General features: G+C 36.7%; 4 protein-coding genes across 7 annotated transcripts in view; 2 read left to right on the forward strand and 2 right to left on the reverse strand.

Moving 5' to 3' along the window:
* The window catches only part of necab3 (N-terminal EF-hand calcium binding protein 3), a 59,364-nt gene extending 56,749 nt beyond the window's left edge, over positions 1-2,615 (reverse strand). Inside the window, exon 1 of one of the 3 annotated variants that reach the window (XM_038304107.1) lies at positions 2,346-2,615. In XM_038304107.1, coding sequence (XP_038160035.1) covers positions 2,346-2,468 — 123 coding nt within the window. In that variant the 5' untranslated portion in view covers positions 2,469-2,615. The remainder of the gene's footprint in view (positions 1-2,345) is intronic. The other 2 variants (XM_038303956.1, XM_038304035.1) reach the window with 2 other exon arrangements.
* Positions 2,616-6,110: 3,495 nt separating this feature from the next.
* Positions 6,111-14,789, forward strand: rbck1 (RanBP-type and C3HC4-type zinc finger containing 1). Its single transcript, XM_038304212.1, has 12 exons — positions 6,111-6,395; positions 6,739-6,883; positions 7,047-7,143; positions 8,865-9,063; positions 9,344-9,474; positions 11,144-11,317; positions 11,410-11,570; positions 11,721-11,820; positions 12,672-12,851; positions 12,934-13,032; positions 13,416-13,559; positions 13,686-14,789. Exons 1-12 carry the CDS (start codon positions 6,356-6,358, stop codon positions 13,764-13,766), a joined length of 1,551 nt encoding a protein of 516 aa, XP_038160140.1. The 5' UTR covers positions 6,111-6,355; the 3' UTR covers positions 13,767-14,789.
* Positions 14,790-15,961: 1,172 nt separating this feature from the next.
* On the reverse strand, positions 15,962-27,182 carry tbc1d20 (TBC1 domain family, member 20). Of its 2 annotated transcripts, none has more exons than XM_038304327.1 (8): positions 26,753-27,182; positions 26,384-26,572; positions 24,379-24,459; positions 23,264-23,450; positions 22,051-22,152; positions 21,281-21,422; positions 18,133-18,311; positions 15,962-17,918 (listed from the first exon to the last, which is right to left on the reverse strand). In XM_038304327.1, the coding sequence occupies exons 1-8, from the start codon at positions 26,802-26,804 to the stop codon at positions 17,654-17,656; spliced, it is 1,197 nt and encodes a 398-aa protein (XP_038160255.1). In that variant the 5' UTR covers positions 26,805-27,182; the 3' UTR covers positions 15,962-17,653. The 2 variants fall into 2 exon arrangements, with proteins under 2 accessions (XP_038160255.1, XP_038160343.1); XM_038304415.1 differs by having other exon boundaries at positions 17,654-17,918; positions 26,384-26,569.
* A 1,223-nt stretch (positions 27,183-28,405) lies between these two features.
* On the forward strand, positions 28,406-45,724 carry znfx1 (zinc finger, NFX1-type containing 1). The gene is made up of 19 exons (XM_038304541.1): positions 28,406-28,554; positions 29,229-29,313; positions 31,359-32,023; positions 32,155-32,389; positions 32,484-32,833; positions 32,926-33,105; positions 33,203-33,309; positions 34,205-34,443; positions 34,697-34,825; positions 35,087-35,235; positions 35,345-35,488; positions 35,574-35,691; positions 36,063-36,295; positions 37,104-37,243; positions 38,873-39,005; positions 40,408-40,575; positions 42,332-42,442; positions 42,600-42,695; positions 42,797-45,724. The coding sequence occupies exons 2-19, from the start codon at positions 29,256-29,258 to the stop codon at positions 45,239-45,241; spliced, it is 5,700 nt and encodes a 1,899-aa protein (XP_038160469.1). The 5' UTR covers positions 28,406-28,554; positions 29,229-29,255; the 3' UTR covers positions 45,242-45,724.
* The last annotated feature ends 26,365 nt before the right edge of the window (positions 45,725-72,089 follow it).

Genomic DNA, 72,089 nt, shown 5'->3' on the forward strand with positions numbered 1-72,089 from the left:
TCTACGAGCTCAGCCTCTTAACCTTAATATTTGCGTTGCCTTAGAATTCGTTATTTATAATTACATAGGAGCGGGTCTCGCAGCCATGGAGGCAGACATCTTTGCGCTACGGCAGCGCAGAGGCAACAAACTAGTGATTGCGAGATCGACAAAACGTCACAACGATGTAGAAAAAATAACGGGTATATTTATTATCTTAAGTCTACATGAAATCTATACCCTACACAGACTAATGAAATACTATCTGTAAAATTATCTATGTAAACAAACCTCATCACTTGAGAAGGTAGGTGATGCGGACGTCGTGGAAGACATTTTGTCCCGTAACGCTCGCCGTACATTTGGGAGGGAGAAGCGGTGGGGGGGAGATGTTCATGTTGCTGCAGTCTGCAGTCTGACCGCTAGATGTCGCTAAAAGTTACACACTGTAGCTTTAACTTTAGATAATTTCCTCCTTTTACTATTTTACTAGTTTAGTTCATAGCACTTTAAAACTATTTTTGCTACGCTATAAATATCATTACATATTATTAAACTGGTATTAATAGTATTTTCAACTTTTTTATATTTCTCATTTTAACCACCATCTCCATAGCTTTAAACCATTCTATTACAGCCACTCTGAAACTGCCAGTAAAACAAGAAGTCTGCTCATGTTAATCGGCAGGGCAAATCTATTTGCACAACATTGGCTAATAATCTCTGCAGATCAGCCGCTATCCACCCACTTGATGCAAATACTAAAAAAATGCACATGCAATTTAGCTCCTCTTATTGGGAATATTCAAAGATTAGGTCCTCAGTGTTTAAAGGCCAAGATGGATACAATCAAGTATCAGGAAACCTGTGAAAATCATTTGACTCTCTATTAGGGTGATAATCAGAGGCATACCTAAAAAGACTTGTAGTTGCATGGGCATAACTTGAGTCTGTAATGAGATCTAAAATGTCTGACGGCAGCATGCATCTGAGATAATTAACCAACTAGAGTATTGCTGTAGGACATGAAGATTTGATGGGATTTCTCATGAACGCTTCCACAATCTGGTGTCTGGCAGCACATTTGGGGCAAGTCCTAACAGTAGAAGTGTGTTCACTGATGACTAAGGATGCTTGTCTTGAAAGGCTGGTATATTGCTTAAATTTCAGTAGTGATTAAAAATCGCACTTTGTGGTGAAATTTGAGAAACCATTTGTAACCACAGTAACTTTCAGCTAACAGCTATTGAGCTAAATGGCTAATACTTTATATATTCTACTAATCAATCTAATTAATAATTATGGGTGCAATTCTATATTACCTGGATGTAAAAGTTTTTGTCAGATTTTTTCAGGCTAAACAAAAAAAAAACATTTAATACCTATGTTGGTCCAACATGGCTGTTTTTTTTTGTTTTTAGTGAGATTGGCTGGTTCAAGCACAATGTTTTTATTAAGTGACACATTCAGTGGACTGGATCTCTTATGTTTTTCTTAATAGAAAAATGCATTGCAGAGGACTAAAAATTTTATGTCTTCCAATTTGTTCACATGGATCAGAATGTATTTTAGTAAGATAACCTCTCAAATTATATCTGGATAATGTCAGAGTAATTGACTAGATTTAAAAATGTCAGCTTTATGGGTTCAAATCTGAAAACATCAGTGGTTTGAAAACCTACAAGGATGGTTTCTATGGCAGCATTGCAGGTTAATTTGACAGCAGGTGGTGTAAGTTAGGGCAGCATTTGAAGCAGGGCTGTCTATGAGCATGCATGTTTACAGTTTTAGCAGAGGGCTGCTATGAAGGACAAAAGCAGGTCAGAACCAATCAAAGGGAAAATTAGAACAAAATAAACATGTTCCACCATCCTTCAGGGAACCAAAAAATATGTTCAGAAAACTTCCTGTTACGAGAGTTTTATAAAATATAGAATTATAAATGAACAATAGATTGGAGTCATTTGGTTAAAGGCTGGTAAGAAAAATAAAACTGTTACAAGAGGGAAGAAACCCCAGCAACCCTTTACTGTCTAGCTGAGAGCTTAATTTATCATGCAGAGGCTCAGCTGCAGTTCTTCCGTCTTTCTTATTTACACTAACATACACACACACGCACGCGCGCGCGTTCACACACACTCCCAATCTAAAACCCTCCCGTATCTGCTTCCATTATAATTTTTATGTATATAACAAAAAAAGGCAACCGTGTTACACCTTGAATCAGCTCTAGGACTCTTTTATATTATTTTTAACATTTTATATTAACTGTTATCTTTATGCTGGTGTAATAGAATAATTAAATAAGCAGATTGTAAAAGGATTTTTTTTTTCAGGGGTCGAATAAAAAAAAGCCTTTAACTTACATCATGAAAGATAGTGAGCCCCTGTCCGGAGCTGTGGAGCGGCTGCTGCTGCTGCTGAGCCTGAAGATGCTTCTGTTTGGCCGACTGCAGGCACATAGTGATCATCTCGGCGCAAGCCAACATCTTTTCAAACGCCACTTCTTTATGGTTATCACTTCTGAACTGTGAAACTCTCGCAGGCTGAAGCGAATTGGAGCAAATGCAAGGGAAACAGGCAGGAGAGAGGAGTCAGACAGAGAGGCAGGCGGGGACTAAAGGATGCTCAGCAACTTTGTGTTGCTGCTCAGCTGAGCTCCTCCTGCTGGAGCTGCAGTGATTGGCCCCTTTAGGTGCGCCTTCAATCTGGATTTGATGTGTTAACTTCAGCAGGAAAAGTAAACACCTTATTGCGGCTGTTTTGAAGGAATTCGGTTATTTCAATAAATTATAGATTCTCTTGTGAAATTAATCATTAACAGAACATTTTTCAAATGAAGTCACACTCTGTAACCAGGAAGTTATTTTAGGATTTCAACACAAAGGGCACATTTCTGACATAAAAAAAATAATAATAATTTTTGCTTTTTTCTTAGTAAATCCCAGTGCAACCCTTAACAAGTATAATTAAATAATCACACTATTTTCTATTCAATCTTTATTCATGTCTGCTATCAGTCACTGAAAGATGAGGATTTGAACAAGCATCATCATGAAGAAAAAGTAACACACAAAACAGATCAGTAATTACGTTTAAGAAAGTATTTAAAGCTTTGGACTTTTCATAGCAGGATATTTATCTACCATCAGCAAAAAGAGTATGACACAATAAAAATCAACTATGTTGTAACGAGGTGAGAAGTTTTATGTTTTAGAAATGCTTTTCTCTTTTTGTGAAGCTTGAAAATGACCATTGAGTCCACAAACCCAAACTTTATAGATGATGCAAGAAGAAAAGCTATTTTAAAGAAAAGTAATCTGAAACTTTGAAAAATGTTTGCAATTTGCCATAAGGAGAAAAAGAAAATAATAGAGTTTTGATCAGATGAGACCTATGCAGAATGGTAGTTGGAGCAGAAAGCTAACAATGTATAAAGACCCTATGTCCAAAGAGAGAAATAGTGAAGACAGCATCATTCTGTGAAAAACGGTAAATGGCTTTTCTTTATCAATTTTTAAGGACCCCAAAACAATTTCCACTACATTAACACAACATTAACAAACTGATGGTAGCTAGATTACAGCCACATCAGCTCCTGGACCAGAATGACAGAGACAAGGCTGTCATACACAGGCACCACCAGGCCCTGACCATCAACGGTAGCCAAACTTATTTACCAAGTTTGGTAGAATTTGTTAGATGATGCACGAGATACTGCAGGTATGGGGAAATTCTGGGCGAGGAAATTGACAGGGTCTGCAAATTACGTGTTGCTCTACAGATTCCTCTAACAGAAGCAAGGCAATCTTTAACTTACAGTAAGAGCTATAATTGAATTGTTTTGTTGTGTTAACTTTATTTTACCATAAACTAGCATAACCAGATATAGTCTATTCAAAAAAAAATATAAAACTACATCAATATAGTCTCAGAATCATTATATTTATAATATGAGATCATTGGCTGCTGTTTTTTATCTCTTGCTTTGGTGAGAAATTAAATCTACATATCCAAGCGGTAAGTGTTGCGTTTTGTACTTCTTAATTTTGTCTTTTAATAGGTTTGTATTCTTTGTGTTCTCATTATATGTTTGTCTGAGTGACATGTGTGAGAGTTTATCAAGTCGGCTATGTGACAGCATTTTAATTTAAGCATTCTATCCATTGACACTGAATTGCACCCATTTGTGTTATCTGTATGGGCTCTATGCACAACTTCTTCTTCTTCTTATGGGATTTTATGGCGGTTGGCAGACTTGTGAATTGTGCATTACCGCCACCAACTGATATGGAGTAAAGCAAGAAAACAGGAAACGATTCACCCCCCCAAAAAAAAAAAAAAAAAAAAAAAAAAAAAAAAAAAAAAAAAAAAAAAAAAAAAAAAAAAAAAAAAACCTGTGTAACTTAAACCAACATAATACTAAATCACATTTGCCCATATAATTTTAATTTACTCTAGGTCATCTTAACTCTGCCAGTTTCTGATGGTCCCATCGGTCCTCCCATCATACTTCCAACCATCTCCCAGTTCAAATCTTTAATGTCCAGATATTTTTCTGCAGCCTTCACTATTATTTTGATTTTTTCCGTTTTTTTTGTTGTCTGTGCAGTACAATTAATAACTTCTACCATGAAAAGAACAAAATTTGTCTTTTTAACAATAAGTGAGTCTTCATCAATTTTTAGAGATTTCTCTAGAGGTTTGGAATTTGCTGTGTGTTGAACTGTAGGTTTGGGGTTTTCTGACTGAGATGGGATCCTTTTTGCAGCTTCAGCGTAGGTTATTCCGAGCTCAAATTTCATTTTTTTAATTTCCTCAGACCTTTTGCTTGCTTCACAGCCGCGATAGGCAGCAGTATGTTCTCCACCACAATTACAGCATTTTATTTTAGCTTCTTTTCCACATTTTCCGTACTCATGTTCTCCTGCACACCTTCCACACCTCTGTTTCCCTTTACAAACTGCTGCAATGTGACCGAATTTTTGGCATTTGAAACATCTCAATGGTGGAGGATTGTAGATTTTGACATTATAGCTTATGTAACCGATGAATACTTTGCTTGGTAATTGCTCTTCTTCGAATTTAATTAGCACAGATAAACTGTCAGATCTTTCTCCGTTTCTTGTTGTTTTTAACCGTTTTACTTCTTTTACTTTTGCACCTCTTATGTTTTCCAGAATCTCTTTTTCAGAAATTTTTAGAGGAACTCCTCCAATGACTCCCCTGCTGAACTTTTTGTTCTCCATTAAGCTGCACTGAACTCTTATCCCGTCAATTTTGTTGATCCGTATTGCTTTGCCTTGCTGGGCGCTGTCTCTGCAGATAATTAGCAGGTCTCCACTGTACAGAATTCTGGCACCTCTGACTTCTCCGACAAGTTTATTGATGGTTTTTGTTAAGTGAACCGGATTCCAATTTGTAAAAGAGTCTGCCTGATTAACGACTTTGAATATGACTTTGAATTCATTTTGTTGTGCTGTGGAATGTATGGAATGATCATCACTGGATTGTTCTGAACTAGATTCCCCTTGAACTGATCTCTGTTTTTTCCGCTTTTTCTCATTTTTTGATGTTGCTATCTTCCAACCTTCATTGTCACTATTTCCCTCTTCCATCCCACAAGAATCGCTTCCTGTTTCCTCACTACTCACGGCCCAAGACATTTCTCCATAAGCAGCTTCAAAACACGCGCCATGCACCAAACGACCATCCACATGCCCTCTATGCACAACTCCACCACTTCCTGAATTTAAGGCATTAAGTTTAATCCAGGTGTGGCTGAACTCAGTAATCATGGCCAGACACACCTGGATTAATCAGTTCACCCAATAGAAAAAGACAGGAAACTAAAGAACTGCCTTAAATTCATGGAGTGGTGGAGTTGTGCATGGAGCCAGCTGTTATTCAGTAGGTCAACTCTAGAAATATGCTGCCATCTGCTGGATGTTACTGCTCTAACTTAAAAAAAAAGAAAAGAAAAGAGAAGCTTTTTTTGTAAATAATATTCACATAGTTTCTAATTGTAGAAACTATGTGACTAACTCCTTAATTTAAATATAAACCCTCAAACATAATGTTCAAAAGGTGAGGAGAGGTGGACTCCTTTAAATGTAGGCCAACCTTCCTGAATGTGCGGTTTCACTTTCTATTCCGATGACAGCCGCTCTACAGGGAGGGAAGAGTAGAGACGAACTAATCTGTGTAAACCCAATATTTACTCCTTGTTTGACTCAAACGAACAATGTTGTATGTTTAAGTGGAACAACCGAAGAGCATTTTGGACGGAGAGTTAATCAACCATAAAGGTTGTCAACAGAAAGTTTCTGTTTGGTGCCATTTGTGAACTTTGCGTCATTCATGCGTCTAAGACACAATGGCTTCTGAAGTTTTACCGAAAGGGAACCTGAAAGAAGGTGAGTTATTGTTTTTGTTTTAATTATCCTTTAATCTGATTGTACTTTAACTTATTTCTCCCTCCAATGTCTGTTATTAGACAGTTTGTCAGCTTTTATTATTATTAATTTTATTTTCACTGTAGTATGATACAGTACTTGTAAACAAGTTGATACAGATAGGCTGAATAGTCAGCTGTGACGTGTTAAACAGGTTTTCTTTTACAGTATGTTCATGAAGGGCAATGCAAGTGGAAAACTGCGCAAAATAAACTGCTTAGATTGCAATTGGTTCTTTCAGAAAGTGGTAAAAATGACATTACAATAAGTCACGTGATGTTTTGAACTCTTCCTGATGGTGCAGCTGAGGAGCTGGCCCTTTCCCTGGGTGAAGCCATCAGCAGTGGAGACTCTGAAGAGGCTGCTAAGCTGTGTGAGAAGCTCTCTGCTCTCTCTGTTGCAGTGTCAGTCAGCATCAAGAACCATGCATACCCTCAGGACTCCATCAGGTGACTGACAATGTAGAAAAAGTCATTTATATTACCTCTAACTATTAAAAGTTAGTAGATTGTCTTTTTTTTAACTTTCTGGTTATATATAAATAAACAAATCCTACTAAATGGCTATAATGTTAGATTCATCTAATGAGATATGTTGTTTTCTTCTGTGTAGATTGATGGTGGGTGTGGAGGATGCCCAGTCAGAGGACTATATTCCAGTGACTCTTGTTGTTTCCTCTGGCATGAAAATATCAGAACTTAAAGAAAAGGTAAAAGAAAATAAATAAATAAATAAAATAAAATAAAATGAAATCATTGCTTTCACTTACTTTGGTCATAAAAATATCACGGTAGCATCTAATCCATGTGTTCATAAACATTGGATTTTTCTTTATATTTGTCGCAATGCAACTGCAAAGTGTTGCTTTTTTATGATTTTTGTTTTTTTTATATGGTAATCCAACAGAAAGTGACTGTTAAAAACTATTAAAAACAATCAACTGTGGTGTGTATTTGTATTCAGCACCATATGTATCAGTAAGCAGAGTTGAGCCATCTTTTGCTGGTATTATAGCTGAACGTCTGTTTAGATTTGGTGATATTTTGCAGTCTTAATAAAAAAAAAAAGTAGAAAAAAATCTTTTACTGGAGAAAATCTGTACAGCTGACTCCTACGCCTCAGATTATTTGCCAGATTATTCATGTGTGGATAATGGGCCATTCTATTACATTAATGTGCATTCCATTACTGGACTGGTTTTATGTTTAAGGCGTTTTTACTGCTTTAACTTGTACCCCATTCCAATCCTGAGGCTTTTGAAGCCTTAAAAAGTTTTACTTCCTGGTTTGCCTTGTATTGATTCCCATGCATTCCCTCGTGTATTCTACCCAGCTTTTTCCTGCTGTTAAAAAATGATCCCTTCATGGTTTCATAATAGAATACTGTGTTAAGGCTGCATGCCGTGATTTTTTTTCTCCGTACAATGTATGTTTTGGCATAAAAGGTTACATTTAGGGTTATATTGACAACATCCTTTTTTTTTACATGTTTGTAGCCACCTGCTGTTATGACCTACCCCCATGTAGATTACAAACACAACATCATACATTATTCTTTCAACCATGGTTTCCTTCTTGTCCCTTTCAATGAAAGCTAGAAGACTATCTATTCTGAACTCTTGATCTCTTTTGGCTCTCTAAACTTCCAAGGGGTCTCTTTACAGCTTCAAGTTATTAGTGACCTATCTTTTGGCCCACTGTCTTCATGATTACTCATGGTCTCCAGCCAACCCTCAAGACCTTTACAGAACAGCTGTATTTGAGTTAAATGACCCACACATGCACTCCACTGGGAATAGGTTTAACTGGATCTAGTTAGAGGTATTAGATCAAATAGGACAAATAAAAATGGATACCAAATGTTTGACATTCTTAATTGTAAAAACATTGTGGTATTTGTTTGAGGTTCGCAATGTATCAAAATATAAATGTTTGCAATACTGCAAATGCAGTAGACTGCTTTGATAAAATATTTGGTAAATTGACACATGGTGGTAATTAAAGTGGCATATGCTCTGCATATCAATTGAAACTTTAGCTGGTTCGATGGTCTCAAACTGGCCTTGATGCACATTATGAGCATATTTTTCTTCCTGGAGATGCTAAGCTCACAGAAAAAAAATATTTTTTGTAAGAACTGAAAAGAAAGAAAGGAGCCATCAAATTATGTGTTAATGTAATCGGCGTCCTAATCACATTTTTTCACAAAGCGCCACAAATATTTATTTTCCTTGCATTGCACAGCCCTAATATCTTAGTTTCATTTCACTTCGACAGTAAGCACTTGTTTCAGTTTGTCTATTTTTAGCACAAAACAGCAAGTTCATGGTTGTAACTTAACTTGACTACTGTGACACCCTTAAACCTGGTATGTGTTTATTCTTTTGAATGTACATTTTTTGCATTCCATGCTGTTCCTTGATCTTCCCAGATCAGCCAGGACTTTGGGTTCCACCCAACACTCCAGCGCTGGGTCATCGGTAAACGCCTAGCCCAGGACCAGGACACGTTATACAGCCACGGCGTTCGCAAGAGTGGAGATCAGGCTTTCCTGTTTATCCTCTCTGCCGATGCTGCCCATCTCACACGGCACCAACACAATCAGGACCAGGAACAGCAGCGTTTGGCTAGTAAGTAAAGCAGTCATCCGTACTGCAGTGACATAAGATGCTTTCTTGTCTTCTGTGCTTATTATTTTTTTTATTCTATTTTTTTTTTTACAACAATTCAGCAGACAGATGGTTTAATCCTTTTTTTTAATCTCCAAATTAGATAAATGAAGTTGCTAAATACTTTGGCATTTTTTGTGGGCCAAACTGAGTAAATTTGAGTTTATCCAACCAAATCCTGATTTGCAGCACAACATATTACATACTTTAAATTTTCTTATGCTTTGATTGCTCTTTTCAGGTATTGTGGAATCTCTGCATTCTATTGAGCTTCAGCCTAGAGGGGTGGGTGTTGCCGAAAAAAGGGCTCCTCCTCCTGTTCCTCCAAAAAACATTCCTACTCCCAAACCTCCTTTGCCTCCTAAGCCTCAGGTAAGAATCTAAACAATGTAGAATAATAGATTTGTTAATGTCTGACATTTAAAGCTCTGTTGAAAAAATTGCATACAGTACATGGACATGAATGTGATAGCACAGGGGTCTACAAAGTCTTCCAGGCCAAGGACCCCCAAACTGATGGCGAGATGGAGAGGGACCCCCTAATTATATATATTGTATGAAATTGTGTGATATCAGACTGGTCCTATAGTCAGTCTATTTCATATGGAGTAATGTAACAACAGTAATTTCACCCTGGGATTATTAAAGTATGTCTGATTCAGATTTCTGGTTGATGGGACAGGTGTTGTGAATGAAACGGTGCCCAGCTTGAAAGAGCTCCTGTGTGTCGCTGAATCTGTGCATTGATGACTGAAAGACATCTTCTGCCTCCTTTTATCTGTTTACTTCAGTGTGTTGATTTCATGTTGATGTGTATTTAAAGACATTTCAATTAGTGGAAAACATTGCAGGGTGGGATATATATAAAAAAAAAAAAAAAAAAAATCTAATCAACCAAGACTTTCGTGACCCCCATGCAGAACCTCCATGGAGCCCCTGTTGAAGACTTCTGTGATAGCAGTTTGGGGCCTTTTAATTCTTTAAATAAATTGTGCTTTAACAATTTAAACTTTTTGAAAATACATACAGACTGAAACAATTATATATACACCCCCACTTTAATTTATTTTGAGCATCTCTTAATGTCAAACCTTAAGTTCTCAGAGTTTCCAGATAAAATCCTAGGTTCTTGGGGATCCTGGGTTCGAGTCAGAGAATGTAAGCTTAAAAGTGTGTTTCTAAACAGAACATGATCCTAGACATACATGAACATTTGTTTTATGATAAGAGAAGATTAGATAGACTTTATTGATCTCACAGTGGAGAAATTCAGTTGTCACATCGGCTCAATAGTCTAAAGGGGGGAAAAGGTATATGGGATATATAAAGTGAGTCTATATATATATATATATATATATATATATATATATATATATATAATATATATATACTGTTGATTGAGGGGAAAAAAATAGGTCAGATTTCAGGTGACTTATACACATATGAATTTGGCGTTGTACATTAAAGTGGTACCAGGAAAGGAACAACAGTGAGGTAGTGAGGTAATTTTAGAGCTCTGGAGCTGGTGTCTCTTATTTAACAAGAAGAGGCAAGTAGTTAAACCCTGGACATGCGCCTATTGACAATTTGTGGAATAAGACTAAAAGATGAGTTCATGTCAAAAAATGACCAGACTGATTCAACTTTAACCATCCTTTAATATTTTTATTCTACCAAAACCTTGTATGATCAAGTTTGAAAAGATTTACTGGTGTAAATGCCCATAGAGTTTTTATCAATGTCTCAGTGAAACTACACAATGATTCTTGTGTTGTATAAAACTTTGGTCGTTCTGAGAATGATATATGCAAACACATGACTGTGGAAAAACGTTTATGCTGAACTATATTGCCTACTATTACCCGTAATAAGATTGCATTGGAGGTTGTAGTTTGAGCTTCTATCACCAGTAGACACCTCAAACATACCCTTTACAATAACTATAACCATCTATGAAAAGCTTTCAACCTTCAAGGTACATGTCAAATGATAGTAGTGGAAATGGAAGAACACCAATTCAACTGTGTGTACTTGTGTTTAGGTTGGCTGGAACTGTACGCTGTGCACGTTTCTTAACAAACCAACACGTCCTGGCTGTGAGATTTGTGGAGCGGAAAGGCCACAGGACTATGAGGTGCCAGACGTCTACGAGCCAGACCAGGAGGAAGTTTTGCGTATTCAACAGGAACAGCTGGCCTTTCAGCTTTATGAGGAGGTACCTGATGCTCACTAATAAACTGACAAATGATTTAGCACTTTGTAAAAGTGCTAAAAGATCCACATCCTTTTTATAACCATGAAATATAGGCTCAGGAACTGGAACGTCAGCAGAACTACATGTACCTCTTGGCCACAGAAGAACAGAACCTCATCCCTAATACTACAGAGACAGATTGCCCTATCTGCATGTCTACTCTACAGCCAGGAGAGGGGGTTGTGCTAAGAGAATGTCTTCACACCTTCTGCAGGTTTAAGAGAAAACATTTTAGTGGGCTGGGAGGTTAAAAAAAAAAACTTTAAATAGTATTAAGTGACTTCCTCAAGTAGATATTTCATTCAGCTGATCGAAATGTACGCAGTTCATGCGTGTAGTGAGTGGGTTGTATGTGTTCCTTTAGGGAGTGTCTCGCAGGGACAGTCATAAACAGCCAGGATGCGGAGGTGTGCTGTGCAGATACGGATTGTGAGAGCAAGTTATTGGACAGAGAGATAAAAGAGGTGAGCATAAGTCAACTCAAGTTAAAGGTGAATAGTTCTTCTAAGTATAACTGTTTATGTCATGATGTAATATTATAAACAAAACAGCAAAAAATCATTGGAATGAAGCCAATTAATTTTAGAATAATTTAGATGATTTCAATTTCATTAATTTAATCCTAATTTAAATTTTGCCACCGCATGGTCAGTCGTTTGAGATAGTCGTAACAGTCTTAATAGTATAGAGATTTGCTGACATGTTCAAGAGTACTGTACTGTAGGGTTTATGGTGCTTTTATGATTCAGTTGCAAATTATTGAATTCCCAACAGGAATTCAATAATGTCAGATTCAATTAATTTACTTTGGGTTTTCATCCACCAATATTATGATTAGGGTTTGCCCTCAGCATAGGGGAACATCTAAAAGCATTAAATCAGATTTAGGTCCATGGACCAAGGGGATTTCCTCCAAAACTTCCTCTGTCAACTTTTTGTGTTTGACAGAAATTATTGGCAAAAATAAAGACGTAAAGAAAGAACCGTGTTAAAAAATTGCTCACACAGCAGTTAAAGGTATTACTTAAGAATGGTTGACATTAGAAATTTGTATATCATAATTTTGAATTGCCTTAAGTAAAAAGAAATATTTAACAAAAATAGTTTTAGAATTTGTGAAATAACCAACTTGCAGTATGTATTGTAAAAATGGCAGCGTCTTACCCCTGCAGTATGGTGCAACTGGAAATGTTTGTGCTCTGTGGTTGTAGTTTGCAATCTGTACTTTAATGTCAATTTGTAGTAGGATTTCAGATTAATCTTCCCCAATCCATGAAAAAACATGTAACGTTTAATTCTGGGATTCTCTCGTCAGCTGCTTACAGAGGAGGAGCACCAGCGTTTTCTAGAGCTGCGTTTGAACATCGCAGAGAGCCGCTCCGAGCACAGCTTCCACTGTCAGACCCCCAACTGTCGAGGGTGGTGCATCTACGAGGATGATGTCAATGAGTTCCAGTGCGACCTCTGCAATGAGACCAATTGCCTTCTTTGCCGAGTAGCTTTGCAATCTTGACTCTACATTTTCTCGACAATATTGGAAGCAGAAGATATAATGGATTTTACTAACTTTTTTGTAGGCGATTCACAAGGACATGAACTGTAAGGACTATCAGGATGACCTGCGCGTCCGAGCTGAGAACGATCAAGCAGCTCAGCAGACCAAGCAGATGTTGGAGGTTTGTCAGCCTTAAAGCTGAGTAAAGTAACTGAGGGTGTCTTTCTAAATCTGTGATCACTTAAATAAATGCACCAGCAGTGCATTTTTTTAAAGGAATTATTCAGAAGTGTTTTTAACAGTTGAATGTCTGGAAAACTTTCAAGGAAATATGATCTTTGTTAAATTAGTTTGATACAAGTTCACATTCTTATGATTTATTTCATGAACAAAATTAAAGTCATTAATGGAACTTAATATGATTTCACCTTAGCCTTACATCTGGCAAAGGGATTGTTTCACACTTTTTTTGTGATGTTTCAATATATACATTTTGAATGTTGCCATTTTCTCATGTGGGCCTTGCAAAAATCTAAGAGCTGTTAAATGACGCTGTTACCGTAGAACATGCTGCAGAATGGAGAAGCCATGAAATGCCCAAGGTGTGACATCATCGTCCAGAAAAAAGATGGCTGCGATTGGATCTGTTGTCTGATGTGCAAGACGGAAATCTGCTGGGTCACTAAACAAGCTCGATGGGGACCAAATGTAAATATCACTGCACATAAGCATAAGAAGCAACACAAACATGAGTACCGGTAGTTAAATCATCTGGGAGGAAAAAAAAAAAGTTTTTGAGTTATGCATCTAATTTTCTTTTTTGTCTTCTTGCAGGGACATGGCGATACATCCGGTGGTTGTAAATGCCGGGTCAACAACATGGCTTGTCATCCCAACTGCCAAAACTGCCACTGAAGCAAAAAAAGCACTTATTAGTTCAACACGACTCAGCCTTAACACTGTGAACTATTTGGATTGTATTAAGCAGCGGATCCGCATTACTGCATTACATTTTTATACACATTATTAACTATGATGGCACACTAACCATTGTAGGGAAAGGGAAATGGCATGCATCTATCTACAGCTAAAGATGCTAACTGTCAAGACCATGAAAAATACCTCACTGAGAGTTCCTTCATTATCATACTTTTGATGATCAGTCATGTGTTGTAAGATTTAACTTTCAGCTGTTTCATTTAAAACTATTCCCTCCAATAACCAGTTTTTGTGCAAACAAAAGGTAAAAAAAAAACCCACATCTAAACAGACTCAATTTAGGGACTTTTATTTATGTTTCTCCTTTAGTTTTTAATCATGGCATATAATATAATCAAAGATTGACTAGGATGAAAGTATTTAAAATTGTAAGTGGTGAACATTGGGGGGGGGTCATTCTACTGTGCAGACCGAGGTGAAGGATGCTGTTTACATTGGTTACTTTAATTGCATTTATTCATAGTGCATATAACTTGTTTGATTGCACTTAGGGACTTTTAAGTTTAAGGTGGTCTTCAATTGTTTAGATGATCAGCAATGACAACGAGTTTCATAAGATCCAATCTCTTCATTTCTTTAGTGTTCAAACCTGAAGATCTGAAAGAAATGTATTGCACATTGTGTCATGTATCCTTAAAAGGTGTTTAATTGAAGTCTCTTTGATTTGTCTTGTATTTACTCAGGAATCATTGTATTTTTTTTAGAGTGATGCTTAGAATGATATTAGTTAAAATCTAAACTCTTAAGTGTTGGTTAAGCTTGGTTGGGTGGGTTTTGTGTTCTCACAGCTTAACTGAAGAACAGTGCTGCCTTTGAACTTACCTTTACATTTTGCAACAGCATTTAAAAATGTCTGCGATGTTTATGTTGTAAAAATGTTCTCATCCAGTATGGGGACATTGCAAAATTAATTCTAATAAACTGCTATCACTTTGAGAACATGCACTGATTGTTGTATGGAACACTGATCATACTCTGACAGGCTGACACATCTGACCAGTTTACATCAGAGAAAAAAACTTATTAAAAAAATAAAATCCACAATATGGATGATCTTGCACAACTGTGTGGCTTGGTCCTCAGAATATTTGAAGGAGGTAGGTTCATGTATATCACCATGCATCAGATTGAAGTCTCATAACCTGATTTATCTAAATTCTGGCTTGACTACAGTAAAGGAGATGTGCACACGTGTCCATATTGTGCATATGTTTGTTTAGAGACTATAAAAATGTTAATAGTTTCTCCAATTGGAGTATACATTTTTAACGTTTGGCATACCGTTAGAACATCATTCTTGGCAATGAGGAGATACACCCACATGCAGCAGCTTATAAGGTTAAATATTTACAAACATCTGAAACTTCTCGGCTCAGTCCCTGCTTTATAGCTGATCACGATTTTATGCATTTTTCTTGTGAGATGTGAGCAGCATTCAGAACCAAAATTTTTTTTTTTTGGCACAAAATGTCATGCTCTTACAAAAGCATCTTGTATGTTACTATATATATTTTATATATATGTAATATTTATAACAATGAATTAGCTTTTACTTAATGTAAGTAGGTTAAAATAAAACTTAAAAATATTTGAAATGTAATAATCTTAAAAGTATTACAACAGAAAATAAAATAGACCTAACTGAATGAAGGATTCACACGAACACAGCAAACACTTTCAGTCCAGTTTATTATATCAAGCTATTTTACAACTTAACATTAGTATACTAGCTTTATTATAACAAAATAAACATTAAAAGGCATATACACCACTTAGTGCAATGAAAATAAATACCACCGAATGTGGAGCATTATATGAACAAGTGATCCACAATACTGATCAACATGTTTTCATGAGGACATCAGGTTACCTTCAGTGTGATTGGGAATTTATAGTCATTCCCAGATGTGGTTTATTATGTAGATTGTTATTCCTTGAAATAAACTGCATATACCTTAACATCATGGGGAATTTTGATGTTTCTTCATTTAATAAATATATTTTACATTTATGTAGGTGATCCACTACTATTAAAAGAAAAAAGACAGATTCGAGATAACGCAACTCAATCTTTCATATCACCATTATTTTATTTTTTTTACTCAATTTCCATTTCTTGGCGACTCTCTTATTGGAAAAATATGCAACAGATTGAACAACATGAATGCACTGAACGCCCAGGAACCAAATTCACCATGAGTGACGCTTTCAGAGAAAGAGCAAAGTATGTTTGAAAACGAAATGACATACCTGAAATCAGATATAAACCAAGTGAATAATAATGTTATTGCCCTGTAGAGATCATACATGTAAGATTTTTTCATTAGACATGAGCCATTTGGAAAAACCAGAGTGAGCCTTAGGCTGACATTTATCTGCCATACCCTTCTGCGTTAACGCACTAGAATTGGTTAAATTAGCCTCTTCCAGATGCATGGCTCAAGAGCAACGTGCTACAGAATCTATGCAGGAAGGCTGTTGAGTTATCGACGGATCCTATCAGCGATTGTGGGCAGAATAATGGCCCTATGATCTTAACCAAGGCTTTAGCTACTTTAGATGTAAAATCTTTTTAATAGCTTTTAATGCAAGACTGAAATCTACAACAATAAGTTGAGCTTAAAATATAAGCATTTTTAAACAATAGCCACATATAATTTGATCAATATTGTACAAAGCTTAAATTTATGAAATAAAGTGTCATTTTTGCCAGCATCTAAATGTGTAAATGATTCTGCCTTCTGTTTATTAAAAGTGTAGTTTTCATTTTATTCCACTCTCCAAAGGCCTACTTATAGGATAGCACATTAAAGGCAGACCAGTTGTGCTCCAGCAGTTAAGAGATTCTCCTTATTTATGCTTATTTACAGTAGATTACTTCTAGATACCTGGCAAAGGCATTAGTGATTATTTGAATTACTCAAACTAAAGAAAAAGAGGACAAGCCGTTAGACGGTATGTCTAGTAGGAAATATTTTTAAGAACAAGATGAATGTAAAATTTCTTCGTGACTATAGTTTTATTCTTAAAGTTTTTATAGTTTAAGAATACAGTTATTTTGGTCATTCTTATTTATATAATAAAGATTTCAGTAATGACCCTAATTTAAATGAATAATTAAGGTTGAAACAGGTTTTAAAGATGTTCCACATATAGTGATACATTGAAATGTTAGAATTGAGAAACATTTTTTACATTTTAAACCCTGGAGGGGGCAAATAAACTAAAAGAGTAAAATAACTACCCTAAATTTGCTTCATGTTCCCCTAAAATGAAATACTTCTAATTCTACAGATGGCTGATCGAGCGAATCCTTAAGTTGGTCTCAGTAAAGATATCAAATAAGTAAAACAAATGGGTTGCGCCCATACATTCACACAAACACACACACATTCTCTCAAAGTTGGCAGCAGTTTCAAGTGTAGTGAGTCAGGCTTTCAGCATAAATCTCAGTGAGCATTACGGTAAATCAGACATCCTATAACAAAATATAAATAAACTTTGATTACGACACATCAATGATAGTCCTTGGAAATTGTTTCTTCATAATAACACGGATTCATTAGGGAGTGCCAGCAGCTTTTAAAACTACATACCCTTAAGGATAAAGTGTGGTGCCTTATGAGATCCTTTTAGAGCAGGCTGTTTGTACATATTCTTGATGACAGAGTTAACATGTCCAACTCAGTCACTGAGCTTAGCCAGTCCAGAAAGTGTTAAGACTCCAAAAATGCTTCTTGAAAAAGACCCACCAGCTTTATTTAGTTGTAGACAAAAGTTGGCAGGTTGGCTTTAAAAGTAGTTCAAGGAAACAAGTCCAGCTTGGGGGCCCACTCCAGAGCTGTATTAACCACAGCAAGAGCCGCTGCTCCTAAAGCCACAGTCAGACCCATTACTGCCAATCTGACAAAGCGGCGGGCAGTTGAAGGCCGTGCAACAGTCATGACAGCGCTCGCTGTTGAGCTCTCCGGAGAAGCTTGTTTTTGTCTGCGTCTTCGGCGGAGAACTGCGTCTGGCCGTTGTTGAGTGGATGCAAGCTCAAAGTCCTCAAAGGTAGAAGACGCCATGCTTAGAAGGAAAATGGATACATTAAAGGGAGAAAAGGGAAATTGAAAGAATTAATAAAAGAACAGCAAGTAATGATTGTGAAAAGCAAAAGACAAAAAGTGTGATTTTTAATAAAAAGAAGAAGCGGTCATTTAGAAGCAGAGAAATGATAGACTGCACAAATGGCCTGTAGATGTAATGTGCTTACAAGCATCAACCCTAATGACTTAAGTACCTTTCATGGGCAGCTGCTTCTCGGGCCAGTTCAGAGGGAGGAAACTGGACAAAGAGGTCTCCTGCTCTGCTGATCAGAGTCTCGTATGGCAGATCCTGAGGAATCTGAGACAGCAGGTGATGGACCATTGCCATATCACATTCACAATCCAACACCTCGTCCTCCCTGTGCAGCACAATCTGCAACATTTAAACAAATAACACAGTTTTGAGGGACCATTAGCACTGAGTATCAGAGCAAAAGTCTTCCGAGGTAAAGCAATTTAGCACACAATCATTAAAATTCAGCACGTCTGCCTCATTTTAGTAACATTTTTAAAATCATCAACTGTTATTTGAAATGTGCTGGACAGAACCAAGGGATGATACACCTAGAAAATGAGCCTATTGGACTAATTTTAGTATAACACTGACTACTTACAGCATAGCGGCCCAATATGCTGAAAGTGCTGGTGAGAACCCTGTATTATACTAATTCCTGACAGCCATATTGATTTATATTGTATGTACAGCTCTTTGATTACCAGAATTATTTCAAAGGTGCTTTATAAATAAAGGGGCATGGAGTATATATATTGTTTGTTTTTAATTATTTGGATTACAGCTTACAGCTGATGGAAAGGCCAGAATTCCCTTTTTTTTTATCAGACAATAGGAATAAAAAAAAACATTTTCCTAACTAAGGTGTCTGAAGCATTTAAATGTATTACTAAAGTAGGAGTATAGATATTACCAATGTTCCCTCTAACCTGTGTCTTTGTCCTATTGTGCCCTGCTTGGGAATTCTCAGTGCACAAAATGAATTAAAAAAAATAAAAATCTATGCAGCGCATAAAATAAAAACCAACAAGAACTAATTTAATTAGACAAATTAAATTTTTTTCTGTATCATTTTGAATCCATGTATTATTTGTTTTTTTTTTCAACCTAAAACCTACAGTGAAAAATACAACTGTTAATCCAACAGGAAGAAGAAAAAGTGGCGGCTCAAATAAGATCAGTTTAAGATTCCAGAACAATGTAACTCACTTTTTTTACCTTCAAAATTCAAGAACATAATGAAGCAAAACCTTAAAAAAAAAAAAATCTGCGTGTCCTCACATATGGTGTCTGCAGCCCTTAGATATGAAGAGCTAAAGATCTCACAGCATGTGGATATTTCTGCAACATTGCAGGCATGCAGTGCTCATTGTGATTTGGTTTAATGAATCGTATCAAAACAGCCTCCATAAATCATCTTGAAGCGGCATATTTAGACAACCATTAAATGGTAAAAGGACAGACATGAAAAATTGAATTTAAGTCAGATTTGCTCATATTCTAATGACATTAAATTTTTATTGATGGATAATGATATGTTTTTACTATTATATAATTTATCTTAGTAAAAAAGCTAAAACGGTTTATTTAAAATGACAAAAGATACAGGAATTTATATTATACTTCAGCACAAGTTTCATTGTGCAAAATGTGAAAAAGTTTTAATGTGATCAAAAGGTTATGTCTGAAACATTTAATGTCTCATTTCTCCCAGAGTAGAACTCTTATATATATCATACTACACATCTTATTAACAAGTTGTTTTAATCCTTTTTTATTTTAAGTGGGCTAATAACTTAAATTAGATGTAAACTAATGGAAATTTCTGCTGTAATCTCTTACTATTTTAACAATCTATATAACTTGTGCACTTTACTTGGAACGTGCTGCTACTAAGTATTGTACCCCAAACACAATTTCGTTGCCTTTTTTTGACAATGACAATAAATTCTTGAATTGAACTTGCTAGGATGCCAGTTTATATCAGGTTTAAAAAAAAAAATCAAATTTTATGTCTTTATGTCTTGAAGCCTGAAACGTGGCAAAAGGTTGAAAAGTTCAAGGGGGCCGAATACTTTCGCAAGGCACTGTAGATGTTTAACCAAGCTCAGCCAGGGGAATTTGCAAGGGCATTGAATTTAAGATAAGAAAACCGGAAAAGAAGAGAAAAAAGAAAAGTGCAGGGCAATAAAATATTTATAAACATTAGACAGTGCTGTCAAAATTAATGATTAATCCAAGTAAATAATAAAAACTTAATAATCTAGGCTGTCACCTTCCTTAACTCTGTAGCTAATAACGACTATGTCAAATTTCACTTTGAAGGAGCCTCAGGTCATCCCATTCAATGACCATCGGCCTGTTGCACTGACTCCTATCGCGATGAAGTGCTTTGAAAGGCTGGTTAAAGAACACATTGTCTCTAGTCTCCCCCCAACATTCGACCTGTTCCGGTTTGCCCACCGACAGAGCCGCTCCACTGAGGACGCCATCTTCTCTTCACCTTAACCTAGCACACCTGGAGGAGAAGAACACCCACATGCAGATGCAGTCCCTGGACTCCTGCAGTTCAGCTTTCAACACCATCATCCCACAGCATCTGACAGGCAAACTGGAAAAGCTGGGCCTCAATACACCTCTTAGCAACTGGCTGCTAGACGTCCTCACAAACAGACCTCAGTTAGTCCGGGTCAGAGGATCATCGGGGCTCTTCTTCCCCCAACAAAAGACATTTCATTCAAGTGCTGCGTGACATCATCAATGACCCCTCATACCCCCACCATGGACTGTTCTCCCTGCTGCCCTCTGGGAAGAGGCTTCGCAGCATCCGCTGCAGGTCCAGCACATTCTGCAATAGCTTTTTCTCCACTGTCATCAGACAGCTGAACTGTTGAAAAAAAATCTAAATCAAGTCACAGACTCTGCATCACACTGATGACACCAAACCAAAATACTGCATATTTGCACCATATATATTTGTCTGAAATGCTCTGAACTTCCATATTAATGTGTTTTTGCACCATGTTTCTTTCTCCCACACTGATCTGATTTGATCACTGCAGCACTTTATGGAATGGAAATCTTCATTTCACTGCTAAGCTTCTGCTCATTTACGGTCTTAAAGCTGTACAAAATGAAATTTCTTTTTGTATAAACTCTGTTTTTACAAAATTACAAAAGTATATATGTAGCAAGTCATGCACAAGGATCCCAATAAAGTAAAGTTTACATTTAGAGACTACAGAGTACATTTACTGTACAATGCAAATGTATTATTTTAAACGGGACTGAAGAAATGCTCAAGCAAGCAGTGATGGCAGGAAACTTACCACAGCAGCAAAATAAATTGGCATCAGTGGATGGCAGGCCAGGAAGAAGTCATACAACCGTACAACATGGCGGAAATCTGAGAGCACATGGCCAAACCAGGTTATCAGCCAGCTGAGAGCGAAGACCGTGCCCACTTCAGCCCTGAGAATTAATAAAAGACTTGTAATGAGATTAACTAAATAAGCGAGCCTGAGATAATGTTTTGTTTGTCCGACTATAGCTTTGTGTCCCCTATAAAGTGTATGCCATATGATACAACAACCAGACATTGTGAGAGAGAAGTGAAGATCAGATAGAAAGGGTCAGTTAAAAAGGCAATTTATGGAATCAACCGGAAGAGGAAAGGATTTAATGACATGTTGCTTACGGCTAAAGTTAAGCCATCATAATAGGATCAGTGTTCTGTTAAAGACTACAGTGTCTTCATTTAAAAGCATAAAAATATTCTAACTTTGTGCATATCGATGAGCATTATATATATCAGTAAATTTTACCTTTTGAAAAAGACATTTCTTCTGTTTTTTGACAACAGTACATGTTCATAAGGATTACACGTTAGCCATTGCAAGATTTCATTCAGAGCTCAGTAAATTCCTACATTTAAAATGAACCGTCTTTCTAAAGGCAAAGCAAATGTATTTAACCTTTTTTCTATTTATTTTCATTTATCTAAAGGGAATTCCTATTTTAAACAGTTTATTACCCTTTCATTTTGATTATTGGAACATCTCTAAGCACCAGTTGTATGTAAATTTAAAGAGAAACTTACTGCTGCATGAAGTCATGCACCTCAGGGTTGACCTTTTCAATGATAGGCATCAGATAGTTAAGAATGTGTTTTGTGTTGTCCATCGTGGGGTCCATGAAGTCCCTGTAAAGGGGGGGCAAAACAAATAATGTAAACACTCATGATTAATTGCTTATTAGATTAAAATTTGTTCAACCCAATTAATTGATCATGTCTGCTTAAGGCTAATTTATACTTTTAAACTAGGCCGTCTGCGTAGGCGTCACAGTGAATGCAGAGGCGCCCCCGCCCCTCCGCAGACACTCTGCTGCACCTTTCCCAAATTGTAGATGACCGCAGACAGTGCCGCAGACAGGAGGCCTCTGATTGGTCAAATCTACATCCATTCTATAGTATGCGTATTTCCTGTTTGGTACCTTAGCAGCTTGTTTTGTCTGTATGACCGGTATTGCGGAAAACGACTCATGAAGTTGGACCAGCTAGAAGAGTGGGGTGCGCGAGAACACTTGCATCCCTCATCCGCCCTCATGTCCCTTCGTTGTCGCACCAACTTGCCCCCACTTCCTCCCCGCCTCGGCCGTATCTAGACCCACATCTACTTCATGATTGTCCGTCTTGCGTTGTGGCGTGGAGTAACATGGCGCAGACCACGCTTCAATATTTAGCATAAATCAAAAATATCTGTGACAAGCTCACTGCGACACACTGCTGCGGGGAGTAGAACCAGCCCTTCAGAAGGAGTTTCTTTTAGTGTCGTAGTGTTTGTGTCGTCCACTATGGGGCACAGCTGTTCATTCTAAGCAAAGCCTCACTGGTATTTGTAAATAGAAGTAATGCCAAAGAGGAATGTTTCTAGAGCAGCAACATGAATTGATCTACAGTCTGGTCCAGGATTATTTACACTTTTTAATGGCAACATTGCAGATACACTTTATGTGGTTCTGTTTGTAAATATAAACACTAGATAAACCCCAGAATTCTTTTAAAGTCAGCAAATTGTAAAAATATTTGGCCCTGCATAGTATGGAAAAATCTTCTTGATACTAGAGAAAACTCACTTTTTAAAGGAAATAGCCACTTCTCAAATACTCTTTAGTCGATCAAAAAGATTATTCAAATGTAGTTTATTTCATCAATCAAAAATCTGCATTCCTAATATGAAGTCAAATTTAGCCTTTAAAGATAAACCAAACACAATAAAACAAAATAGAGATAAAACGCTTTTTGCAGATACCTGAGATGATGTGTGGAGAGTTTCTCTACTAGAACAGTTGCCAGGCGTTCTCCAACGACTAACAAGAAGGTGACAACAATGTCATGGTATCCTTGGTAGTAGTGCAGCTGCGGATTACGTTGCAGAACCCTCAGGATTATGTCAATTAGTTCTTCTTGAAGGCCTTCTCTCTGCTCATCTGGCATACCTGTACAAGCAAATTACAGATGAAATACAGCCGTAGGCTTTTAGATAATATTTGGCAGGACTCTTAATGTCACAACATGCTACCCATCTCTGTTTTTTCCATAACTAGTTAGATTTATTTGAGTAACTTTAAAAAAAAACGCATTAGAAATAATTATACTTTACCATTCTTTAATGAGTGTTCTTGTAAAACTATGCTATTGTTATTTGAAAACATGTATGCTTAGCCTTTCAACTGGTTTTATAAGTTATTGATATAGAAAACGGCTTTTTCTACCCCTATTTGTTATTTAGTAATCATGTCATTTAGATTTTTTATTTTATACTTTGAAATCCCGAATTTTTATAACTTTCTCTCTGATGCAATATTAATGAACATTAGAACAGATATTACCTAGAAGTTAAATAGCCAGTTAAATTACTTTTTTTACTCTCATTTGAGTAATTTCTTGGACGACTACTTTCTACTTTCACTTGAGTAAAAAACAAAATCTTAAAGCAGTGATGCTCTTACTTGAGTAAAATGTTGGGCTACTCTACCCACATCTCTGCAAAGCAATAGAGAGGATGATAACTTTAAAAAAATAAAAAACAGCTAAATGAACAGAGCCTTTTCTGTACAACTAAGAGCTTTCAGGCTGTCTCAAAAGAAAATTGTCCTAAATTTAAATAAATAAAAGTATTGGAGAAAAACATGGCTATTCATAATGACTGATGTAATGATGGTGGCATAATGTGGCTGAAATATTACACCAGCATTGATTAAAAGCAGATATTTCTTAGCCAGCAAATAAGGGTAAAAATTTTGCCAGATTAGAAATGTCTTTATCTGAGCTTTAATGACAGTTTTTGTTGGATTGAACCATGTTCCTAATAAAGGCACGCTACAAAGGCAGAGCTTATATTCTCATTTGCTGCACACTGCTCACCAGGTGGAAACCTTCGCAGAGAACGCTGAACATCTAGCAAGACCTGGTTGTAGTCCTTATCGTTTTCCCGCTCTACTTTTCCTGGAAAAGACATATTTGTATTAACATTGACACTGTGTGGGGGAACTTGTACCTGTTTAGAAAGTAACAATGCAACCCTTAAAGGAATAGTACACCCAAAACATGATTAGCCTTCATTTTCTACTCTTCCCCATGCTGAACAACACTCTGGAGTACTTTTTTGATATCTCAAATGCATCTGGAGATCTGGGAGGCTTCTTGCTGTCTGCTGACATTCAAATAATGGAGGTCTATTGTGCCCGAGACAGAAAGGTCCATAAAAGTCCACAAAAAACGTGTCAATATTCCTCCATACTGCTCGTCCAATGTATTCCAAGTGTCCTGAGTGGGTAGCATCCAGAATTTTACTCGAAACAAAGTAATTTAGAATGTTTTTAGAGCATAAACAGTAGTGTATAGTATTTCCTAAAAGCGCGTTCACGAGTCTACGGAAACCGCGGCAGACCAAACCAGATGAAAGTGCGCATTCAGCTCGGCAAAGAACTCATGCTCTTCCTCAACACTGAAGTCCTCAGATATATTTCTTTCGTTGTTTCTTTCTTTGCACAGGTAAACAGCACATTTCTTCTTCTACGCTTGCATTACCGGCAGAGCAGACGCTGAATGCGCACTTTCATCTGGGGCGTTTCTCAATTCACGAGAACGCGAGTACGTACTCGCGTTGGAGCAGAAGCGTACTCGTGACGTCATCACAGGCAACGTTGTTTAGCATTTCTTTAACAGTCAAAACTATTTATTCCCTACACAAAACATTTTGAAAACAATATTTTTAATTTCTAAAGCTTAAAAAACATTAAAAAAAATTACCGAACCGCAAAAAATCGCCATCAGAACGAGCGGTAATTCACACATAACTAGACCGAGAGAAGTGCACTACAGACGGGGTAAATTTAGCCCTGGCTGCGGTTACCCTCGGAGGTCTGCTGGTCACTCTGGTCCGCTCAACGTCGGACTTTTTTTTTATTTCACACTAACTCTGTAAACAGGCCACACAGGGAGGCTTCAATGTATAATGTTATCGCATCAAACGATTTCAAAACGTACTTTTGAAGAACAACAGCAGCAGAAAATGGAATGTTTAACTTAACACTGTGAGCGCTGTCTGGAATCAAGCTGCGGCCGCGGGGCATTCTGGGAAAGCGGTCAGTCTGAAGAACGCACAAGTCTGCTCTGATGCATGCTCGATAAAGAGGGCGGGGTGAGAACAACATCCGGGGATTTGATGCGTTCTCGATCTGGCGTTCTTGAGAATTGGAACGGTACTCGGGCATAGGCTGATGACGTGTCATGAGTACACGAGCACACGAGAACGCTCAAGAACGCATATTGAGAAACGGCCCTGGTTTGGTCTGCCGGCTTCCGTAGCATCGTGAACGCGCTGGCGCGCGCTTTCAGGAAAACCTTCACACTACTGTTTATGCTCTAAAAACATTCTAAATGACTTCGTTTCGAGTAAATTCTGGATGCTACCCACTCAGGACACTTGGAATACATTGGACGAGCAGTATGGAGGAATATTGACACGTTTTTTGTGGACTTTTATGGACCTTTCTGCCTCGGGCACCATAGACCTCCATTATTTGAATGTCAGCAGACAACAAGAAGCCTCCCAGATCTCCAGATGCATTTGAGATATCAAAAAAGTACTCCAGAGTGTTGTTCAGCATGGGGGTGAGTAGAAAATGAAGGCTAATCATGTTTTGGGTGTACTATTCCTTTAAAGGTCTGTGGGGCAACTGTAGTTGCAAGAGCAATTTGGAGTCTGTTGCTACCAGTTGATATTGAAGCAGAGCTGAGAAGAATACATTATACAGCATATTTTTCTTAGCTTTATTTTTCCTGCAAACTCTACAAAAGAAACAGTAAGATGACCCCTTACTTTGTAGAAGCACTAGTAAAAGTAGATGGATGAAATAAACAGTACCAGGCTCTTGGTCCAAGAGGTGAGGGGGGATGTTGAGGAGCCTTGGCCAGACCTGACGGCGTAACTCATCAGTCAAGAGCCCCCCCTCACTGATTGCCATCCTCCTCAGCATTGCTACATCCACTGGATCGACACTCAGGGCCTGGGTGATGTCTGCGATTTTCCGTGTCCGCCTGGTTTCCCAGTCTACTGAAAGAGAGCTCGGGTTAAGTTTAAGTCTACTTTTAGCGGTACAGTTAAAAATTAAACAGCTAACAACTATACTTTGGGGAATTGATTGCATTTAAACAGTATATATGTGCCCTACAATGTATAGTCAGCCTCACAGCTTTAAATGTAACTTTGAATATTACACGGTTTTCCATTTACCTTGTCTTCCATTCATCGGTGACGGAGCCCGATCACTTCTAGCAGAGTTCATTTCGCTCCTCTTCTCGACGCGTCCTTATTGCAAATCATTTCTTCCCATTTTCTGTTTTCTCCATTAGCCTGCCGTACATGTCAACAAGGAAGTAACTAGCCGTTGTTTAATTAGCATTAGTAGCCTTCAAAATGTCACGGCCCTGGACAGTTCTAATGCTATTGTGCTAGCTGGGAACACAGCTAGCATCACACTGCTCTGGTTCTGTAAGCCATAGCTCTGCTAAGAGAGCCATTAGTGTTTTATACCCTTGTCTAAAATAGCTATAAGTTGGAGCCAAAGGACCGCTTCACGTTTACATTGGCGGCGGAAGTGGTCTACATCAGCGTTAGCTTCCCTGCTAAGACACAATTACGACGTCAGCTCCAGCTGAGGGAAAGGGTCAGTTCCTTACCGGTTACCCGGCGGATGGCCCAGCTAGGAGCGATAAGAAAGTGGGCGGGAGTCTCATTTCAGAGACATAGCCAGAAAATTTTCATAAGGATGGCCAGGCAATAACCAATGTAAACTGAGGGGTGGGCAAAAGTGGATAGGCGACAAAACCTCAGGGTTAAGCTACACTGTTCCAACATGAAAATTAATGAGCATCCATATTTTCTAAATGAAGACAAACTATCCTTTCCTACAGCCTTTACTAACAAATAGACGCATATATAGTGAATACAATTCTTTGAGGTTTAAGTTCTGGGGCAAACATCTTTTCCATTGTCATTAATTATTTTTATCAATAATCATTCTAAAAAAAAAGATATTTACAAGTGAAATATCTACATAAATTGATTATTTAATACTTTTTATTAAAGTAGTTATTTATCTAGGATTTTACTGAAGACTCCTAGATGTTGCAGAGACACATCATTTTCTCTTTACCCATATAACACAAAATATAGTTCTGAAAAGGGCATGGATTTTGTACTTAACTTTAATTTCAGTATATTTATGTGCATAATTAACCACAGTGTCTTTGTTGTCAAGTAAATGTTAATATATGAAAAATTAAAATGGTTTGAAAATTATAAATTAATCTACTTGCCATATTTTCTTGCGAGCAGATAAATGAAATAATAACCAATACATCAAATATTAAATTCATGATTTTTTATTTTTTTTAAATTACCAATTGCCTTTAATTGGTTGTTAAAGAATAATCCATTACAATCAAATCTCTCCATTCTACTCTTCATTGTTGCAATGTTCAATCATTTTTGCTTGCGAGTTAAATTACACATTTTATCTCACATTTAGTCTGGTTTATCGGGCAAATCTTTTAAAGGAATTGCTGCAAAATAACACTGCTCTGAACTGCTGTTATAAACAGAAGAAGCGCCACCTGACACCCGCTCAGTGCGGAGCTGGTAAGTTAAAGATAAAATTACAGCTAATCAATCTTTCTTTTTTTATTTATTTATTTTTTACTTGGCTATATTTTATTTTTAAGCTAAACAATTCAGTTTTGTCTCCTAAGATTGTCTTGTCATATTAAAAATTGGTTTTCCCTGCTCTATCTTTATATCAAAACAATCAGTTGGAGTTGTGGTGATATTCGGTGAATAATATCTGAGTCATGCTGTGTTCACGAGGCGTGGTAAATTATTTCTGATGAAACGAAAACGAAAACTAGCAGACATTTAAAGGCGTGCCTGCTCTGCTGGCGCAGTCAGAATCACAGACAGCTTCCGCTGAACTGGACCTTTCTATATTTTTACTAGTTCATTTCTTTGATATTATTCGTACGGAAATTTCAGTAAAGGTGAGTTTCATTTCATAATGGAATTCAGGAAATATTTGAGATGCGATTTCTAATAAAAGCTATGATAATATCCTTAACTTGATGATGCATTACAGACATTGAGTGAACGCAAGAAGTGAGGAATAAATAATAATATTTTTCCATCAGACGACGCTTCAAAACAAGTAGGCGTTTGGGTGGTTTAAGACATTTACGTTTGTTGTTATCGTTGTGAAAACTGGCATCCGTTTCGAGAGAAAAGGAAACTTACAGAGACGCGGAAATGAGGTTTCGCAACTAGAGGGCGCAGTTTCCCCTCTGATGAAGTCATTCGATTGTTGCTGCTCGTCGCTTAAAATTGTTTTTAAAAAATTTTCTGCGCAAGAAAATGTTATAACTCTTAGTTCTTCGCAGTGTGAGTACTTTAATGAAAAGTCATATATTTTCCTGTCAAACGTAGTTCCATTTTGCTGTTAAACTGAAAGGCAAGCTGACAGTTTGCTTTTATTTCCTGCTTTAACATAAACAATGATAGTATCTCTCTCTTATCTGACTGCAATACTCTCTTTAGCAATGGAGCTGTTGGCTTGCAATGTTTTACAAGGAAATTCAACTAATCACATTGCTTTTTTTTTTTTCTTTTTACCATTTTGATATGGAATTTAGATATTTTCACTTTCTTCCCCTTTACCTAGAAATCAGCAGTTTCCTCCTGAAAGACCATGGAAAGGTTGGCTTCAAGGTCAGGGAGAAGAGGGCCTCAAAATGGTGAGTTCACATGTTAATAGTGGAGTACACATGCACACACGCATACAGTAGTGTTTTGCAGCAGAATTTTTACTCCTGGGATATTTTTACATTGTGTCTTGTTAAATTCATAGTCTTTGTTTTCAGTTCAACTTAGTTTCTTTATATAGTGCCAATTTGCAACACAGAACAACAACTAGTGTTGCGCAGATGCCATTTTTTTGGCCCTGATACCGATAGCCTCTGTTTGAAATTAATGTGTGTGTATATATGAAGAACTGCATACTACTTGGATGTAAAATAATTGCCATCATGGCTTTGTCAAGCTGCTGCCTACCTTTGTGAAGCAGGAAAAAGACTAATAAGTAGGGATGCACGATATTGGGATTTTGGCCGATATCCGATATGCCGATATTTTAAAACTCATGTAGCCGATAACCGATACCGATACCGATGTTAATGCTGGACAAAAATAAGTAGTCCTTGAAAATAGCAGTTTTGTTATCCATTTCTGACACTTTAAAAAATAATATACTCAAATATATTTTCATATGCTGATATCAAATTGGTTTTTAAAAACACGGTATCGATCTATTTTGCTTTCAAAATCTCGTGAAATTTCGTCGTTCTGTTACGAACTCTCGTGATATTTTGCAAATTCTTGTGAGATTTTGTTAGTAAAATAGATCGATACCGCGTCAATATATCAACATATAAAAATATGGCAACATTTCGTAGCATAACGATGACATATAGCAATATTTCATTAGTAAAAAAGATTGATATGGTGTTTTTAAATGGCAATATATCAGCATATGAAGATATTGTGATATTTTAATATATCAATATTTTTTCCCCTGTCTTTAGAAGTTTTTAAGTCTGTAAAAAATAAGTTTTTGAGGAAGAGGAAGAAGTAGTATTTTTTTTTTTTTTTTTTTAGACTTAAGAAACTCAGAAGCTGATCAAATATCGGCTTAAATATCGGTGGGGTGGCCGATGTCCGATATTCAGTTTTAAGGCCGATACAGGCCGATACCGATAGGGGGGCGATTATATCGTGCATCCCTACTAATAAGTGAATCCAGTAGAGCTTTTTATCGCCTGCCTGGAATGGGTGACAATAGTTGAATAAACTTTTGGCTCTCAAAATGGTATCGGTGCCCCGTTCGTCGTTACTTACCAATACCACCATTTTAGTGGTGGATCGGGGCCCCAGCCGATACTGGTATCGGTGCAATACTAACAACAAACAAAAAAGGCGTAGGAGTAGAAATATTTAAATGTCATGTAAATCCCTTTATTTTCCCTCAATAGGGAAATTCACTTTTTTTAACCCAACCCTTTTGAGATGGGTTTAACACACTAGACCAACACTCCCCCATATCATCTATATATCATCTCAGAAATAAATTCAGATAACGTCTGAGCCGTTTTTTTAATTATATCATTATTTGTATATATGCCTCATATATGAGGGTTGTGACAAGCTGCAAATGAGGAAACCTATTTGCTTTTTTTTCATCAGCAACATTTTGTTCTTGCATTTCAGCTATACTGTCACTAAGTTCTCCCTTCTGTCCTTTTTTCGGCTTTTTGGTTCCTTGGCCTTTTATTATTAGGTTTCCATGTTGGAATAATATTTTGCACAGTACTTTGTGGGCATTTTGTTTAAGAAAGTTCAGAAATGATCTCTAATGTGTCTGTTGGATTTTTTTTATAATAAAGATACTATTTTCTTCATTTATATACTCTGAATCTATTTTTACTACTATTAAATCAAAACATTATCTATTGTTTAATTAGATGACTTGGTGGCACAGGATTTTATTTATGGATATGTGAGTATAAAAGGTTGGATCCAAATGTAGAGAATTTTTGAGAACCATGTGTCATTTTACTTACATTTCACAATAATTTCATGAATGACTCCAGAAAGCATAAAGTTTGTAGGTGTAAAGAGAAAAATCAGATAAAAAAAATCAATGTTTATGAATAAAATTGAATGGTACTGTACATGCATTTCCTTTTCACTTTTATTATTTAGCCTAACTATAGTTTTTTTCTTTTTTGTCTTTCAGATATCGATACTGGCCAACATGAAGGTGGGTATGGACAAAGAGGACCAAGACGAGGCGGGTTGCAGGGAGACGGAACAAGTGAACAAGGGGTCAGAAGAAGAGCACAAAGCCAAGGAAATAGCCAAAGAGATTCAGATAGACAGAGAGGAGGAAGGGGTGGACATAGAGGAAGAGGTGCAGACAGGCAGAGGTTTGGAGGAGGCAGAAATGAACACCCAGGTGGAGCTGAGAGGCAAGGAGGAGGAGCAGCAGGAATAGGTATAAGGAGAGGAGCGCCCAATGGAGACCGAAGGGAAGGCGGGGAAGAGAAAAAAGATGGTGCTGGCCCTCGTAAAATGGGTTATAAAACACTGGAAGAACTCTCGCAACAGGAGCCATCTGTTGTGGCTATTACTCTTTCCTCAAAGCCTGGCTTTCAACTCCTGCTTTCTGAGACACCAATGAGACCTGACCTCATCCAGCTTGTGTGCCTTGCGCTATGCAAAGCCTTCAGTTCAAGGACGGACAGAGGCACCCTGCAGCACCTGGCTGACATCATAAAAGACTCAAAGTTCCTAGGTACCACCCTGCTTCACTATGTGGGAGGTATGATGTCTGACTCCAACCCTAATCGTAGAGCACAATACCCGCACCACCTGGAAAACATCCTAGCCATTCTGTCAGAGGTAACTGTTGCTTGAGATTATGTATCACTTGTTTAGGAAAAATCCTTCATTGCAATTGGGTAATGCTTTAATGCATTTGACTGTGTAGAATACTTGCACCTAATAAAGTGTTCTTCATCTATCCTTATTAGGTGGTTAGTATATTCCCTGCAAGCTCTGTCAGTACAGTGAATATGCTAGTGACAATGCTCCAAGCCTCTATCAACACCCTGAGGGCATCCGGTATAGACTTTCCGCCTAAAGTGGAGGAAAAAATGGAAAATCTGAAGGGCTTAATAGAACATCTCCAGGAAAGATCGAGAAAGGGTACCCTGCGCACAGACAAGGACTCATATTCTCTTCTAACTAACGCTGATGATAACCAAGGTGAGACTTTCTTAAGGTATTTCTGATCAAACGATTTTCTAAAGAAATGTTTATCTTGGTTAAGAGAGTGAAAGTGCCCACATTTTTACTAAAGGTGAAGCGCAGGATGATTTCAGGAACATACCGCTCTACCCAACTCCTGAGGAGTTCCAGCAAGACCACAGGCCATTTTTAAGGCCCAACATCACTTCCCAACGATACACAAATACCCACCTTTACCTCGACACACACTTCCGGCTGCTCAGAGAGGACTTTGTGCGACCGCTTCGCATGGGAATTCAACAGTTGCTCCAGAACCAGATGGACGCCGGAAGGAATGATAATCCAGCGAAGATGAAGCGTTTCGACGACATTCGTGTTTATTACGACACACATCTGGTGGTGCCCAAGTGCACACAGACTGGTCTCGCCTACATTGTCCAGTTTGATGCTGAGCCACTTAAGGTAAAATTATTGATCAATTTCACCTGTCAGATGTAATAATAAATATATTATCAAAAAAGACTGCTAACACGAATTTATTTCTGTTCTTGCAGTTTGTGCGCTGGCAGAACTCCAAGAGGCTGCTCTTTGGTTCCCTGGTCTGCCTGTCCTACGATAACTTTGAGAGCTTCTTGTTTGCCACGGTTTCTGACCGAGATCCCAAAGATCTAGAGAAAGGGCAGGTCCAGATTACCTTTACAGAGGAAAGCAGACTCAAGTTGCCCAGAATACAGGTGAGGCAGAGCAAACACTTCAAACAACCTGCCTGGATCCTAAGAAACAAATATAATTAATATAATAAATTTAACATTTTCCCTTTTTCATCCACAGACTGATCAGTTGTTTCTGATGGTTGAGACAACAGCATACTTTGAGGCCTACCGATATGTTCTAGAAGGTTTAAAGGAGCAGACTGAGGAAGATTTGCCCTTTCAGAGGTAAGAATGTTTCTCTATGTGTCCTGGAAGATTTTTTAATCTAATTGCGCGCTGAAAACCTGTTGATTATGTAGAATATGTCTGACTAAATTTAGAGAAGAAAATGTGCATGTAATGCCATAAATATGAGCTCAGTGGTTTGCAATTACAAAGCATGACATTACGAATTCCCCAAATTTTAAATAACCCTAACCCTAGCTTGACTTTTTCTATTTATGTGTTGCTGGCAAACATCACTAAGATTTAAAGTTAAAACCATAAATATGCTTCGGTTCTCCTCTAGGTATTTTGAAATCATTTCAGTTTGAGGTTTAAGTGCAAACAAATCTTTGTACCATATGGAAGAATGTCACAAAGCTCACTTAGATAATCCCTTACTCAATTTGTAACAAATATAGGTCTTGTAACATTGTCTATTGTTTACTTGTGATATTGTTTGTGTATTAGCCAATGCCATACCTACAGGTGAAAATACATATTTGTACATCAACGTGAAAGTCAATTTCTTAGCTACATTTCTTACATTAAAGGTTATTGTTTTGGACAAGATGAATCTCCTGCTGTGGTCAGTGATGCAGCAGATGTGAAGAAGCCTCTGACTGATAATCTATTGTTACTACATTATGAAAACAGTGGCTTATGGATATTGTTGTTTTTCATAAGCATCCTCTTAGCAAAATAACCTCTATCAGCTCCAGAGCAGCATGTTGTTTAACCTTGAACACCCACTGTTTCTAACCAGCTATACGAACAGATTCATGTGGGTTAAATGTTTTTGTTCACAACAGATTTATGGAACTTTTGAAAACTCTTGCGACAAATGCTGAATGACCAAAGCCAACCTGCACAGGAGGCACTCTGGTTGTCATTTTAATGTTGGTTTGAACTCTTCCAGATACATTGTAGAGTGCTCCACCGATGTGCAACCACCAGCTTACCTAAGGAGAAATGATGTGTATGACCTCTCCCCTGTTGCCAACCCTGAACACAAAAGCAGCATAAAGCCCTTTAAAAGCCTGGATCCAGAGGCCTGGCCTGACATGGAGGAATTGGGCTTGGATGTGTCTCAGATGAAAGCCTTTCAGCTTGCCCTCACTAAGGAGCTGGCAATCATACAGGGACCCCCTGGCACTGGTGAGCAACCGAAAAGATTTTGCTTAAGCCATAATCCCATCTGTCATAAAGAGACAAATATTGAACAGACTTTTCATATTTGTACAAATCTGGAATCTTCTCAAAAAAAGCTGCCAAAATGCTCTGGTTTCATCCAACAAATAAAAATGTTACTTTACTTCTTGCAGAAATTGTTCTCAAGATTGCTGTCCTAGATAATGTAACACATGAATGTGTCTAAATCCATCTATTCCTTGTCTGCTCTCGCTTTTAGGAAAAACCTATGTTGGCCTAAAAATTGCTCAGGCTCTGTTAACCAATCAGGAGCTTTGGAACAGCGTCAACCCAGCTCCAGTGTTGGTCGTGTGCTACACTAACCATGCCCTGGATCAGTTCCTGGAGGGTAAGCAGTAATAATGGAATCAGATTTTTGTTTTCCTGGCTGCCATGAATGGATCAGTAAAGATTTATATATAAAAAAATAATGTATATAATCTACTCACAATTGTCATTTTTGAAATACAAATATATCTGGCCTCAGTTGTTTTTAATTCTAATCTTTTTCCATGTAACATTGAGGTCTGAGCCCAGCACCATAGTAAAATGTTTAGGAATAATAAAGCTCTTTTCCATAAGGTTGGTTTGCTTTGGCTCTGCTTCACAGGCATTCATAAGTTTTTGAAAGATGGCATTGTGAGAGTGGGAGGTCGCAGCAACAGTGAGATCCTGAAACAATTTAATCTGCGTGAGCTGACCCACTCACAAAACTTCAGACGTACACTTCCACCACACCTTCGTACCGCTTATAATCAGGTGGGCTCTTACATACTTGAATCTACAGTGCAGGGGCATGACACACAAGATAAAAAGTGTTCAGTGAAATTCACATCTTATTAAATCCTTTACTTTTCCTGATTTAAAGATCTATAGGCAGCTATGTGAGGAAGAAAGGGCCATCCAAAGCCAGGGCATGAGGCTTGAGTGCTCGCTTAAAGGTGTGATGCGGGAAACCTTCCTCCAGAGGTTTATTTTAGACACACATTGGGATAGTCTCAAATGCCTCCCTGTAAGTTAATATAAAACATTTTTTTTTCCTTACAAGTGTTTAAATTAAAATAGGAAATCAAACAAAACTTGAAATGATTTTTCAGATGGAGTGCAGCACTGAGAACTGGAACAGAAAGAACACAAGTCTGATAATGGAGTGGTTGGGTTTGGGTTCAACTAATTTCCAGCAGAGGGAGCCAGAGACTGCGAATGAAAACCAAGGTAGAGCTTTTTAATTGTGAAAATGATGTGTAGTTATTAGGTAACTGGCTTTACAACTTTTTTAATTAAATGCATATAAGTTCCAGAACATTAAAATGACCATAAATACCTCAAAGAATTTCTGTTTAACAGTAAAAAGAAATTAGCAATTAGTAAGAAACTTTACAATGTCTGTATAGTAAAATATATAACACATAAATACATTGTTAGAACACTATTCTCTCTGTCAAGTTGATGCATTTGTTATTGCTTTGTTCCTCATATTAGTTATTTATATAAAAGAAAATGTTATTTCATTTTATTACATTTGTAACCTGGGACCTAAATTATTGTTTTCCTGTTTCTCCTATATTTTGTCGCGTTAACTATAGAAGAGGAAGCGATGGAGGAGGAAGATGAACTCATTGAAATTGCAGAAGAGGCAGAGTTGATCCAAGCAGAGCGGATGATTGACGACGGCTGGACAATTGGTCCCAGAGCTGGCAGAGATGACAAGAAGAAAGAGAATTTGGAGGATGGTGTCAGAGAAATGGAAGAACTGATGCTGGTTATGAACCTGGACAACGTTGATGTGCGGGCAGAGCAGAGTGGAGAAGCCTGGCAGGTAACCACACTATGGCATTTTATATACAGCACAATCAATTTGCAAGAGCCCTAATGAACAAATACAGCCTGAATAAATGCAGAAATAAGTGTGTAATGCAACTTTTTATACAACAAGTTTAAAAAGAGGCTAAATAAAATGGAGAGAAGTAGGAATCATAAAATTCTGCTGTTCCCCAATGCCAATCGGTAGCATTTTCCATAAAGTAAGGAGGATATTTTCTCTAAACCTGCACATCCCATACATACATATATAATCTCTTGCTGTATATCAACAGAAAAAAATTATTTTTCTCACATATATTAACTGGCATGATAATAATATTTAATTTTAACCTATAGAACAGGACAAGGCAATTAGCAAAAGTGTGAACCCTGTCCCTTACTTTAGAGGTGTGCATTATCTTGTGTACCGTCCTGCTCTACAGCGCTACCAGCAATTACCAACCACTCAAGGGACCCTTTACCCGATTAGTACCATTTTTTCATGCAGGGAATTTAATAATTAAGTTAAGTTTTAAAGTTTTTTTTTTTTGTAGCATTAATTAAACACAGCAGTTAAGTGTGATTTTTGATAAAACCTCACGGTTGCAGCATGTTGTACTTGCAACAGCATTTTTATTCTGAATACTCTCAATATGTTTCCCTTTGTCAAGAAGGTTCCTGTGTGATATTTTCTTTGCATTGTTATTTATAATGGCTTATGATACTGATTTTCAAATTATTCAACAGCATCCTGATTTAACTAATTATTAAAAACAGCTTAAGTATCAACATAACTCAACATACACTACTTTTGACTTGTCCAGATGCAACGGGACCAGAGAAAAAAGATGAAACACAAAATCAGAAAAGAGATTGGGAAGAGCTCAGCAATGACTGAGGAGGAGGAGAGTAATGTGTTTGACGTTTGGAGTCTTAATCTGAAAGACAGATGGAGACTTTACCGGTATGTCTACATTTCTGATTAGATTTCTTTTACTCACTGTTTTTTTTCTTCTTTCACTTATTTCTGTATTTTTCTTTTTTGTATACTATAACTACCCTCTCTTTGATTTTTTGGGGGGTTCTACTTTGCTTCTTTGTTTCTCAAATTAAACTTATGCTGGCAGAAGAATTATGCCATTAGAATGTGAAAAGTCAAACAATCTGAAATATAAAGTGTCCCCCTCAGAGCTAAAATTTAGCTGCAGCCCAGTTTATTTAGAGAACAAGACAGATCATTAAAACCATCATATTTCTGTTCCTACCATTTGGTTTTAGTTGTCTGTCTATTATATACTGCTGTCTAGAGTACATTACATTTATTTGTAATGCACTAACAAACATTTGTTTTTCAGTATTTTTGCAATATAGTGTTTTATAGTTAGTTTTGCAGCATATGATAAACATTCTAATTGCATAGCTGCTGTCTGATTTTCCACCAAAGATAACATTTAGTTGTTCCAATTAACGTTTTTCCCAGTGGATTAATGCTAAAGATGTGCCCCTTGTTAATTTCAATTTGCAGGGGCCAAATCTTAAGTATTCATATAATTTCCATTTTTAATGACCAGCAGTGGACATGCAAATGTATTATTAAATGTTCAAAAAGCCTTACAAGACAAGCCCTTCACTTTGTATCCAAAATTTAAGTTGATCTTTTATCTGAGTGCAGATATTGTTTTAAAAAGGTAATTGAACTCATCCTAGAGACATCATGTAGTTAAAATGTACTCATTATCATGATGTAGTGTTTTTAATTCAGTCATCTTATAATAAATATAATCTCTGTACGTTGTTTAATGTAATAATTGTAAAAGCAAAGCCAGGAGCAAATATGTTGGTCAGCATGTATGATCTTCTTACTGATCAAGAATGAATACCTTACAGAAAGACAGAAGAGCCAACAAAACACCATTTCCAATAATGTTGTACAAAGTTTTTGTCAGATCTTCTTACTGTTTTTTTATTTGTACCTTTGTCTACATTTAAATAAGTTTTAGCCACAGATTAACTATGCGTTCCAGTAATTGTCTGTGGTATCAAAGCCATTTACCTTTTTATTTAAATTCTGACAGAGCAATCACATTTTAATTGGTCGGTGTAATTTCTGTAACTGGGCAATCTAACTTAAGTTAAAGTTTTTCAAAAGCTGCATCTGTAAATGCAAAAATGAATGTCATCATTTATCTGCGTTATGAATACTTTTAAGAACCTTCTTTTTTCATGCACATGGATTATACCAATAAGAATGTTGTTTTTAATTTCATTTTGTATTGAGACAGTATGAATTTAACTTAAATAGCCCTAATTCCAAGTTTATTCACTGTGGACTTTACCTATATGAACATTTAGGAAAGAGCACTCAAATATATGATAATTTTTGCTTTTAATTTTCTCCATCCTGACCAAACTGGCTGGTTTAAAACCTCAACTAGGCATGTCTTTTGTTGTCTCTGTCTAACCTAAAATAATTTGTAGGTATCACCAGTTGTAAAAATCAGTGCAATATCACTTTAATCAACTCATAGAACACTGGTTCAGCTGAAAAGCTCTTAAATACACGCATTTACATTTTGTCTGCTTGTGTGTGCAGGTTGTGGGTTACACGCTACAGGATAGAGCTCCGAACTAAAGCCCTAGAGTCTGAGCAGGCATATCAAAATGCAGTGGACAGACTGGCTGATGTTAAACGGCAGGAAAACCTTCATGTCCTCAAGAAAGCAATGGTATGGAATTATTAGATTGATTAATTGTTGGAACGAATATTTATTAAATTTATTAGGAATTAGTTACTTAGCCAAGTGTCTCACAGTAATTTTATTATTTTTTAAATTAAGCTTCATTGAATATCAGATTTGACATGGTTTTAATAGCAAGCTGCCCCCCCCCCCCTTCCTACAAAGCCTCTGTCACATCTTGCCGATTTATCCAGTTTATGCCTGATGTCCCAGAATCTTCTAAAACACTGACATATGCTTTACCTTTTATGTATTTTTTCAATTTTGGGCATGTGCATAGAGTACTCATAACGAGTCCAAAAATTATGTCCAGCGACAGCCTAACTTAAATGTCACAAGCCAGTGTCCTGAGGGGAGGGGTAATGCGCCTGACCTGCATAAAGAGATTTTTCTAATTACGGTATTAACCTAGTTGCTGTTTACCACCTGCCAAAAAAACAAAGGATAAATAAGAAGTAAAAGAAAGGTTTGCAGTGGCAGCAAATTCATCATCATGTCTGCTACGAAGTTGGTTGGTCGTGGCTCTGGGCGTGAATGCAGGGAAGATCCATCACACTCACCTTCACTCTCACCCTATGATGGGGATAAAGTCTGGAGGAGAACTGATGGTTTCTTCATCTAAACCCCCTTTTATACCAAAACGCTGCCAATACACCATTATACAGTAGCTGTAAGTAGGAAACACGTTCAGCGGTTTGGAACACGTCAAACACGTTGATATGCATTGGAGATAAGTTCTTCATAAGGTACGCATAAGTTATACACAAGTTAATTGTAGGTTTTGGATAAGCTAGACACCATGACCTTTGAGTAACTTACACTTAACGTATGTTAACATCAGATAACTTACCTGTGACTTGTGTTCTACATATGAGCATACGCTGGCATATGTCGCCATTTGCCAGCGTGCTTAAGCATGTTTCAGCATGCTCAGAACTCATACAAAACTCATCCATAACTTATCCAACGTTTGCCAGCATTTTTGCCAGATTTTTCACTACTCAGGCATACGCTGGCTAAATCGTCAAGGTGAGACAGGGGCTTAAGGTGTGAAGTTTTGATGACGACAGAAGGCCAATACAGTCTCTAACTGACACGCAGTGTTCAGAACAGGTTGTAGCAGGAACTTCCTAAAATGTTTCCACGGGCTGTGCAGTAAAAACTTACCACTAAACCATCCCTTACCCTAAACCTAGAGAAAAACTGACTTTGCAGGCTAAAGTAAAATAGAAAACTGTCATGAGCCACTATTGTGTCACGTGATACAATGTTTGCAATCTGTCATTTACCCTGCACTTTGGATGCTGACACGAGGGGGCTTGGACGAATTGGGAGTGAGAATGTGGTAAGTTGGATGTGTGATTTAACAGACTTGTACCATTCTGTCTAGGTTATCGGCATGACAACCACAGGGGCTGCAAAGTTCCGTAAAGCTCTGCAGGAAGTACGTCCATGTCTTGTAATTGTTGAAGAGGCTGCAGAGGTTCTGGAGGCCCACACCATCACTACTCTAAGCAAAGCCTGCCAACATCTAATCCTAATCGGAGACCACCAGCAGGTATGAACTCTTGCAAAAATTCAGCAATTTTTCAAACAATTATCAATTTTACATCTCATTAAACCAACAGATTTTCTTTGCTGGTGTGCAATATTACCAAATTGCTATGAAAGGTTTCCCATTTCTATGTCTGGATGAAATTTAGTTAATAAAGTATCACAGGGATTTATTGTATTTTTTTCTATTCCCTATGTTCCTTGAGGTATGGCAAAATATGAAACTATAGTAAATAAAAGAAAATTAGCTACCATTACTGAAGACTGAAGAGATTAGTGAGGAGTGATATTCTGGACATCAATAGACTATTATACAACAACTTGTCAAGGCCTGCCAAGCACATATGGGCAGGCAGCCTGTCTAGCAATCTGTGGCATGTGATCACAACTACACAGAGTTCTATCACAAGTCTAAATATTCTGTCCTGATCTCATCTTGCTGTGTAACTTCTGTTTGCTGTAAAATCAGTATTTGCATATATTACCCTGTTTATTCACGGCTTTCAGCATGTGTACGGCCAAATCTAATATACTAACCATTTGACAAAAAAAAAAAAAAAAAATCAGGAGGATAAAGGACTAATCATGAAGAAAGTTACTTCTTTATAATATGACCATGAATCCTCAAGCATTCTTTTAAATAATGTAACAGGAAAGACGTCATGCTGTTTCAAATAAATTCTCTTTCTTTGCAGTGGATTAAAACTATTGGGCATTTACTTGAACTTAAAAAAAAATGTTTGTTATAGTGTTTTTGCAGAAACCAAACTTGAATACATGTTTGCAAAGGAAAGTGCATCCTACTTTCCAAGGAAAATAAGTTTGGCATTGTTGTGCTATTAATTAATCACAGGTTTGGTGTTGAATAGAGCAGAACACAATGCTTCACATTTTTACTAGAATGTGTCTTGCCTCCTCCACACCCCTCCCACACACTTTCACAATCACACTCTGTCCTCTAGCTAAATTAGGTTTGCAAAACTACACACAGACAACATTACTAACGCACACAGACAAAAGATAGGGGGGTTAAATACATTTTCTTACATTCTATATGTGCTGTTAACCACACACAAAATTAATATCAAATCAGGTGAGAGACTAGATTACTTCACACTTTTATTCAGGGAGTTTCTAACTAAATAAACAACTTTGAAGATTAATCACTTTTAATTGGATGGATGGATGGATGGATGGATGGATGGATGGATGGATGGATGGATGGATGGATGGATGGATGGATGGATGGATGGATGGATGGAGTTGCACGCAAGATTTTATGCTTAAAAACAAGAAAACAAAATTCAATACAAATTCAGCCAGATAAATCTTGATTATATTTTTAAAAATCATTTTCATGTATAAAACCAGAACCTGTAAAAAGGCACAAGCATGCTTACAACAATAAAACAACAACACCATATTATTTGACATTTAAAATACATTCCAAATCTAGGAAAATACTGTATTACCAGGATAGTTATTAACAATAAACTGTTTTTTGAATTAAAACATAAAAGTGTATTTTGTTTGAAAAAAAAAAAAAAAATCCAAAATAGATTTGAAAATTTATTCAGAAAACAATAACAATGGGAATAAATTGAATGTGCAGCCCAGCCAAATAAGAAAAATTTGGTTAAAGATGCTGAACTGATAAAGTTGATAAAGTTGTGGATGAAAATAATACAGAATCTAACGTGTATCTAAAGTGTAAAAGATGATTTATGGGGTGTTTTTTATATTTTTTTTATTATTATTAGCTGAGACCAAGTGCCACTGTTTATGAGCTTGCAAAAAACTTCAGCCTGGAGATGTCTATGTTTGAGAGGCTGGTGAACATGGGACTGCCTTACGTCAGACTCAACTATCAGGTTTGTTTGTTTTCTTGTTTTTTAATTTTTTATTTATTTAAACTTTTGTGTTGGTAAACACAAAACTTTGTTAGTTAGAATAACTTAATTTTGAAACACATTTTTAATCTCAGATGGAGTTTGTCTTTTCATCTTCTTTATGTGTTTCGCCCCTCAGCATCGTATGAGGCCAGATATTGCTTGTCTTCTGACCCCACACATTTACTCGGAGTTAGAGAACCATCCGTCTGTGTATGAGTACGAAAACATCAAGGTGATGAAACATTTTATCTCATGCAGTTATTATAAATCTGCTTCTGTGATCAAAAAAATACCTGATCCCTCAACAGCTGTGCTTTTGTTTTCATTGAACAGGGCCTGAACACAAATCTTTTCTTTCTGGAACACAACCACCTTGAGGAAGAGATCAAAGATGGAAGAAGCCATCAGAACTCTCATGAAGCAAAATTTGTCGTTGCTCTGTGCAGATACCTCCTCCTCCAGGATTACAAACCAGAACAAATCACTATACTCACGACCTACACTGGCCAGCTTCACTGTCTGCGCAAACAGATGCCTGCCAGTGACTTCTCAGGGGTCAAAGTACACGTGGTTGACAAGTATCAGGGAGAAGAAAATGACATTATTTTGTTGTCTCTTGTGCGCAGCAACCGGCAAGGAAAAGTTGGCTTTTTGAACATTCCCAATCGTGTCTGTGTAGCTTTGTCACGAGCCAAGAAAGGCCTTTACTGTATTGGCAACAGTGAGATCCTGAGCAGAGTTGAACTGTGGAGTAATATCTTCCACACCTTGAGGGAGAAGGAGCAAGTTGGGAAAGCTCTGACACTGTGCTGCCAGAATCATCCAAATCGACAGGTCAAGGCTTCTTCTGCCGAGGATTTCAAACAGGCGCCTGAGGGGGGATGCACCCAGCCTTGCCAGTTTCGTTTGGATTGCGGCCATGTTTGCCCAAGAGTCTGTCATCCCTATGACCCAAAGCACAAGGAGTTTAACTGTACTAAGAAGTGTGAGAAGATTTTATGTATTCATGGGCATAAGTGCACACGTTTGTGCCATCAGACATGTCCAACAAAATGTCCAGTAAAAGTTGAGAAGATCATACCTCAGTGTCATCACACACAAATGGTTCCTTGCCACCAAGAACCAGACACATTTATTTGCCAGGATCCTTGCCAGAAACTGCTTCCCTGTGGTCATCCCTGTGATTCAGTCTGTGGGAAACCTTGCAGCACCAAGTGCACAGTGCCAGTAATATTAAAACTTAGTTGTGGGCACAACCAGCAAGGTGCTTGCTTTCAAACAGGCACAGAGCAACCTGAATGTAGGGCATCATGTAAGCATGAGTTAAAATGTGGGCACGGCTGTCGCGGTACCTGTAGCAAGTGTAACCAGGGGCGCTTCCACACCCCCTGCGCTCGACGATGTGAACGTCTTCTGATCTGCTCTCACAAGTGCACGGAACCTTGCACACGTGATTGCCCCCCCTGTCAGAGGTCCTGTGAAAACTGTTGTGTCCACAGTAACTGTATGAGGGAGTGTGGGCAACCATGCGCTCCTTGCGTTGAGCCCTGTGCTTGGCAGTGTCCTCACCAACGCTGCAGTAAACTTTGCCATGAGCCATGCGATCGTCCACCATGTACTCAACCTTGTAAAGAGACCCTAGAATGTGGCCACCCATGCATTGGTCTCTGTGGGGACAAATGTCCAAGTAAATGTCGCATCTGCCACTATGAAGATGTCTCAGAGATTTTCTTTGGCACTGAAGATGACCCTGAGGCTCGCTTTATTCAGCTTGAGGACTGTGGACACATCTTTGAATCCACAGCTATGGACCAGTGGATGTCTGACATTAATCAGGGACCTGAAGAAGGGCAGGTAGCCATAAAGCTTAAAGAATGCCCTAGGTGTAAAACTCCAATACGTAAAAATCTGCGCTATGGATCACTCATCAACCGCAGTCTGGCTGAGATAGAAATGGTAAAAAGGAAGATAAATGGAAGGCAGTCTGATATTGAGGAAAAAAGAGCTTCCCTGAAAAATCAGTGGTTTGAAAATCATACCATTGGTGACATGTATGTGCAGGAGGAGTATAGGGATATCCAAGAAAAGCTTGAAAAAAACTACCTCACGTCAAGTGATCTGTGGGTCTTGGAAAACAAGATTGATTTTCTGATAAGAGTAGCAAAGCTCCTAAAAGTCGAAAGGGAAAAAATGTTATTCACAGATGGCTACAGGTTTCGACAGAGAGTTAAACAGTTCATGTCCTGGCTCAATAACACAAACCAGAAGTTCACAGACCAACAAGTCTTTGATTTGCAGAGAGAGCTACAAAGACTCACCTTACTGGCTGAACTTAATGGCCGGTGCCATGTTGCAGATACAAAAGGCCAAATGAGCAAAATGCAGTCTGAAGTTCAAGAAATCAGACATGCCTTGGAGATGGATGGCCAGTTCACAGAGCAAGATCAACTAAATGTTAAAGAAGCCATGAAGAGTCTGGATAAAAAGTTTCCAGTCACTGGCTTGGGGATCAGTGAAGAAGAGAGAAAGATGATTGTCTCAGCAATGAAAATGCCCCCAGGCCACTGGCATAAATGTCCTAATGGCCATGTCTATGTCATTACAGAGTGTGGTGGAGCTAATCAGAGATCAAATTGTCCTGATTGCAAAGCATCTATTGGTGGAGAAAATCACAGACTTGACAGTGGCAACCAGGTTGCCACAGAAATGGATGGATCCCGGTATTCAGCCTGGTCTGAAGCTAATAATCTTCGCAATTTTGATCCTCTAGACATCTAAAAGCTAATATTGAAAGCATATATTATAAGATGCATGCTTCCAATAGAATGGTGTTAAATAATATATGCAAACAAAATGTATTATATTAGCTTTTAAATGTATAAAAAGAGTCCTTGCAATCATTTTTCAGTTTTTGCAATCATTGAGCAAGTAGTAGGCTTTACAAAGGTAATTAACAAATGAACAATATCTTAGATGGAGTTGATTTTTAAATTCCTTCACTGAAGTTTGACAGGGAATGTAAAATTCAAGAAAGTTTTAAAAGATTCTCCAATATTACAACATATGTTTTTAGAATTTCAATGTGTGTATAAATCAATCAATATGAGCATGAAGTATTGTATTCAATAAATGACTGTTAAGAATATGTTTTAGTAAATGGTTAACAGTGTTTTGTACCCTAACAAGAACAAGGTGGCAGCAGAATACTGTTAAACAATACAATGTTAGTTCAAATAAAATAAAATATGCCTTGATCAACAAGTGATTCCTTGTCTGTTTTTATTTCATATGCATGTATTCTACATATGTCCTCACATTGAACTTAAATGAAAATGATTAATTTTGCTGCTAAAATAATTTATCTAGCCAACTTTCACTGTTTTCTTTTTTGTTGTATGATATTCTCCTGAACCTTTCGCAGCAAGGGTTAAAAACGTGTCTCAAACAGGATATCGTTGGCAATGAATTCAAAGAAATAACCCTGAAATAACTACCATTCCTCCTCACCATGTATTACTCCCACTCACAGAGTTTCAATTTGGTGTCTAGTAACAAGTTTGCATCACTTTATTATATGATGAATGTTTCCCTGTCACAAGCCCAGCTCTTGTGCAAACTTTGCTATCTGAAGGTATGGACAACAAAAATGTCCTGTCAAGGAAGCGTTAACAGTGAGCAAACTTTAAAAGCTGGCCACTCTTTTAGTATTTATAGTGTTCAAGTACAGACTTGAGGAAAAGCTGGATGAAAGGTGACGCTGGAGGAAAAAGGGTAATATCCTCCAAGGTGGACTGACTCATTTATCATGCCATGTGGCCTTAAGTATGCCGCTGTCAGAGTTCACGGGTGTGCTTCTGCCATAATAACTACAAAGTTACTTTAAATCTAAAATCTTTTAGTGTTCAATAACGGTGCTAATCATTATTTTTTTTTCCACAGTGAAAATAAAATTTTTGGAAAAAAGAAATAGGAACTCAAACTTACAGTCTGACATCAAAGATTACATATAAGGAGGCTCAGTTGCATATGCAAAGGAAACAGCATATGCAATAAGAATGTGAAGAAAGACATTTTTCTTGCCACAAGTTAGAGATGTACACTAAACCACCAGCCCCAAAACCCAATGTTTTTTTTTTACAGGTTCTGTAATAGTAATATATATATATATATATATTTTTTTTTTTTTATGAATGTGCCACAGTATTTGTGTTCATTTTTGGTATTTTTTTGTTTGGGATTAACTGGATATAGATTGCTTCAGGCTGCAATAATTTGTGCAGGCCTGTGCAGATCTCTCTTTTTTTATGTATATTATTCTATTATTATTTCTGACCATTGAAATATGTTCAAATGCACACAGACTCTTTTTCCATCATTCTATATTGAACCAATACCTCTTTCTTCTCTGCAATTTTCACTGAAATGATTTTGTGTGAGTTTACACCTGACTGTCAAAGCTAATGAAGTTAATCAAAACCAAAAACTCCAACTTACATCAGATCAATGTCTGAGAAATTCTGCTGCAGATACAAAAAAAAGTTTGCAAAAACTTTCACATGCAAATCATTAGTAATAAATGAAGAGTTTCTTGGCAAGTGCAAACAAGTAAACATATATTTTAGCACACAAACCTTTTGAAGATCAGACCCATAGAGTCCAGTAAACGATGCTTTGCTAATATATTCATACATTTTTATCTTACATTTATGTCACAAACACAAACTTAAATCTATTTTATTTGGATTTTCTGTGTTAGCAAAACTAGGTTGCAACTTGGATCGGAAGGAGCTTGATGCATGCTTTTTAAAGTATTTTACAAAAAAGAAAAGTTTGTTGTGGATATAATACACTAAAATTCACCTACTTTAAAAAAATTAAATCTATCTATCTTTTTTTTTTTTTATCTCACAATGAATTCTAATCTGAGTTGTTAAGAGGCCCTTACAAACCTCAGGAGCAATATATTGCATTATATTTGTGCCACCAACTTGAGTGTGCACTGAGACAGCTGTAAATAGCTGCACAGATGAATCTTTCTTATACAATCAGTGTATCTCTTACAAATACTACTTTAGGTTGAATTAAAAAAAAAATAAATAAATAAAAACAATTTCAGCAAATCCAACTACTTCACCCTGCAACCAAACAGCACAAATCACATAATAATTATATAATGGGGAGTGACGGCCTACTGGTTTGGGTATTGCACTTGGAATTCAGAGGTTCTAAGTTCAAGCCACTCTGGGTCCCTGAGCAAGACCCCCACACTGCTCCCTGGGTGCTGCACAATGGCAGCCCACTGCTCCCCAGATTCATTTCGTTGCTCTGTACTTGGGACAGTTTAATGACAATAAAATGTTTGAAAAGGAAAAAATAAAAACAGAAGTCTAGCATTAAAAACACCACAAGATAACATAATTAATATAAAATTTGAATTGTTTAGCCTAATAATATGTTGTACAAATATAATTGCTTACATTGTGTTGTCTCTCACTCATTAATCTGGCATTTAATTTGAATAAATATTTTGTATAATTGCAACCACCTAATTATGGAAAGTTATGTTTTACGTATTATTAGATCTTGTATCATGTAAATATCATGTTTTAGATGTGGGCTTTGTTCTGTTTCTTGCTTACATTGCTTGCAATAGGAAATAGTAGGAATCAACCCATTCACTGGTGAAAAGTTTCAGTTGAGTTTGAATAATAATGTAATGAAATAATGTATAACAATATCCTTTGTTGGATGGCTATAAATAACTTGTATCTATAAAGCACTTTATCAAGTCTGTGGATTACAAAGTACTAAACGCAATAATGAAGGTACAGCTAACATGGGACAAACTGACACAAGCGGTGCTAGCGTACACATTGACCACCAACAGCAGGCAATGTGAAAAACTATATACCCCACCTTTCATCAAACTCGAAACCACGCCCACATTCCAAAGTGACAGCCGGAAGTCCCGCCTTAATTAAACCGGAAGTCCCGCCTTAATTAATTTAAAATTAATATAAAATTGATATAAAATTAATATAAAATTGATATAAAATTAATATAAAATTAATATAAAATTGAATAAAAAAAATAAAATAAAAAAATGAATAATTAAAAAAATTATTAAAAAATGTATAAAAATGCATATAAAAAATTAAGTATGTTATTTTAATAACGGTTATGATGATTAAATGATTATTTTTAATTACTTGTATTGATTTCTTATATAATCACTGTAAGCACTCCGTTTCAATCTCTGCCTGCCTGCAGCTTGAGCAGCTGTGTGATGAGTGCAGTCACTCACAGCCCCCCCCCCACCCCCCCCCCCCCGACGCTGCAGCAGCTGTAGCCCCCTAAGTCTGCCTTGCTATGAGATACGTCGCCTCATAGGATTCTGCAAGAGATATATATATATAGATATATCTATATATCGATATACACGATTAATAATGATGTACATGTATATGTATCGGTCTATTAAAAGACAAAAAAATAATTAATAAATAAAAATAAAACATAAAAACCAAATGTCTAATTTTGTTCATTCATACGGTTTAAGCGTCCCACATGCGCAGTAGAGACTTCAATAACGTCACAAGCCGTCTTGCTCCTTGTTTACTTCCGTAAAAATGGAGGGAAGGTTTAGATCGCATCTAGCTGTCTTTCCCAAACTTAAATACACAATCGTTTTTAAGATGGTTAGAAAAAACAATAAATAAAATGCTCTCCCACCATGGTTGTTGTCTTTCTAGCCGCTTCTGTGCTCGCTCAGACACAGGTTGCAGTGGAAAAGATCTGGGTCACTTTAGGCTGCTGTGTGAATCCAAAGGTTTAGATCGCATCTAGCTGTCTTTCCCAAACTTAAATACACAATCGTTTTTAAGATGGTTAGAAAAAAAAATAAATAAAATGCTCTCCCACCTTTATCATCCAACATGGATGTGGTGTTTCTAGCCGCTTCTGTGCTCGCTCAGACGCAGGTTGCAGTGGAAAAGATCTGGATCACTTTAGGCTGCTGTCCTTTCTCCAGTAAGAATAGGTGACTTACTGAGGCTGACTGAAGCATTCTATACAAAGTGGGGGGCTGACTGAAGCGCTCTATACAAAGACGATACTGGCCGTCCTAAGGGTCTCCTCATGTGAAAGGTCGCATCATGAGGAGCTCACACCATGCCACACGGTTTAAGCGTCACCTGATGAAAAAATAATTAAAAAATGTATAAAAATGCATATAAAAAATTAACTATGTTATTTTAATAACGGTTATGATGATTAAATGATTATTTTTAATTATTTGTATTGATTTCTTATATAATCACTGTTAGCACTCCGTTTCAGTCTCTGCCTGCAGCAGCTTGAGCATATTGGTTATTAATTCTCCAGTTTTATATTTTTAAAACACTTTACAGAATTTTATTTTTTATATTTTAACTCTTCCCTATTATGTTATTCTTATACATTTTTCTAAGGTCCACATTTGTGTGACCATTTTCAATAATCTTTCTGCTGCTGTAAATTTGCCCATTGTGGGACAATAAAGGGATTTTCTATTCTATTCTATAAAAGGGGTAGAGAGATATAAGTAAATCTAAACAATGTATCTACAAAATGTATCTGCAAAATCTCTAATATTCAACAACAACAAAAAATACTTATTTAAGCATATTGTGCAAAACAACAATAAAAAAATTTAACTCCTATCAGATTTATAGTCCCCACCCTGCAGATTTCTTAGAATCTGTCCTTAAATTACAGCCAAACCCATTTACACAGTAACAGATAAAAACTTTAGATAAACCAAACATTACCGCCACATATCTGACTCTATAACCATTAAAACAACTAGTAACAAGTAACATTTCCTCTCATCACGGAGCAAATCCCGATGATGAGACATTTGTTCTTTCTATCAACCCCCCCATACTGTCCTTCCTCAGGGTCACATGATGTGATAGGTCTCACTATGAGGAGCTCACACCACGTCACACGGTTTAAGCGTCACCTGATGTGAACGGTTAGAAAAAAGAGGAGAGACTCTTTGTGGATCTCCTGACCGTGGTCTGAATCAGAGTTCTTTTCCCACGGAAGAGGATTTGGGAACAATGTGGCGTAGCATTATATAAATTCAAAAGTCGCGGTATCTGTCTTTGGTAACTCCTGATTCGATCAGCTGATAAGGTGGAGCCACAGCGTCACGATCTGAGCCACAAAGCGTCTGAAACACAATATGTTTAAAGTTAGTTTTTGTTCACTCAATTCACTGCCTGGGTTTTTTAAATAGACAGAATCCTTTTTTTTCCTTTTCACTATTCAGTCATTGATGGAAATATCTATCGTACAAACCTGATAGATGACAGTCTATGGATTGCAAATGTTTTGTAGCGTTCTGCTGCCTGAGGAAAGATTTTCTGCTTTTCTCTGCTGTTCACAGAGAGCAACTTTGACACAGCGGTTTTTCAGCTCTACTAAAATTGTATCAATAACTGGATAGTGATATTCGTATCTAAAGGCTTATCTATCCATATGTTTGATTATATTCTTAATTTGAAACCAACCGATTGGGAAAACTATAGCTTGTTAAAACAAACTGTCCTCTTTTTTTAATATAATTTTTTGTATTAATCTCTTAATTTTTTCAAACATTTATTTCTCTACTGAATCATTAATCTTTTTTTATCTATCCTTAGATTTTTGATTTTTTTTTTTTGTAATTCTAATAATAGATTTGATATAGTGGCAAACTGATAAATTGTTTAACCCTTTCCTGAACAGAAATCAGAGAAACGCTTTAGGTAATAGCACCTGCACCCTGTTAACGTAGATTTAACAGATATATCAGCTATATGGTAATTTCACTTTTATTACTGAAAGGTTTTCAAATAGCATAGATTAAGAAAAAGTAATTGCATACAGTATTCAGCCTATAATTTTTAGTCTGCCAAGACCAAGCAGTTTTTAACACATCTCAACCTCCAAATGTAGCTACTGTCTTCTTAGTAATTATGTGAAAAGAGCCTAGAAAAAATCAGAAAATTTCTATTCCTGTTTATTTTTATTTATTTATTTTTTTTTAAGAAGCACCCTTGTCAGATGGCCAATTCTGTAAAACGGGAGGACATTTTAAGTGCAAATTTGATGGAGCCATCTAGCAATTAGAACTTTTGCTCTATCTAGCGTCATTGTTCTGAAGCAGGGGTTTGAGCTTCATGATACGTTTGTAAGTAAACCCTTTAAGTTTTTGCAAATACTCCTTGTGCAATTACTTGTTGGCCTCAGCCTTCTGGGACTTGTAGCAGTCATCTTTTTAGCAGACCGTCTGAGGAGCAGAACTTAAACTATTGAATATTTTCAACCCAGTTATCTGTTTTCTATACCCTACCAGCTTCTCCGTCAGTTTTGTTGTAGAGTGAGTTCCTGTCTTTATGTGTCATTACAAGAAATGCAGGCAGCAGAAAGTGCTAGTTGCTACTTCATTGCATTTTTTTAAAAACAAATCTGCAGTTTACAACCCTCAGTTTGCAGTAAGGTAATCTGTCTAAAACCTTTGCTTTATTTTGGAAAAAATATATTTATATTTCAGTCTTTACTAAAATCCCATTTAAGTAGAAATTTTAGGTTATTCACAGTACAAAAGTCAATAATATTGCCTCCTTATCCTCAAATATCCTTGTCCTATGTCTCCACCATACTCCTGTAACCAAACACAAGAACAATCAAATAAACGTTCTGGTATTAGTATCACACTTGGAGGAAAGTTTTTGCCTTGAAAAAAAAAAAGTGAATTATAAACAAGCAAAAACTCACATTACAGACCGTTTCTCCTAGAACTTGTTTACAAATGCTTATGTAGGCAAAACCACATTATACGCTCATAACTGTAGCCGTATGACATGATGAATCAAGCATTTTGCAAGATCTTTCTATATACGAAATGACGGACTGTATTTAGCATTTTAGATAATCAGTATCTCTGTTTTCATCATTTGACCATGAAAAAAAATTATTATCTTTTTTTTTTTATCTTTTCCGGAGAACCTATTTTTCTACCACTTTTTATAAACAGCTACTTTTTTATTTCCCTAACTTTTCTCAATACAAACAAGCATAAAATAAAATTTTTAGATAAAGGCATTACTCTGTTGACTCATTCTATGGGAGACCTACTAGTATAACATGGAAATAAGAGTTACACAAGGGAAGGTAATAGGTTTTTCTTTTTTTTTAACTGATGCAAATCTAAAGGAGAAGCAATCGATTACAGAATTATCCAATGGTGTCAAACATCTGTTGACTGAACATGTAACAAAAACAAAGCATTACCCACTATTATTTAAGCTGTAAAAACTTACAAAAACATTTTAAGGAGCAGATTAGGGTGACATTCGCTGTATGGTTAAAATGTAAACTGCTCAGCTTATACTGCTGTTATTTTTTTCCTCATCAAAATTAGTTGTTTTAGATCTGCTACTTTATGTTTTTGCTTGTCTATCTTTTTTTTCTTTTTGTCATGAATGCAACAAGATTCAAACCAACCTCTAAGTAGTCTTAAACATCTACGCTTTCAGTGATCATACCATCATTTCTTTGTATAACTAACTAGTATAGTCATGTGAATATAATGTTTTTGATTGAATTAGTTGGGCTATTTATTATTTACAATGAAACCATCATGTCTGTACTCTTTAATGCAAGTCTGTTTTCAACCCTGTAGGCATTTAACCCTTAAACATGATATAACCACTCTGCCTAACTCTTTAGTCAGAACTATATCGGTCTGCAGAAGATAAAACCATGTCAAAAAACCTACAGGATCAGAATTTCAGCTGTGTCGGATCAGTAAACATTCTAGATGATAAATTTTACAGTATTTTACAAAGAATGATATTACGCCCTTTAGGTAAAATTACATCTCACAATCAATAGTACTTTACTTTTTCTTTTTACTGAAAGGTACTATAGAAATAATTTGGGCTCACCTTAAACCTACCGGTCCTGAATCTGGGCTATTCAGTCACGGGCAGGAAAATCAGCTGTTCCACAAAGCCCTTTAGGTTGGACCAGCACCACAGAGCTATAAGGTGAACAGTTAGTTTCCTGGTAATGTGGCTGTTTTTTCATGCTTAGAAGAGAACGAGCCTACGGTCATCTTGAGTTACTCAATCATAAAACCATATGCAAGTGTTTAGTCAAATACCTCTCTACTGCTTTAGTCTAAAAAAAAAAAAAAAAAAAAAAACTCATCCTTTTCATTTCTCCTATTACCCAAAAATGTTTGTCTAAAACCTAAGAAAATGTTTTGTGCTAACATTAGGCAAAGCATAGTTATTACAACTAGAACTATAGATGAATCGGGACCAGTTTCAAATTCTAATTTTAGTCAAACTTTGTTGTCTTGTAAGACAAAAGATAGGAATAATTTAGAATTTGTTAAAGTGTATAACCAATGAAACACTTTATTTGTTCTTTTGTTTAAATCTAACCGTTATTCCTTATCTCCCAAAAACATATTCTTACTATTTCTACCGTAAAATCTTTACTGATGACTCAGAATTTAGGCACTGACTATTGATTTATTCTCAGTCATCGATCAACAACTAATTATTTTGTTTTGGTGGTCTATAAAATGTTTCACTAGTTGGTAGGATCTTTGCTTCAGAGCTTCGTTAAATTCTAATTAATAAAAACTAGGAAGGACCAGTGCTTTGATACAAACATGGGGGAAAGTCATGTTATCTCCTGACTTGTCTCCTGACTTGTCTCTCTCTCTCAATAAGATTCAGCTCTATCCTCCCTGCCAAGCGGTCATAGGATAAATGTTTGTTTTATTAAGTTGTTGAAATAAAAAAGTTTACGCAAGCTAATAGGAACATGTTTTCAGTCCATACAATCTGAATGAGAGAGCAACAATTTGTTTTAGAAGCATTTTTTAACATATTAAGAAAATGAACAAATTAATAAACAAGATGTTTGTCTTGCATTCTGATCTTTTTCTTTCTAAACAGAATCAACTCAGAAATCTCCCCCCTATCACACCACCTTTGTAAGAAGCACTTTTAGCAATGAGAAGTTTGGAATTAACCTTTGACTTTCATTTTTGGACACAGAAAGATTTTCACACCAATCTTACAGAAAGTAGGGCTGGATTCTAAATCAATCTTTGGATTTCATACATGTATTCAAAAAAAAAAAAAGTATTCTGCTTTCCTAACAGTGTAGGGTTTCTTGTAAACTTTACCACAATAATCATTTTTAAAATCATTACCAATCATGAAACAATAAAAGTTGCTTTCATTGCTTTACCAAAATTGTGTAAATAATGATCATATGTGTAATGACACTCTTTGTTGTTGTATCTAATTTCCCGGAGGATACTTTGGGAATGAGAAGTTTGGTATTATGCTCAGATTTCAGTGTTGCTCTTCTCACTGATTCTGCAGTTTAAAGATTCATACATCTTGCAAAGTTATAATCTTTTATATTCTCCGTATTGGTTCAGATTGAAGTACATACAAAACAACTGAACCATTTATTTACCTACAAAGCTGAATTAAGATCAGCTCCTTATGGAAATGTGAATCATTATTAAAAAAAAGAAAGGACCTATTTAGAAAAAGGGGATGAAGATATATATATATATGTTTAAGCATCAGAGTTGCTGTTCGCAGATGCGTGCTGCTGATGCTCCTCTCCCTTTGAAAAGGCGAATCGAAGCTTGGTTGTCCAGAATTTTTTTTTATAACACTCCATCTCAGTTAAGTTACCTGCACTCGAATTAACGGACCCGGGGAAAAACCACTGACAGTGTTTTTCAACAGGGAGCAGCAGAAGAATCATTCATCCAATATTTTGAGTGTTTTTCAACATTTCATTTTTCCAACCAGTGAATACTACAGGTTTACTAACTTGAACAAGTAGATAGAATTACAATTTTAAAAATGTGGTGAGATTTAAAATTATGAGGATCAATTGCAGATTTAAATATATTACATTTATATATTACATTTTTATTTCATTTCTGTCATAAACTTGATTATATAATGTTTTTCACATTCTAACAAAATATAATAAAAAGTATTCAAATATATATTTCAGTTTTTTTTTAAAACGAAGACCTCGAAATGGATGATTCCGCTTCCCCAAACATTTGTTCAGATTTCAAAGAGTGCAAAAACACAGACCACTCCCATCAGCATGGATGTATATAACAATCCTGTCCAAGCAAACTATTTCTCCTTACATTCTAGAAAGATTCATAAACTTGGTGTAATCCTGTGGGGGGAAATAAGGTAAAAGAATTATCATTAGAGAGAGATAGAAATACAATTTCTCAAAAGCCTTTACTATCAGGATTTATTGTATTCCTAATCTTTATAGCAAATTTTAAAATGTTTTAATGATGATACCATAATAAAACATTGATCTTCTGTTTTGTGATGAAACTGATTGTGGTTCTCTCACTCTGAAAATCAAGAAGGTAAAAAAAACAAGCTTCTACCTGATATGGATCTAGCCGAGTATTGTCTCTGAATAGGGAGAGCTTTTCCAATTAGTTATTCATTTATTACGCAAATCTAACAGATTAGACTATGGCTGTGATAGGTTGAATAATAATAGTTGTATACTAACTAACAGTTTTGTATTTTGTCGATTGTAGTAATAAATGGTTTCAATTTAAAAACGGTTCTACGCATCTCGCAAATCTGAGCATAATACCAAACTTCTCATTCCCAAAGTATCCTCCGGGAAATTAGATACAACAACAAAGAGTGTCATTACACATATGATCATTATTTACACAATTTTGGTAAAGCAATGAAAGCAACTTTTATTCTTTCATGATTGGTAATGATTTTAAAAATGATTATTGTGGTAAAGTTTACAAGAAACCCTACACTGTTAGGAAAGCAGAATACTTTTTTTTTTTTTTTGAATACATGTATGAAATCCAAAGATTGATTTAGAATCCAGCCCTACTTTCTGTAAGATTGGTGTGAAAATCTTTCTGTGTCCAAAAATGAAAGTCAGAGGTTAATTCCAAACTTCTCATTGCTAAAAGTGCTTCTTACAAAGGTGGTGTGATAGGGGGGAGATTTCTGAGTTGATTCTGTTTAGAAAGAAAAAGATCAGAATGCAAGACAAACATCTTGTTTATTAATTTGTTCATTTTCTTAATATGTTAAAAAATGCTTCTAAAACAAATTGTTGCTCTCTCATTCAGATTGTATGGACTGAAAACATGTTCCTATTAGCTTGCGTAAACTTTTTTATTTCAACAACTTAATAAAACAAACATTTATCCTATGACCGCTTGGCAGGGAGGATAGAGCTGAATCTTATTGAGAGAGAGAGACAAGTCAGGAGACAAGTCAGGAGATAACATGACTTTCCCCCATGTTTGTATCAAAGCACTGGTCCTTCCTAGTTTTTATTAATTAGAATTTAACGAAGCTCTGAAGCAAAGATCCTACCAACTAGTGAAACATTTTATAGACCACCAAAACAAAATAATTAGTTGTTGATCGATGACTGAGAATAAATCAATAGTCAGTGCCTAAATTCTGAGTCATCAGTAAAGATTTTACGGTAGAAATAGTAAGAATATGTTTTTGGGAGATAAGGAATAACGGTTAGATTTAAACAAAAGAACAAATAAAGTGTTTCATTGGTTATACACTTTAACAAATTCTAAATTATTCCTATCTTTTGTCTTACAAGACAACAAAGTTTGACTAAAATTAGAATTTGAAACTGGTCCCGATTCATCTATAGTTCTAGTTGTAATAACTATGCTTTGCCTAATGTTAGCACAAAACATTTTCTTAGGTTTTAGACAAACATTTTTGGGTAATAGGAGAAATGAAAAGGATGAGGTTTTTTTTTAGACTAAAGCAGTAGAGAGGTATTTGACTAAACACTTGCATATGGTTTTATGATTGAGTAACTCAAGATGACCGTAGGCTCGTTCTCTTCTAAGCATGAAAAACAGCCACATTACCAGGAAACTAACTGTTCACCTTATAGCTCTGTGGTGCTGGTCCAACCTAAAGGGCTTTGTGGAACAGCTGATTTTCCTGCCCGTGACTGAATAGCCCAGATTCAGGACCGGTAGGTTTAAGGTGAGCCCAAATTATTTCTATAGTACCTTTCAGTAAAAAGAAAAAGTAAAGTACTATTGATTGTGAGATGTAATTTTACCTAAAGGGCGTAATATCATTCTTTGTAAAATACTGTAAAATTTATCATCTAGAATGTTTACTGATCCGACACAGCTGAAATTCTGATCCTGTAGGTTTTTTGACATGGTTTTATCTTCTGCAGACCGATATAGTTCTGACTAAAGAGTTAGGCAGAGTGGTTATATCATGTTTAAGGGTCAAATGCCTACAGGGTTGAAACCAGACTTGCATTAAAGAGTACAGACATGATGGTTTCATTGTAAATAATAAATAGCCCAACTAATTCAATCAAAAACATTATATTCACATGACTATACTAGTTAGTTATACAAAGAAATGATGGTATGATCACTGAAAGCGTAGATGTTTAAGACTACTTAGAGGTTGGTTTGAATCTTGTTGCATTCATGACAAAAAGAAAAAAAAGATAGACAAGCAAAAACATAAAGTAGCAGATCTAAAACAACTAATTTTGATGAGGAAAAAAATAACAGCAGTATAAGCTGAGCAGTTTACATTTTAACCATACAGCGAATGTCACCCTAATCTGCTCCTTAAAATGTTTTTGTAAGTTTTTACAGCTTAAATAATAGTGGGTAATGCTTTGTTTTTGTTACATGTTCAGTCAACAGATGTTTGACACCATTGGATAATTCTGTAATCGATTGCTTCTCCTTTAGATTTGCATCAGTTAAAAAAAAAGAAAAACCTATTACCTTCCCTTGTGTAACTCTTATTTCCATGTTATACTAGTAGGTCTCCCATAGAATGAGTCAACAGAGTAATGCCTTTATCTAAAAATTTTATTTTATGCTTGTTTGTATTGAGAAAAGTTAGGGAAATAAAAAAGTAGCTGTTTATAAAAAGTGGTAGAAAAATAGGTTCTCCGGAAAAGATAAAAAAAAAAAGATAATAATTTTTTTTCATGGTCAAATGATGAAAACAGAGATACTGATTATCTAAAATGCTAAATACAGTGCGTCATTTCGTATATAGAAAGATCTTGCAAAATGCTTGATTCATCATGTCATACGGCTACAGTTATGAGCGTATAATGTGGTTTTGCCTACATAAGCATTTGTAAACAAGTTCTAGGAGAAACGGTCTGTAATGTGAGTTTTTGCTTGTTTATAATTCACTTTTTTTTCAAGGCACAAACTTTCCTCCAAGTGTGATACTAATACCAGAACGTTTATTTGATTGTTCTTGTGTTTGGTTACAGGAGTATGGTGGAGACATAGGACAAGGATATTTGAGGATAAGGAGGCAATATTATTGACTTTTGTACTGTGAATAACCTAAAATTTCTACTTAAATGGGATTTTAGTAAAGACTGAAATATAAATATATTTTTTCCAAAATAAAGCAAAGGTTTTAGACAGATTACCTTACTGCAAACTGAGGGTTGTAAACTGCAGATGTGTTTTTAAAAAAATGCAATGAAGTAGCAACTAGCACTTTCTGCTGCCTGCATTTCTTGTAATGACACATAAAGACAGGAACTCACTCTACAACAAAACTGACGGAGAAGCTGGTAGGGTATAGAAAACAGATAACTGGGTTGAAAATATTCAATAGTTTAAGTTCTGCTCCTCAGACGGTCTGCTAAAAAGATGACTGCTACAAGTCCCAGAAGGCTGAGGCCAACAAGTAATTGCACAAGGAGTATTTGCAAAAAACTTAAAGGGTTTACTTACAAACGTATCATGAAGCTCAAACCCCTGCTTCAGAACAATGACGCTAGATAGAGCAAAAGTTCTAATTGCTAGATGGCTCCATCAAATTTGCACTTAAAATGTCCTCCCGTTTTACAGAATTGGCCATCTGACAAGGGTGCTTCTTAAAAAAAAAAATAAAAATAAAAATAAACAGGAATAGAAATTTTCTGATTTTTTCTAGGCTCTTTTCACATAATTACTAAGAAGACAGTAGCTACATTTGGAGGTTGAGATGTGTTAAAAACTGCTTGGTCTTGGCAGACAAAAAATTATAGGCTGAATACTGTATGCAATTACTTTTTCTTAATCTATGCTATTTGAAAACCTTTCAGTAATAAAAGTGAAATTACCATATAGCTGATATATCTGTTAAATCTACGTTAACAGGGTGCAGGTGCTATTACCTAAAGCGTTTCTCTGATTTCTGTTCAGGAAAGGGTTAAACAATTTATCAGTTTGCCACTATATCAAATCTATTATTAGAATTACAAAAAAAAAAAAAAATCAAAAATCTAAGGATAGATAAAAAAAGATTAATGATTCAGTAGAGAAATAAATGTTTGAAAAAATTAAGAGATTAACACAAAAAATTATATTAAAAAAAGAGGACAGTTTGTTTTAACAAGCTATAGTTTTCCCAAATGGCTGGTTTCAAATTAAGAATATAATCAAACATATGGATAGATAAGCCTTTAGATACGAATATCACTATCCAGTTATTGATACAATTTTAGTAGAGCTGAAAAACCGCTGTGTCAAAGTTGCTCTCTGTGAACAGCAGAGAAAAGCAGAAAATCTTTCCTCAGGCAGCAGAACGCTACAAAACATTTGCAATCCATAGACTGTCATCTATCAGGTTTGTACGATAGATATTTCCATCAATGACTGAATAGTGAAAAGGAAAAAAAAGGATTCTGTCTATTTAAAAAAAACCCAGGCAGTGAATTGAGTGAACAAAAAACTAACTTTAAACATATTGTGTTTCAGACGGTTTGTGGCTCAGATCGTGACGCTGTGGCTCCACCTTATCAGCTGATCGAATCAGGAGTTACCAAAGACAGATACCGCGACTTTTGAATTTATATAATGCTACGCCACATTGTTCCCAAATCCTCTTCCGTGGGAAAAGAACTCTGATTCAGACCACGGTCAGGAGATCCACAAAGAGTCTCTCCTCTTTTTTCTAACCGTTCACATCAGGTGACGCTTAAACCGTGTGACGTGGTGTGAGCTCCTCATAGTGAGACCTATCACATCATGTGACCCTGAGGAAGGACAGTATGGGGGGGTTGATAGAAAGAACAAATGTCTCATCATCGGGATTTGCTCCGTGATGAGAGGAAATGTTACTTGTTACTAGTTGTTTTAATGGTTATAGAGTCAGATATGTGGCGGTAATGTTTGGTTTATCTAAAGTTTTTATCTGTTACTGTGTAAATGGGTTTGGCTGTAATTTAAGGACAGATTCTAAGAAATCTGCAGGGTGGGGACTATAAATCTGATAGGAGTTAAATTTTTTTACTGTTGTTTTGCACAATATGCTTAAATAAGTATTTTTTGTTGTTGTTGAATATTAGAGATTTTGCAGATACATTTTGTAGATACATTGTTTAGATTTACTTATATCTCTCTACCCCTTTTATAGAATAGAATAGAAAATCCCTTTATTGTCCCACAATGGGCAAATTTACAGCAGCAGAAAGATTATTGAAAATGGTCACACAAATGTGGACCTTAGAAAAATGTATAAGAATAACATAATAGGGAAGAGTTAAAATATAAACAATACAATTCTGTAAAGTGTTTTAAAAATATAAAACTGGAGAATTAATAACCAATATGCTCAAGCTGCTGCAGGCAGAGACTGAAACGGAGTGCTAACAGTGATTATATAAGAAATCAATACAAATAATTAAAAATAATCATTTAATCATCATAACCGTTATTAAAATAACATAGTTAATTTTTTATATGCATTTGTATACATTTTTTAATTATTTTTTCATCAGGTGACTCTTAAACCGTGTGGCATGGTGTGAGCTCCTCATGATGCGACCTTTCACATGAGGAGACCCTTAGGACGGCCAGTATCGTCTTTGTATAGAATGCTTCAGTCAGCCTCAGTAAGTCACCTATTCTTACTGGAGCAAGGACAGCAGCCTAAAGTGATCCAGATCTTTTCCACTGCAACCTGCGTCTGAGCGAGCACAGAAGCGGCTAGAAACACCACATCCATGTTGGATGATAAAGGTGGGAGAGCATTTTATTTATTTTTTTTTCTAACCATCTTAAAAAACGATTGTGTATTTAAGTTTGGGAAAGACAGCTAGATGCGATCTAAACCTTTGGATTCACACAGCAGCCTAAAGTGACCCAGATCTTTTCCACTGCAACCTGTGTCTGAGCGAGCACAGAAGCAGCTAGAAAGACAACAACCATGGTGGGAGAGCATTTTATTTATTGTTTTTTCTAACCATCTTAAAAACGATTGTGTATTTAAGTTTGGGAAAGACAGCTAGATGCGATCTAAACCTTCCCTCCATTTTTACGGAAGTAAACAAGGAGCAAGACGGCTTGTGACGTTATTGAAGTCTCTACTGCGCATGTGGGACGCTTAAACCGTATGAATGAACAAAATTAGACATTTGGTTTTTATGTTTTATTTTTATTTATTAATTATTTTTTTGTCTTTTAATAGACCGATACATATACATGTACATCATTATTAATCGTGTATATCGATATATAGATATATCTATATATATATACTGTATCTCTTGCAGAATCCTATGAGGCGACGTATCTCATAGCAAGGCAGACTTAGGGGGCTACAGCTGCTGCAGCGGGGGGGGTTGGGGGGGGGGCTGTGAGTGACTGCACTCATCACACAGCTGCTCAAGCTGCAGGCAGGCAGAGATTGAAACGGAGTGCTTACAGTGATTATATAAGAAATCAATACAAGTAATTAAAAATAATCATTTAATCATCATAACCGTTATTAAAATAACATACTTAATTTTTTATATGCATTTTTATACATTTTTTAATAATTTTTTTAATTATTCATTTTTTTATTTTATTTTTTTATTCAATTTTATATTAATTTTATATCAATTTTATATTAATTTTATATCAATTTTATATAAATTTTATATTAATTTTATATTAATTTTATATTAATTAAGGCGGGACTTCCGGTTTAATTAAGGCGGGACTTCCGGCTGTCACTTTGGAATGTGGGCGTGGTTTCGAGTTTGATGAAAGGTGGGGTATATAGTTTTTTAATGTGGGCTAAGTGTCTCACCCAAAAACACATAGACTGAGAAGCCCAGTTAGGCAACCCACAGGTTACAGGACAAACCCCTCTCTCCGAAACCATCATCATCCAAAGAGCTCCTCTTTTTCTGACAACCATTCATAGGGTATGAAAACTTTGGTTATCAAATGATATTCAAAATTACCTGTAAGCAGGAGGACATTGAAAAAAAGTCTATTATTAGACTTTTTAAAATTCACAATATAAAAGACTTATGGAGAAAAGGAAAATTAAGGCTACTTAATATAAGCAACAGATTTAGATTTATTCTCTGTGTTTTCAGTTGGTGAATTTACTCTCATTTACATACTTTTTTCTATACCATGGTATAAAACCATAAATAATTAAGATATAAATTTTTAATTGCTTTAGATTTTATATTTCACCTCTTTTCCTTTAAAAGTCAGCCAGTGGTAAAAATAGTCTGTAGAACAGAAAAATGACCAATGTTCACATGTATTAAATGAGCTGTTGGTTTTATGCTGGCTAAGGATAATGGGTTTTTGTTATCAGAAAATTGCTCATTAATTTTCCCTTGTAGGATTTTCATCAGCAAAGGAGTTTGTAGTCTAGTGTTTATATGTAACAGAAACTGTATTTGATATGTTATACTGTAGCTCAGTAAACAACAAACTTGTTTTTTTTCCTGTTCTTTGGTTTACCAAAGGATCTAACACCAAGTTACAAAAACATTAGCTTCTGCTATCATGCAATACCTTAAAGCTTCTTCATGTGCTCTGAACCATGTCTCTGTGCTAAATTATAAATGAGAGGTTGTTTACATGGTTGTGGTCCAGAGAAGTTATCTTTTAACTTAGTTACTGCGCTTCAATAATTGCAGCTTGGCTCGGCATGAAAATTATAAGATACATTTTACAAATGAAGGGAATTAGATGTTTTCTTGTAAGTACACCAACTGCAGCTTCCCATGTCTCTTCATCTTATCATTTCAGCCAAAAAACTGCTCTTTCAAGATATGCGCTTTGAAGTGTGCACATCAGATTACGCTGTTTTTTTTTAGCAGGGTGCACAATAATTCAAAAGGATCTGAGTCAACCTGGAGCTCTGTTTGAGGCCACTACTATTCTTGGTACGAAAACTTTGTTCAACACAAGCTGCAATGAAAGAAAGGACAGCAATCACAATTTCATTAAATATCACAACACTCCCACTGGCTGTAATTTTCTACTAAATTTGTCTGCAACTTAGTTTCTGCCTGTGCAGATCTCCCTAGCTTTTTTTCCCTTCAAAACAACAAGGAAAAGTTATTTAGCCACAACTGGCCTCATGTTCCTGCTGTGGTCATTGCTTCCCACAGGTGCTTTGGCCTCTGCTAACACACTGTTCATTTCCCAGTGGATTTGACGGATCCTCTGATCAACAAGAATTGCGAGCCACACAAAGAGAGAGGCAAAAAAACTAGTTAAAACTATAGGCAGACTGACATTCAAGACACAGAGCTGGCAGAGGGTGAGATAAAATCAAGGGGAAAATAGAGAGATTAGGAGGGCAGGGGATGTAGTAGACTGATTGACTGATCTGTTTTCAGGCCACAAGAGACTGCTGATATTGGGAAGAAGTCCAGGGTTGGAAAGAGAGATGATATGAAGAGAAAATAAGCCAGATTTGATATGATGTGAATAGAGTACTTTGACTGATCCTCCTCTCCACTGGACCAGTGATTTTGATGTGGGGAGAGATATTCAAGCAGACAAAAGGAGTAAAATCAATATAGAAAGAAAAACAAAGTAAATGGTGAACAGGAGATAAGGTTAAAGCAAGTAAACAACGAAAGAAGCGAAAAGAAGAGCAGAGAGCTTGACATGTTATTCTCAGCCTATTCTTATACAGGTACTTCTCCAAACCAAGAAAGAAAAAACAAATATTAATAATTAATTTTAACAATAAATTATATATATCATAATATATATATATTAGGTTTTACAGATAATAAAATCTACACATACAGTATTGAACCTCTCAGACAATTTGGGTATTTTGTCAGAAACTGTCACACCTTCATTGGTTAAATCACCTAAAACAAATGCTGATGCCACAGATTTTCAGATCCCAGTTATTGCTTCCCCTTCACACGACAGGTACAGTAAGCCTTCCCTAAGTTTCTGTGACAAATTGGTAAATCTGGGTTTCATTGTTTGAGTGTGTACATGTAAGTGGGTGTGATGTATTTAACCTGGCTCCAATAAAGTTCTTTGGAGGTTTAAAAGTTTTTTATAAATGTATTCAATTTACCATGGTTTAAGTCCATCAATGTAGTTATCCACTGTCCTGCACTTCATGCTTCCTTCTACTAACTAGCAGAGAGCTTAATTTCCCGGGACAACTTGACACTTGGCAAAGATACCAAAACCTGGTTCGATGGCCATAATGTTAACCTACTTCATTGATCAGAACACTTGCACGCCCTGAACCTCTAGGAAAATAGAAATGTTCCTTTTCAAGCCTCTCTGGGAAAGCCTATACAAAAATGCTGGAGTGTAGAGTTCTTCATCTTCTTGCTCCAACTGCTCTTGTACATAATCATTTCACACCTGAGAAACTCACTGACGTATATCATGTCTGTATAATGCATTTTCAATTTGAGTTTGCATCAGAAGTTATAAAACTTCATAACTCTGAAATGCATAACCAAAGCCTGCTACTCTAAACCAGGAGTCATCAACCTCTTTAAAGCTAACACAGAAGCAACTTCATGGGTACTGAGTACAACTAATACTAATACCGGTATATGAACTGGAAGAGTCTGTTTTCACCTAAACGTAATGTATAAATCTATTTATTTTATTAATTGCCATTTTCAGATCTGTATATGAAAGTGTTATTAAAACAAAGAGCAACAGAATAAAATAAAATAAACTTTTGAATCTGTTTTAACATCTTTCGAAGAGGCTGATGTTGCCTTATGTTTGACCTGTTTTCAGGTGCTACAAACCAATCCAGAACAGATGTCAGTCAAGAAAATCATATAAACTGGAGTTTTATACCCAGCAGGTTTTACCCAGAGTCTTTAAAGAGAATGTCTTGATGGGATGAAATGTTTGCTTAAAATGCATACATTTTGTAAGGTTAGAAAGTTTCCCCTAACTTTTAGTGATTCAACTATTAATCAGGTTTACAAGTCTTAAAAAGTTTCAAAGTCCATCTATGTCAGATACACCACTGGTGCTTTTAATTGATATCTAATTGCTGTGTGGGTAGTGAATTAATACCTTATTACCCTGGGCTTCCCGTGAGATACTCACCAGGAACCACCTCATGGAGTGTGTGTCATCACATTCAAGCTTTGATTACGGCAGTAGGGAGAGTACAGACCCTGATCACATTTTACTCACATTCCAGGCTGATTTAAATATCAATTTATTTTTATTTCAGCTCCTCCTTTCTCAACAATGTCTTGGTAAGTCTGGAGGAAGGGGGGAATTTCTGCCAAGGTAAGCATATTTAGTTTATGGGGGTTTGATTCTAAACTAATTTAAATAACTGTGTGGAAGCCAATTTGCTTTAATTGAGCTCTGCTCCTTTGAACACCTGCAACTAGATTAGTGACTGACATTAAGTTGTTTTGCTGCACTGGGCCTCCAAGTGCTGTGCTTGCCGCTTCATAACTCTGGATTTACCTCCAAATTTTTAATGCAAGACCATATGTGCATTGCAGAATATGCAATGAGCTTGGCTTAGTGCAGAGAAGCAGTGAAGTATAGCCAAAAAAGGGAAAAATAATATCCAGGCTAATCCATTCTACTCTCCAGTGTCTGAGTGGTGTGACAAAGGTGTTTTATTACCATTACCATCAGTGTATTATTATCACTATTTGTTAGGGCATCTCAACATCGAGCAAAGCACCAACTGGCCATGACAGGAGTAAAACAAACTATCTTCTGCTCCATCGAGGAAAGACATTAAGCAAAGATGTACTTCCCCCCCAGGCACCACCAGCTGAAGTTTCCGGCAAAGAGGAATTTGTATGAGAACAAACATATACACTCACCTACTCATCAGCTTTATGTTGACCTGTGCAAATCTATCATCAGTAAACAGCGAAATATTGATCCATTCTATTTAAGGAACAGTATTAGCACAAGTCAAACTTTAGATTGTACTGTCCTTCATAAATTCTCTTAATAAATTTTAATTCTGAAAGACAAATCATAGAGCTGATTCAACTGACAGCAAATATTCGCTATTGAGGAGATGTACACTGATCACAACAAATGAATTTGAATAAGGATGTACTATAAATAGTATAAAGGATGGATGAATACACCCACCTCTGAAAACTGAAACCCATTTAGTGCCTTAATGCCATATTGTGTCAGATGTCCTGCAGGGGTGATTTGCTGATAGCAAAAAACAGTCTATGGAAAATACTTTGGTGAGCCGATCCAAAGCAACAAAACGGTACACCAGAGGGCCAACCCTATACAGGGCCGTCGAAGCCTCTGCTAGTACCGAACTAACGGAAAAACTCTAATAAAAATATATATATATTTAAAAAAAATGAAAACAGGACAACCAGTCCCACCAGGTCAAAGTTACAAAAAAATCAGCAAAAAAACAAAGGCAAATGAAAAAAATACCACATGGCAGGCTGGAGAGGTCACCGGCGGCTTACAAAGACGGGAGACATGCGTATCGCGTCAGGACGCGCTCTCTGTGACGGTGGCTCGATCAGAAGATTCCCAGAGGGGAAAAACCCAGCCTACTTATAGGCAGACCAATATCACAACAAATTAACGTAATCGAATCATTTACAAAAGAAAAAAGAAATAATTTTAACTCTAAAATTTAAGTGACTCAACTAAGGTCTATACAACACTAAAAGGGGAAAAAAAAGAAACAAAAATAATGAATGTGCCCGACGCACATAACACCCCCACCAAAAGACTCTGAATGGGGATTGATGTAACTTGTAGGGAAAGAAAAAAACTTCCCATTCAGAAAAAGAAACTAAAGCCGTGAAAGGGCATCAGCCACCACGTTATCCTTACCGCGAACATGCTGGATAGAGATGTTAAACGATTGGAGCCACAGAGACCAGTTAATCGAACGGCGGTTTTTATTGCGCATGCGATCCAAAAAAACTAACGGATTATGGTCCGTAAAAATAACCACAGACCCAATAGAACCGCCTACATACACCTGAAAGTGTTCTAGAGCCAGGACTAACGCTAACCCCTCCTTTTTGATGGTGGAATACCATCTTTGATGCTTGTCCAGCTTCTTGGAAAAATAAGAAACCGGATGTTCCACCCCATCAGTACTATCCTGGAGAAGGACAGCTCCGACGCCAGAATCACATGCGTCCACAGCCAACTTAAACGGCACATCAAAGCGAGGGGCAGACAACACAGGAGCATTAACTAGCGAATGTTCAGTTTGTTCGAAAGCAGATTGACACTGGTCAGACCAAACATAGGCTACTTTAGGGCTAAGTAGATCTGTCAACGGGGCAGCAACAGATGAAAAATTCTTACAAAACCCCCTGTAGTAACCAACCATAGCTAAATAGCGGCGCAGCTCAGTGTGTGTGGTGGGTACAGGAGTAGACAAGATAGCTTCTACTTTAGCCTAAATGGGTCGCACTTGACCTCCCCCCACCCTTTTTCCAAGATAGGTCACCGTGGCTTGGCTAAATTGGCATTTAGACAGATTAATTGTCAAATTAGCCTCACTCAGACGCGCAAAAACAGTTCTTGAATGCTCAACGTGCTCAGCCCATGTAGCAGAACAAATCACTAAATCATCCAAATAAGCCTCACAGAATGATAGACCGGACAACACAACATTCATTAGCCGTTGAAACGTAGCTGGGGCATTACGCATCCCAAAAGCCATGACCGTATACTGAAGGAAATCATTGGGAGTGACAAAAGTGGAAATTTCCTGGGCTTGTGCCATTAAGGGTACCTGCAAGTATCCCTTCAGCAGATCCAGCTTGGTCACAAACTGAGCAGCCCTCACATGGTCCACACAATCCTCCATACGAGGCAATGGATAGCAGCCTAGTCACCCTATTAACCTTCCTGAAGTCCGTACAGAACCGGTCCTTTCCATTGGCTTTAATAGTCAGGAGGCATTGCAAACTCCACGCACTACTGCTTGCAACAGCAAGTCCATGTTTCACCAAATCCTCCACCTGCGTTTTCAAACGGCATCGCTTGTCCGGGTTCACTCTGTAAGGATGTTGTTTAACAGGCTTGGAATCACCAACATCAATATCATGACTGAGCACACGAGTCTGAGTGGGGATGTCAGCAAACAGCGACCCATATGACTGGATCAAATAAATGACATCCGCCTGCTTAGAAAACTCCAGGTGAGACAACAAGAGAGGAAAATTTCCCAATACCGCTGAATTTGAAAACTTTCCTTCAGTGACAGCCGGGAGAAAAACGTCACCTTCAGGTTCAGCACTGGACAGCTCCAAAAGGTTCAGCACTGGACAGCTCCAAAAGGTTCAGCACTGGACAGCTCCAAAACAACCACAGAACACGGATAGCTGTGGAAGGCAAACTTAGTTTAAACAAGCCCCCATAAATATGTTACGACCACCCAGGCCACAACATATTTGAGGACACGAGACAAACATGAGGTCCAAAAGAATGATTTTATTCTTAATCTCTGGAACTTCTTTTTAGATCAGTTGTTTTGTTTTTCTGCAAAGAGACAAAAAAACAGCTTAGAAAAATCCAGGTGAGACAACAAAAGAGGCAAGTTTCCTAATACCTCTGAATTTGAAAACTTTCCTTCAGTCACAGCCGGGAGAAAAACGTCACCTTCAGGTTCAGCACTGGACAGCTCCAAAAGGTTCAGCACTGGACAGCTCCAACACAACCACAGAACAAGAATAGCTGTGAAAGGCAGACTTAGTTTAAACAAGCCCCCATAAATATGTTATGACCACCCAGGCCACAACATATTTGAGGACACGAGACAAACATGAGGTTTAAAAGAATGATTTTATTCTTAATCTCTGGAACTTTTTTTTAGATCAGTTGTTTTGTTTTTCTGCAAAGAGACAAAAAAAACAGTCAGATTTTTCCCCAGTTACCCGTGTCCAAAAAAAACAAAAACAAATTATGAATGGAAAGTTGTACCTGGTGAGCCGATCCAAAGCAACAAAACGGTACAGCAGAGGGCCAATCCTATACAGGGCCGTCGAAGCCTCTGCTAGTACCGAACTAACGGAAAAACTCTAATAAAAATATATATATTAAAAAAAAAAAAAACGAAAACAGGACAACCAGTTCCACCAGGTCAAAGTTACAAAAAAAATCAGCAAAAAAACAAAGGCTAACGGAAAAAATACCACATGGCAGGCTGGAGAGTTCAGCGGCGGCCTCCAAAGACGGGAGACGTGCGCATTGCATCTGGACGCACTCTCTGTGACGGTGGCTCGATCAGAAGGTTCCCAGAGGGGAAAAACCCAGCCTACTTATAGGCGGACCAATATCACAACAAATTAACGTAATCGAATCATTTACAAAAGAAAAAAGAAATAATTATCAACTCTAAAATTTAGGTGACTCAACTAAGGTCTATACAACACTAAAAGGGGAAAAAAAAGAAACAAAAATAATTAATGTGCCCGACGCACATAACAGTGGACCATATAGAAATACACACACAAAAAAACAATATCAAGCATGACACAATGCATAAATTATAGCACTGTGCAAAATGCTCAGGTCTTCACAAGTTTTTAAAGATATCAAAAGAAAATGAGGGTATGGTGTTGGTATTACCAATTTAATAATGGAGCCATCAGCTGGAAATGTGACCTCTTCATGCAAAAAAAAAAAAAGATGGTGTGAGTGTTGGACTTCAATTAAAACCTGCAAGACAATTCAGAGTTAATGTGGCTTTGTCCTTTGTTTTTCTTTTTTCATGAGGGTTCATTTTCAAACAAGAAAAGCCCACAAAGGCAAGGTCTCCACACAGTCCGTTTTTCATTCTGCTCCTTGATTTATGTCATTCTTAAAAATATGCTAAGACTAGCCTGCATTGCTATGAGTGAGCCTTTCTCTATTCCTTCAAAAGTGACAATTTCAACAATCAGTAAGGAACTTGGCTCATGCTGCTGCTGCTTGAGTAACTTTTTAACATATGTGTAGGAGACCAGGAAACAATGGTAAATGAACCAAGGCAAACTGCTAATGTGGCATATGCTACATCTTCTTACACTCGCACAAAAGTCAAATACACCCCCCAGAATTAATTAGGGGTATAAAATGGGATCTGAATGTGCTGTATAAAGAAAATATTAATCTAAAAAAGATTGTATACATGGCTTCTCTAAATCCCCTTTAGGTGTGAGTGTGTGTGTGAATGGTTGTTTGTCTTGTTTGTCACTGTGTTGCCCTGCGATTGGACTGGCGACCTGTCCAGGGTGTACCCCGCCTCTCGCCCATTGACAGCTGGAGATAGGCACCAGCACCCCTCGCGACCCCACTTGGGATTAAGAGTGTTGGTGGATGGATGGATGGATGGATGGATGGATGGATGGATGGATGGATGGATGGATGGATGGATGGATGGATGGATGGATGGATGGATGGATGGATGGATTTTATACATACTTTACCAGCTTATGAGGTATGTCAGTTTAATTGTGTTCAAAAAAACCTTTATCAATCCCAAAAGGACATCTTAAGTGTTGCATCTCAAACACTCCATGCTTAATTTCAAAGTTTTATTTGCCTGTCTATATTACAGTGGATTTGTAGATGCCCCAGAAAAATCTGATTTAGCTCTAGAGTATTCGAAGAACCTCTTTTATCAAGTTGTTCAGTTTTTTGAGGTCACTGGCTCTAATGCAGCTAAATAAGAGAAGATTTTAAGATAGTTCAGTCTCAAAAAAAGACCTGTAAAGTTTAGATTTGTACTGTTACTCAAATTTTGTTGCCTAGTGTACACCATATTTTAGTATGAAATTAAGTGCATTCATGGCATTCTTGTGACTCTGCATGTAAATGTTAATAGTTTAAGGGATTTAAAAAGATAACGCAAAGAATATATGGGGCAGTGTTAAAGCATTTAATTACATCAAACCACGACCTTAAACCAAATCAGTAAATAAAATAAAAAAGTTTACGTTTACAGCCATTAATTGGAGCTTTGACTGTTCCTTTCAAGGTGTAAGGTTAAATATTACATTGTATCTGGGGGTACATCTTTTTCTTTTTCTTTTTTAGTGGATCATATAGAAACACACACACAAAAAAATCATCCAGCATGACACAATGCATAAATTATAGCAGTGCGCAAAAAGCTCAGGACATCACAACTCTAACCAAAGGGAACAGATGCAGAGACCAAGGCTTAAAAAGCAAGATAAACAAACAGTCCATTGAGAGTGTCTGTGTCACTTCAGCTTGTGCATTTTAATGACAGTA

This window comes from Cyprinodon tularosa, unplaced genomic scaffold, assembly GCF_016077235.1.
Source record: "Cyprinodon tularosa strain WSP-4 unplaced genomic scaffold, ASM1607723v1 ctg10, whole genome shotgun sequence".
Lineage (NCBI taxonomy): Eukaryota > Metazoa > Chordata > Actinopteri > Cyprinodontiformes > Cyprinodontidae > Cyprinodon > Cyprinodon tularosa.

What these genes read in the sequence shown, in the direction of transcription:
- rbck1 (XM_038304212.1), top strand. Translation starts at nt 6,356, where the DNA reads ATGGCTTCTGAAGTTTTACCGAAAGGGAACCTGAAAGAAG. An exon ending in TATCAGAACTTAAAGAAAAG is followed by an intron (nt 7,144 to 8,864) that starts GTAAAAGAAAAT and finishes TGATCTTCCCAG; the next exon opens with ATCAGCCAGGACTTTGGGTT. An exon ending in CTTTGCCTCCTAAGCCTCAG is followed by an intron (nt 9,475 to 11,143) that starts GTAAGAATCTAA and finishes ACTTGTGTTTAG; the next exon opens with GTTGGCTGGAACTGTACGCT.
- tbc1d20 (XM_038304327.1), bottom strand. Translation starts at nt 26,804, where the DNA reads ATGAACTCTGCTAGAAGTGATCGGGCTCCGTCACCGATGAATGGAAGA. An exon ending in CCTCTTGGACCAAGAGCCTG is followed by an intron (nt 24,460 to 26,383) that starts GTACTGTTTATT and finishes TGTCTTTTCCAG; the next exon opens with GAAAAGTAGAGCGGGAAAAC. An exon ending in GAAGCAGCTGCCCATGAAAG is followed by an intron (nt 17,919 to 18,132) that starts GTACTTAAGTCA and finishes TTTCCTTCTAAG; the next exon opens with CATGGCGTCTTCTACCTTTG.
- znfx1 (XM_038304541.1), top strand. Translation starts at nt 29,256, where the DNA reads ATGGAAAGGTTGGCTTCAAGGTCAGGGAGAAGAGGGCCTCAAAATGGT. An exon ending in ACGTCAGACTCAACTATCAG is followed by an intron (nt 42,443 to 42,599) that starts GTTTGTTTGTTT and finishes TTCGCCCCTCAG; the next exon opens with CATCGTATGAGGCCAGATAT. An exon ending in ATGAGTACGAAAACATCAAG is followed by an intron (nt 42,696 to 42,796) that starts GTGATGAAACAT and finishes TTCATTGAACAG; the next exon opens with GGCCTGAACACAAATCTTTT.